At 39.1% G+C, this 67726-nt stretch overlaps 2 protein-coding genes across 2 annotated transcripts; one reads left to right on the top strand and one right to left on the bottom strand.

The window, feature by feature from the left end:
• The first annotated feature begins 30611 nt into the window (after positions 1 to 30611).
• Positions 30612 to 39874, top strand: CLEC4D (C-type lectin domain family 4 member D). The gene is made up of 6 exons (XM_032270352.1): positions 30612 to 31137; positions 32589 to 32687; positions 35285 to 35395; positions 36122 to 36273; positions 37338 to 37453; positions 38242 to 39874. The coding sequence occupies exons 1-6, from the start codon at positions 31110 to 31112 to the stop codon at positions 38387 to 38389; spliced, it is 654 nt and encodes a 217-aa protein (XP_032126243.1). The 5' UTR covers positions 30612 to 31109; the 3' UTR covers positions 38390 to 39874.
• A 19026-nt stretch (positions 39875 to 58900) lies between these two features.
• Positions 58901 to 65034, bottom strand: CLEC4E (C-type lectin domain family 4 member E). Its single transcript, XM_032270357.1, has 6 exons — positions 64816 to 65034; positions 63899 to 63991; positions 63279 to 63368; positions 61830 to 61981; positions 60481 to 60596; positions 58901 to 59231 (listed from the first exon to the last, which is right to left on the bottom strand). Exons 1-6 carry the CDS (start codon positions 64850 to 64852, stop codon positions 59081 to 59083), a joined length of 639 nt encoding a protein of 212 aa, XP_032126248.1. The 5' UTR covers positions 64853 to 65034; the 3' UTR covers positions 58901 to 59080.
• Positions 65035 to 67726: the final 2692 nt, after the last annotated feature.

The following is a 67726-nucleotide window of genomic DNA, read 5'->3' as shown; positions in this document are numbered from 1 at the left end:
GAATAGGAGTGGTGAGAGAGGGCATCCTTGTCTAGTGCCAGATTTCAAGGGGAATGCTTCCAGTTTTTGCCCATTCAGTATGATATTGGCTGTTGGTTTGTCGTAAATAGCTTTTATTATTTTGAGATACATTCTGTCAATACCTAGCTTATTGAGGGTTTTTAGCATAAAGGGCTGTTGAATTTTGTCAAAGGCCTTCTCTGCATCAGTTGAGATAATCATGTGATTTTTGTCTTTGGTTCTGTTTATATGGTGAATTACGTTTATAGGCCTGCGTATATTGAACCAGCCTTGCATTCCCGGGATGAAGCCTACTTAATCATGGTGGATAAGCTTTTTGATGTGCTGTTGCAATCGGCTTGTCAGTATTTTATTGAAGATTTTTGCATCTATGTTAATCATGGATATTGGCCTGAAGTTTTCTTTTCTTGTTGAGTCTCTGCTGGGTTTTCGAATCAGGATGATGTTGGTGTCATAAAATGATTTGGGAAGAATTCCCTCTTTTTGTATTGTTTGGAATAGTCTCAGAAGGAATGCTACCAGCTCCTCTTTGTATGTCTGGTAGAATTCGGCTGTGAACACGTCTGGATCTGAGCTTTTTTTGGGTGGTAAGCTCTTAATTGTTGCCTCAACTTCAGACCTTGTTATGCGTCTGTTCAGAGTTTCGGCTTCTTCCTGGTTTAGGCTTGGGAGGAGGCAAGTGTCCAGGAATTTATCCATTTCTTCCAGGTTTACTAGTTTATGTGCATACAGTTGTTTGTAATAATCTCTGATGATGGTTTGAATTTCTGTGGAATCTGTGGTGATATCCCCTTTATCCTTTTTTATTGCATCAATTTGGTTATTCTCTCTTTTCTTTTTTATTAATCTGGCTAGTGGTCTGTTTATTTTGCTGATCTTTTCAAAAAAACCAGCTCCTGGATTTATTGATTTTTTGAAGGGTTTTTTGTGTCTCTATCTCCTTCAGTTCTGCTCTGATCTTAGCTATTTCTTGTCTTCTGCTAGACTTTGAGTTTTTTTTATCTTGCTCCTCTAGCTCTTTCAGTTTTGATGACACGGTGTCAATTTTTAATCTCTCCTTGCTTCTCATGTGGGCACTTATTGCTATATATTTTCCTCTAGAGACTGCTTTAAATGTGTCCCAGAGATTCTGGTATGTTGTGTCTTCATTCTCGTTGGTTTCGAAGAACATCTTTATTTCTGCCTTCGTTTCATTGTTTATCCAGTCAACATTCAAGAGCAAGTTGTTCAGTTTCCATGAAGCTGTGCGGTTCTGGGTTAGTTTTTGAATTCTGAGTTGTAACTTGATTGCACTGTAGTCTGAGAGACTGTTTGTTATGATTTCTGTTCTTTTGCATTTGCTGAGGAGTGATTTACTCCCAATTATGTGGTCAGTTTTAGAGTAGATGTGATGTGGTGCTGAGAAGAATGTATGTTCTGTGGATTTGGGGTGGAGAGTTCTGTAAATGTCTATTAGGTCTGCTTGGTCCAGGTCTGAGTTCAAGTCCTGGATATCCTTGTTAATTTTCTGTCTGGTTGATCTGTCTAATATTGAAAATGGGGTGTTAAAGTCTCCCACTATAATTGTGTGGGAGTCTAAGTCTCTTTGTAAGTCATTGAGAACTTGCCTTATGTATCTGGGTGCTCCTGTATTGGGTGCATATATATTTAGGATCGTTAGCTCTTCTTGTTGCATTGATCCTTTTACCATTATGTAATGTCCTTCTTTGTCTCTTTTGATCTTTGTTGCTTTAAAGTCTAATTTAGCAGAGATGAGAATTGCAACTCCTGCTTTTTTTTGCTCTCCATTTGCTTGGTAAATCTTCCTCCATCCCTTTATTTTGAGCCTTTGTGTATCCTTGCATGTGAGATGGGTTTCCTGGATACAGCACACCAATGGGTTTTGTCTTTTTATCCAATTTGCCAGTCTGTGTCTTTTGATTGGGGCATTTAGTCCATTTACATTTAGGGTTAATATTGTTATGTGTGAATTTGATACTGCCGTTTTGATGCTAGCTGGCTGTTTTGCCCATTAGTTGATGCAGATTCTTCATTGTGTTGATGCTCTTTACCATTTGGCATGTTTTTGGAGTGGCTGGTACTAGTTGTTCCTTTATATGTGTAGAGCCTCTTTCAGGAGCTCTTGTAAAGCTGGCCTATTTGCTTAAAATTGTCTTGGCTATGTGGGTTTTTGTTGTTGTTGTTGTTCCAAATGAAGTTTAAAGTGTTTTTTTTTTTCCCCAATTATGTGAAGAAAGTCAATGATAGCTTGATGGGGGTAACATCGAATCTATAAATTACTTTGGACAGTATGGCCTTTTTCATGACATTGATTTCTCTATACATGAGCATGGAATATTTTTCCATTTGTTTGTGTCTTAGTTTTTTGAGCAGTGGTTTGTAGTTCTCCTTGAACAGGCCTTTCACATCCATTGTAAGTTGTAATCCTGGTATTTTGTTCTCTTGTAGCAATTCTGAATGGGAGTTCACGTATGATTTGGCTCTCTGTCTGTTATTAGTGTATAAAAATGCTTGTGATTTTTGCACATTGATTTTTTTTTTATCCAGAGTCTTTGCTGAAATTGCTTATTAGCTTAAGGAGATTTTGGGCTGAGATGATGGGATTTTAAAAATATACAATCATGTCATCTGCAAACAGAGACAATGGCTTTCTCTTTTCCTAATTGGATGCCCTTTATTTCTTTCTCTTGCTTGATTGCCCTGGCCAGAACTTCCAATACTATGTTGAATAGGAGTGCTGAGAGAAGGCATCCTTGTCTTGTGCCAGTTTTCAAAGGGAATGCTTACAGTTTTTGCCCATTTAGTATGGTATCAGCTGTAGGCTTGTCATAAATAGCTCTTATCATTTTGAGATATGTTCCATCAATACCTAGTTTGTTGAGAGTTTTTAGCATGAAGTGCTGTTGAATTTTGTTGAAGGCCTTTTCTGTATCTATTGAGATAATCATGTGGTCTTTGTCTGTGGTTCTGTTTATGTGATGGATGACGTTTATTTATTTGTGCAAATGTTGAACCAGCCTTACATTCCAGTGATGAAGCCAACTTGATCATGATAGATAACCTTTTTGATGTGCTGCTGGATTCTGTCTACCAGTATTTTATTGAGGATTTTTGCATTGATGTTCACCATGGATAGTGCCGCAAATTTTCTTTTTCAGTTGTGTCTCTGCCAGGTTTTTGTATCAGGATGATGCTGGCCTCATAAAATGAGCTATGGAGGAGTCCATCTTTTTCTCTTACTTAGAATAGTTTCAGAAGGAATGGTACCAGCTCCTCTTTGTACCTCAGGTAGAATTCAGTTGTGAATCCATCTGGTCCTGGACTTTCTATTGTTGGTAGGCTATTAATTGCTGTCTTAATTTCAGAACTTGTTATTGTTCTATTTAGAGATTTGCCTTTTTCCTGGTTTAGCCTTGGGAGGGTGTATGTGTCCAGGAATTTATCCAATTCTGCTAGATTTTTGTAAGGTCTTTTAGGCCGACTGACCATGCCGTGGATGGCATGGTAAACTCTATGACCTGCATGTACACTCCAGTTGAGTACCTGGAACTAGAAAGTCTGAAGTAACTGGAAAACCACAAAAGGAGAAGAAATGATGAATGCCTGTGGCACCTAATTAACTTTGAGACATCCTTTTATTGTTCCTTATTCCCCCCCTCAACTAATAAGGCAATTGGACTTTGTAACCAACTGTGCTCAACTTCATGACTCCAGACCCTATGACCCCCTCCCACCTTGCAAAAATCATCCTGAACTGTAACTTCTGTAACTTTCCACTGACTACTCCAAACCTATAAAACCAGCTCGTATCCTTTCACCCTCCACTGACTCTCTTTTTGGACTCAGCCTGCCCACACCCAGGTGAATAAACACACATGTTGCTTACACAAATCCTGTTTGGGGAGTCTCTTCATTCAGAGCATGCATTTTTTTTTCAATTTATTAATTTTATTGCATTTTAGGTTTTGGGGTACATGTGAAGAACATGCAAGATTGTTGCATAAGTACACACATGGTAGTGTGATTTGCTGCCTTCCTCCCCATCACCTACATCTGGCATCTCTCCCCAACTCCCCACCCCCCACTGTCCCTCCCCTATTTCCCCCCAACTGACCCCAGTGTGTAGTGCTCCCCTCCCTGTGCCCATATGTTCTCATTGTTCAACACCCGCCTATGAGTGAGAATGTGCAGTGTTTGATATTCTGCTCTTCCGTCAGTTTGCTGAGAATGATGGTTTCCAGGTTCATCCATGTCCCTACAAAGGACACAAACTCATCGTTTTTGATGGCTGCATAATATTCCATGGTGTATATGTGCCACATTTTCCCTGTCCAGTCTATCATCGATGGGCATTTGGGTTGGTTCCAGGTCTTTGCTATTGTAAACAGTGCTGCAATGAACATTTGTGTGCACGTGTCCTTATAGTAGAACGATTTATAATCCTTTGGATATATACTCAGTAATGGGATTGCTGGGTCAACTGGAATTTCTATTTCTAGGTCCTTGAGGAATTGCCACACTGTCTTCCACAATGGTTGGACTAATTTACACTCCCACCAACAGTGTAAAAGTGTTCCTATTTCTCCACAACCTCTCCAGCATCTGTTGTCAGAGCATGCATTTTAACAATTTTCTAGTTTATTTGCATAGAGGTGTTTATAGTATTCTCTGATGGTAGATTGTATTTCTGTGGGATCAGTGGTGATATCCCCTTAATTATTTTTTTATTGCACTTGTTTTATTCTTCTCTCCTTCTCCTCCTCCTCCTCCTTCTACTTCCTTCTTCTTCCTCTTCTTCTTCTTTTGAGATGGAATCTTGCTCTGTTGCCCAAGCTGGAGTGCAGTGGCACAATCTCAGCTCACTGCAACCTCCACCTCCTGGGTTCAAGCAATCCTCCTCCCTCAGCCTCCTGGGTTAGCTGGGATTACAGGTGCATGCCACCATACCCACCTAATTTTTGTATTTTTAGTAGAGATGGGGTTTCAGCATGGTGGTCAGGCTGGTCTTGAACTCCTGACCTCGTGATCCACCCGCCTCAGCCTCCCAAAGTGCTGGGATTACAGGCATGAGCCACCACACCTAACTCTTTCTTTTCTTCCTTATTAGTCTGGCTGTCTATCTATTTTGTTGATCTTTTCCAATAACCAGCTCCTGTATTCCTTGATTTTTTTGAAGGGTTTTTGTATCTCTATCTCTTTCAGTTCTGCTCTGATTTTAGTTATTTCTTGTCTTCTGCTAGCTTTTGAATTTGTTTGCTCTTGCTTCTCTGTATCTTTTAATTGTGGTGTTAGGGAGTCAATTTTAGATCTTTTCTGCTGTCTCTTGTGGGAATTTAGTGATATAAATTTCCTTCTATGCACAGATTTAAATGTGTCCCAGAAATTCTGGTACCTTGTGTATTTTTTTCTCATTGGTTTCAAAGAATGTCTTTATTTCTGCCTTCATTTCATTATTTACTCTGTAGTCATTCAGGAGTAGGTTGTTCAGTTTTCATGTTGTTGTGTGATTTTGAGTGAGTTTCTTAAACCTGAGTCATAATTTGATTGCACTGTGGTCTGAGAGACTGTTATAATTTACATTTTTTGCATTTGCTGAGGAGTGTTTTACTTCCTCAATTTTAGAATTAAGTGTCAGTTATAAGTGGTCAATTTTAGAATAAGTGCAATGTGTCACTGAGAAGAATGTATATTCTGTTGATTTGGGGTTGAGAGTTCTGTAGATTTCCATTAGGTCTGCTTGGTTTAGAGCTGAGTTCAAGTCCTGGTTATCCTTGTTAATTTTCTGTCTTTTTGATCTGTCTAATTTGACAGTTGGCTGTTAAAGTCTTCCACTATTATTGTGTGAGAGTCTAAGTCTCTTTATAGGTCTCTAAGAGCTTGCTTTATGAATCTGAGTGCTCCTGTATTGGGTGTGTATATATTTAGGATAATTAGCTCTTCTTGTTGCATTGATGCCTTTATCATTATGTAATGCCCTTTGTCTTTTAAACTCTTTGTTAGTTTAAAGTCTCTTTTATCAGAGACTAGGATTTCAACCCCTGCTTTTTTTTTTTTTTTTTTTTTTTTACCTTTCATTTGCTTGGTAATGTTCCTCTATTTCTTTATTGTGAGCCTATGTGTGTCTTTGGGTGTGAGATGGGTCTCCTGAATACAGCACAACAATGGATCTTGAGTCTTTATCCAATGTGTCCATCTGTGTCTTTTAATTGGGGCATTTAGTCCATTTACATTTAAAGTTAATATTGTATGTGTGAATTTAATCCTGTCATTATAATGCTAATGGGTTATTTTGCACATTAGTGGATGCAGTTTCTTCATAGTGTGGTTGGTCTTTACATTTTGCTATGTTTTTTTGCAGTGGCTGGTATGGGTTTTTCATTCGCCTATTCAGTGCTTATTTTAGGAACTTTTGTAAGGCAGGCCTGGTGGTGACAAAATCCCTCAGCATTTGCTTGACTGGAAAGGATTTTATTTTTCCTTCACTTATGAAGCTTAGTTTGGCTGATATGAAAATCTGGGTTGAAAATTCTTTTCTTTTAGAATGTTAAATACTAGCCCTCATTCTCTTCTGGCTTGCAGGGTTTCTGCAGAGAGATCTGCTGTTAGTCTGATGGGTTTCTCTTTGTGGGTAACCTAACATTTCTCTCTGGCTGCCCTTAACATTTTTTCTTTCATTTCAATAAATGTGATGATTATTTGTCTTGGGGTTGATTTTCTCAAGGAGTGTCTTTGTGGTGTTCTCTATATTTCCTGGATTTCAATGTTTGCCTGTCTTGCTAGGCTGGGGAAGTTCTTCTGGATGATATCCTGAAGTGTTTTATAGCTTGGTTTCATTCTCCCTATCACTTTCAGGTACACCAATGAAATATAGGTTTGGTCTTTTCACATAGTCCCATATTTCTTGGAGGCTTTATTCCTTCCTTTGCATTCTTTTTTCTCTACTATTCTCATCACATTTTATTTCATTAAGTTGATCTTCAATCTCTGATATCCTTTCTTCTGCTTGGTCATGGCTATAATACTTGTGTATACTTCATGAAGTTCTCGTGCTGTTTTTCAGCTCTATTCAGTCATTTATGTTCTCTAAACTGGTTATTCTAGTTAGCAATTTCTGTAACCTTTTATCAAGGTTCTTAGCTTCCTTGTATGGGTTAGAACATGCTCCTTTAACTTGGAGGAGTTTGTTATTACTTGCTTTCTGAAGCCTACTTCTGTTAATGCATCAAACTCAACCTCTGTCCAGTTTTGTTCCCTTGCTGGCAAGGAGTTGTGATCCTTCGGAGGAGAAGACACATTCTTGATTTTGAAATTTTCAGCATTTTTTGCACTGGTTTTTCCTCATCTTTTTGGATGTATTTACCTTTATCTTTGTTGTTGGTGACTTTTGAATGCTTCTTTTTGTGTGTGTGTGGGTATCCTTTTTGTTGATATTGATGTTATTGCTTTCTGTTTGTTAGTTTTCTTTCTGTCAGTCAGGACCCTCTACTGCAGGTCTGCTGGAGTCTGCTGGAGTCTGCTGGAGGTCCACTCCAGACCCTGTTTGCCTGGGTATCACTAGCAGAGGCTGCAGAACAGCAAAGATTGCTTCCTGTAGTTTCCTCTGGAAGCTTCATCCCAAGGCACACCTGCCAGATGCCAGCTGGAGCTCTCTTGTGTGAGGTGTCTGTCAACTGCTGCTAGGAGGCATCTTCCAGTCAGGAGGCATGAGGGTCAGGGACTCACATAAGGATGCAGTCTTTTCCTTAGCAGAGTTTGAGTGCTGTGCTGGGAGAGCTGCTGCTCTCTTTAGAGCCAGCAGGCAGAAATGTTGAAGTCTGCTGAAGCTACACTCACAGCCACTCTTTCACCCTGGTGCTCTGTTTAGGGAGATGTGAATTTTATCTATGAGCCCCTGACTAAGGCTGCTGCCTTTCTTTCAGAGATGCCCTGCCTAGAGAACTAGGGAGGCAGTTCGGCTACAGCAGCTTTGCTGCTGCTGTGGTGGGCTCCATCCAGTTCAAACTTTTCAGAGGCTTTGTTTACACTGTGATGGGAAAACCTCCTACTCAAGTCTCAGTAATGGCAGACGCCCCACCCCCCACCAAGTCAAGGCATCCCAGGTTGACTCCAGACTGCTGTGCTGGCAGCTAGAATTTCAAGCCAGTGGATCTTAGCTTGCTGGGTCCCATGTGGGTGAGATCACCTGACAAGACCACTTGGCTCTCTAGCTTTAGCCCCTTATCCAAGGGAGTGAACGGTTCTGTCTTGCCGGCATTCCAAGTGCCACTGGGGTATGGAAAAAACAAACAAACAAACTCCTGCAGCTAGCTCATTGTCCAAATGGCCACCCAATCTTTTTTGCTTGAAATTCAGGGTCCTAGTGGTGTAGGCACCTGGGGTAAACTCCTGGTCTGTGAGTTGCGAAGGCCATGGGGAAAGTGTAGTGTCTGGGCCTAACAGCACTGTCCCACATGGCACAGTCTCTCACCGCTTCCCTTGGCTAGGGGAGGGAGTCCCCCAACTCCTTATGCTTCCTGCATGAGGCGACGCCCCACGCTGCTTCTGCTTACCTTCCATAAGCTGCACTCACTGTCTAGCCAGTCCCAGGGAGATTAGCTGGGTACCTCAGTTGCAAACGAAGAAACCATCCACTTTTTGCTTTGCTCTTGCTGGGCACTGCAGACCGCAGCTCTTCCTATTGGCCATCTTGCCAGCCCTCCATTATGTTTCTTCTTAAGACATAAACTGTATTAACACAGCTTCCAATGAATACTTATCATTAAGAAAAGTATATAGAAATAGCAATAGATATTTGTGATATTGAATACTTGTTCATATTTTGAAGGCATATAAACAAATTATCTTTATGCCATTTAAATGCGTGTCTTTTGCATAATCGAACATGGTAATCAAAAAGAGAAACTTCACATAAAACATTACGAGAATTATTTGAACATATTTGGAGAGTCAACATTCATTAAGCTTTGAATGTTCTTTTGCTTTCATTTTTGTCAAGATCAAGAATAAGATTTGGACTTCAAAGAAACCCACGCAAGTGGTTCCTGTCTGCCTCACTTTGCAGTTGTATAGGAAGTGATTCTAGAAGAATAACTTCAAAGTGGAAGTGAGAACTGTTTTTCTTTTTAGTTACAGGAAGGATATTAAAATTAAAACCAAGAATGGAAGATTAGAAATTGATGTTAGTTCTAAGAGTGATTAAAAAAAATAAGCAAATGAACAAAGTGGAAGAATTGTAAAGTTAGATAATCTTAGTACTGAAATAGAGATTGAAACATGATAATAGGTTAGAAAATGATGAAATTAGTAAAATAAATCACACTTAAGAGCAACTGAGAGGAGAAGAAAAACTTGTAAATCTAGGAATTGAAACACTGGAGAAAATAGTAAAAACTGGGGAAAGTTAGGGTATCAAAGCAAGGAGGCACTTGAAGAAAAATCTGATAGTAAGCTGAGACTGCTTTGGACTGCTTAAGTTTGTATTCGGCCATTTGCTCACAGGATGTTTCTAGGATTTTTCTAGCTTAAAATTTCCTCAATATTATTAATCTTATGTTTTTAATCATCACTTTCTATACTCCAGACTCCTAAGAAACTGGTCTCCCAAGCCTTTTGACTGAGAAAAGTATAAACCTCTGCTTTTTGTCTTGCATATTTGATAGAAGGAGCTTGTAGACCAGGAGAACCCTCAGAGAATATCTCTATGGTTTCCATCCAACTTCTCAGTGGCTATTTCATTGCAGTTCATTTTGTAAATTCTCACTTGAAATGGAACTATCTTTTCATCCCTTATGATATCAGCTTTTTAATCAAATGTCCGTCCAAATATTCTTTCTCTTTTTCTTAATATGCCAATCTCTAATTTTCTGCCTTAAAAATAACAAACAGAATTCAAATACGTATTATAGACTTGACATTTTTCTTCTTTGACCTTAAAATCACTAAAAGATGCTTTTTTTGATAACTGGCTCTCATTTTAGTTTATTTGCCTGAGTGTAGCTCTATTTTCTGAGTTTTGGTTCTGAACTCATCCATGCATATATAACAATGGTACTCACCAAACTAATTGCTACTACCAATTCTAGGGTTGCCAGTGCTTAAATGGATCAAAAAGTCATATTTAAATTAATTAGCATCTTCCGTAACTACAATATCTAGACTAGTGTCTTTAATCTTAATGTGAGAGTTTTTTATACCATTGGGTAAAAATGTGTTCAAAGAATAATTTATAAAGGAATATGGCAGTAAAATATATCTTTTGTTTCCTGCACCACCAAATTAATATCTAAGCTTTGCTATAATGACAGGTTTTAAAGATCTCTCATTTCTCTGCTTTACTATTTTTCTGATTTAAAAAGTAGATCTTCTTTCTGATGTGATGATAAAAAAACAGGTAACAAGAATCTGTGGGAGAGTAACCTAAAGTGCCATCTTACGTAAATTGGAAATGTATTGATTTAGATAAATAAAAATTTTCTTGGATATTAAAAAAAGAATATCTCAGACTTCAGGGTATTAGAAGGAAACAGCAACATCACCCAAGTTAGCTTCATTTTCATTTTTCAAGGCCAAGTACTAGAGAGAATTGAGTTTAAGAATAAATACTTCATTAATCAAGGGGAAGTAGATTAGGAAACTCATATTTAGACTAAGAGAAGTGAACAGTAATTTAATTGGGTTGAGTCTTCACAAATCACAAGAAAATGAATTAACGGAATAAAGAGATGAAATAGAAAACAAAGGTATCAGTGCATGTTCTCACCAAAAACAAAAAGATAGTTTTTATTGTGAGATGTTTAAGATATATCAAAACATTAAAACTTTTCTTTGTTTAGTTAAAAATTACTTCTTATTTAAAAAAAAATAGTTAAGAGCAGTCAGAAAACTCCAGAAACTCTAAAAAGGCACATAAGTTTCCTTCAGAAATAATAAGATACAGAGACACAGGCAGCCAGTGAGTCAACAAATTTATATTGGGTAATTAGTATTTTCCGGGTAATTAGTATTTTCCTGGTACTTGGGGAACAATGAGGCACCTAACAGAGTTCTTGCTCCAAACTGTAGCTTTTACATTTTAATATGATGGACATTGAAAAGATATGTAAACTGATAAACTAATAAAATAAACAAATATAAGCAAGCTCTGGGATAGCAAAGTTTTCTTCCTTGGATTGAGTATGTAGAAGAGCAAGTACATTCAGGAGGATTGGAGAGAATTGACATTAAATGAGTCAGAATCGCGATGCCAGTGTTAATCTTAAAACACATGAGAGAAGACATACATGAGGCCAACAAACATATGAAAAAATGCTCATCATCACCAGTCATTAGAGAAATGCAAATCAAAACCACATTGAGATACCATCTCATGCCAGTTAGAATGGTGATCATTGCCGGGCGCGGTGGCTCAAGCCTGTAATCCCAGCACTTTGGGAGGCAGAGGCGGGTGGATCACGAGGTCAAAAGATCGAGACCATCCTGGTCAACATGGTGAAACCCCGTCTCTACTAAAAATACAAAAAATTAGCTGGGCATGGTGGTGCGTGCCTGTAATCCCAACTACTCAGGAGGCTGAGGCAGGAGAATTGCCTGAACCCAGGAGGCGGAGGTTGTGGTGAGCCGAGATCGCGCCATTGCACTCCAGCCTGGGTAACATGAGTGAAACTCCGTCTCAAAAAAAAAAAAAAAAAAGAATGGTGATCATTAAAAAATCTGAAAACAACAGATGCTGGAGAGGATGTGGAGAAATAGGAACACTTTTACACTGTTGGTGGGAGTGTAAATCAGTTCAACCATTGTGGAAGACAGTGTGGTGATTGGACATGGAAATAGAAATTCCATTTGAACACAGCATTCCCATTACTGGGTATATATCCAAAGGATTATAAATCGTTCTACTAGAAGGACACATGCACACGAATGTTCATTGCAGCACTGTTTACAATAGCAAAGACCTGGAACTGACCCAAATGCCATTGATGATAGACTGGACAGGGAAAATGTGGCACACGTACACCGTGGAATATTATGCAGCCATCAAAAACAATGAGTTTGTGTCCTTCGTAGGGACATGGATGAACCTGGAAACCATCATTCTCAGCAAATGGACACAAGAACAGAAAATCAAACACCACATGTTCTCACTCATAGGTGGATGTTGAACAATGAGAATACACGGACACAGGGAGGGGAACATCACACACTGGGGTCTGTTGGGGGGAAATAGGGGAGGGACAGTGGGGGGTGGAGAGTTGGGGAGAGATAGCATGGGAAGAAATGCCAGATACAGGTGAAGGGGAGGAAGGCAGCAAATCATGCTGCCATGTGTGTACCTATGCAACAATCTTGCATATTCTTCACATGTACCCCAAAACCTAAAATGCAATAAAAAATAATTAGTAATATTCCTCTTTACTCTGAATTCTAAGTAAATTATGAAATAGACAAAAGAATCAGAAAGCAATGTAAATACTCTATTTCTGGTAAAGTTGTACTGAAACATGTGAATTGGACTAAAAGCCAAAAAATGCTTCCTATTACGCCCAATCCCAAGTCTAAAATAGAAACCCTTTTGGGGAGGATTGTATAGCCTGTCTGAGGGAAAAAAGAAGTCCTTCCTCTCACTTCCTTGAGAAAAGCAACACTTGAATACTGACCTTTGATTAATTAATTCTCTCCAGTGGATATAATGAGAACAGTTGACGCTATATTAAGTGTTTTGGATATTGTGAGAAATGAAGAAATACAGAAACATGTTGGACTTGTTAGTGGAAGTTTTTTTCTGGATGAATTGAAGGAGTATATGGAGAAGATAAAATGGTTCCTATTATGCTCATTGCCTTTTTTTTTTTTTTAAATCAATTCAGGTAAAATTTGTATACAACAAAATATAAATATTTTAACAAAATGTTAAGTAAACATTTCAATGAGTTTGACAAGATTATATACCTGTATAAACTGTGAAATGTTGACCTAAAAGGAAGAGGCTGAGACACAAAATGTAATTAGAATTTACTTGAGCCAAAGTGAGGACAGAAGCCTGGAAGACCAGACCCAGGTGCCCTTGGCTGTGAGCTTCCTGTGGCGTTTGTTATAATCAGGATTTTAAAGGTAAAAGAGGGAGTCAGGGAGTGGGTTGGCACAAAGCTTTGTCAAGAATTCTCATTGGTTCACAGAAATAACATTGATTAGTGACTAACAATAAATTATTAAGCATAGAGAATGGATTATAGTGCCCAGTGTGATATCATTAATTTAATCTGTAATCACTCCTGGCAATAGCAAGCGGTTGCAAGACATGAATACACAGCTCAAAAAGAGGGAGTAGGATGTGATTGCTCTCATTTTAATGTCTCTCTGGGCCTGATAGTTTAAAAGGACTCTTATTTCTCTGACATTTTTTTTTCTTTTTAAAAATGCAACCAAGTTAAACATTTTTGTTGCCACCAAATTTCTCTAAACTTTTTCTTAGTCAATCCTACTTCCACCCAACCCAAAATAACCACTGATCTGTTCTAAATGTGGATCATATTTTCCCTTTCTAGAGTTTCATATTAAAAATTTTATATAGTATATTCTGTTTTGTGCCTGGCTTCTTTCGTTTGGCATACCATTTTTGAGATTTATCTATATTGTTGCTGCTGCTGGTAGCTTATTCCCTTCTACTAGTGAGTAGTATTTCATTGTGTAAATGCAACCTACATATAAATGTCTATACATTTTTCTGTTGATGGACATTTGTTTTTTTCCTGAAGTTTGGCTTTTATGAAAACATGTTACAAATATTTATGTGGAAGTCTTTTTGAAAATATGTTTTTATCCCTTCTCTTGAATAAGTTTCTAGAAATAAAATTAGTGCATTAAATGGTAATTGTTATAAATCTGCTGAACATCTGATGAGATGTCTTAGGTTTTTCTTTACAATTTTTCCTCTGTATATGATGTATCTGCATTCTCTGTTTTTAAGATTTTTCACTATTGATTTTTCATTTTTTAAAAAAATTTCCATAGGTTATCGGGGTACAGGTGGTGTTTGGTTTCATGAGTAAGTTCTTTCATTTGTGAGATTTTGCTGCACCCATCACCTGAACAGTGTACACTGCACCCTATTTGCAGCCTTTTATCCCTTGTCCCCCTCCCACTCTTCCCCCCAAGTACCCAAAGTCCATTGTATTATTCTTATGCCTTTGTGTCCTTCTAGCTTAGCTCAGACATATCAGTGAGAACATACAATGTTTGGCTTTCCATTCCTGAGTTACTTCACTTAGAATAATAGTCTCCAGTCTCATCCAGGTCCCTGCAAATGCCATTATTTCATTCCTTTTTATGGCTGAGTAGTAGTCCATGGTATAAATATATATACACATTTTCTTTCTTTTTCTTTTTTGTAATTTCCTAATGACACATGATGTGGAGTTTCTTTTCATATGTTTGTCATCTGTATACTTCTTTGATGAGGTGTCTGTTTAGGTCTGAAACGCATTTTTTAATCAAATCATTTTCTTTCTGTTGAATTTTAAGAGTTCTTTGTATATTTTAGATAACAGTCCTTTATCAGATATGTGTTTTGCAAATATTTTCTCCCAGTGTATGGCTTATCTTTTTATTCTCTTGACAGTGTCTTTTACAGAGCAAACAATTTTTTTTAGAAAGAAAGAGAGAAAGAAAGAAAAAAAAGAATGAAAGAGAGAAAGAAAGAGGAAGAGAAAGAGGGAGAGAGAACGGGAGTCTTGCTTTATTGCCCGGGCTAGAATGCAGTCTAAAAATGGGTATTAAAAACCTCTTTTATGCCAATAATTGTGCTTAACAATGGAGACAGGAAGGAATAAGGGAGGAAAATAACAAACAAGCAGCCAACCAATATTTCATTTAAACCTGTGAAATGCTATGCAGTTACTGAGGAGTGATTTACTTCCAATTATGTAGTCACTTTTAGAGTAGGTGTGATGTGGTGCTGAGAAGAATGTGTGTTTTGTGGATTTGGGGTGGAGAGTTATGGAAATGTTTATTAAGTTTACTTGTTCCAGGTCTGAGTTCAAGTCCTGAATAGCCTTGTTAATTTTCTATCTCGTTGATCTGTCAAATATTGACAATGTGATGTTAAAGTCTCCCACTATTATTGTGTGGGAGTCTAAGTCTCTTTATAAGTCATTAAGAACTTGCCTTATGTATCTGGGTGCTCCTGTATTGGGTGTGTATATATTTAGGATTGTTAGCTCTTCTTGTTGCATTGATCCTTTCACAATTATGTAATGTCCTTCTTTGCCTCTTTTGATCTTTGTTGCTTTAAAGTGTATTTTATCAGAGGCGAGAATTGCAACTCATGCTTTTTATTTTATTTATTTATTTATTTTTTGCTCTCCATTTGGTTGGTAAATCTTCCTCCATCCATTTGTTTTGAGTCTTTGTGTATCCTTGCATGTGAGATGGGTCTGGATGCAGCATACCGATGGGTTTTGGCATTTTATCCAATTTGCCTGTATGTGTCTTTTGATTGGGGCATTTAGTCGATTTAAATTTAGGATGAATATTAATATATGTGAGTTTAATACTGCCATTTAATGCTAGCTGGCTGTTTTGCCCATTAGGTGATGTAGATTCTTCATTATGTTGATGCTCTTTACCTTTTGGTATATTTTTGGAATGGCTGATACTGGTTGTTCCTTTCTATGTGTAGTGCTTCTTTCAGAAGCTCTTGTAAAGCAGGCCTGGTGGTGATGAAATCTCTGAGTACTTGCTTGTTTGCAAAAGATTTTATTTTTCCTTCACTTATGAAGCTTAGTTTGGTTGGATATGAAATTCTGGGTTGAAAGTTCTTTTCTTTAGGGATGTTGAATATTGGCTCCCACTCTCTTCTGGCTTGTAGGGTTTCTGCTGAAAGATCTGCTGTGAGTCTGATGGGCTTCCCTTTGTGGGTAACCTGACCTTTCTCTCTCAGCATTTTCTCCTTCATTTCAACCCTGGTGAATCTGACGATTTTGTGCCTTGGGGTTGCTCTTCTTGAGGAATATCTTTGTGGTGTTCTGTGTATTACCTGGAGTTGAATATTGTCCTGCCTTGCTAGGTTGGAAAAGTTTTCCTGAATAGTATCCTGAAGAATATTTTCCAGCTGGCATTCATTCTCTTCGTCACTTTCAGGTACACCTATCAAATGTAGATTAGGTCTTTTCACATAGTCCCATATTTCTTGGAGACTTTGCTCATTCCTTTTTACCCTTTTTTCTCTAATCTTGTCTTCTCATTTTATTTCATTGAGTTGATCTTCGACCTCTGATATCCTTTCTTCTGCTTAGTCAATTTGACTGTTAAAACTTGTGCATGGCCAGACACAGTGGCTCACGCCTATAATCCCAGCACTTTGGGAGGCCGAGGCGGATGGATCACGAGGTCATGAGATTGAGACCATCCTGGTCAACAAGGTGAAACCCCGTCTCTACTAAAAATACAAAAATTAGTTGGGCATGGTGTTGCATGCCTACAGTCTCAGCTACTTGGGAGGCTGAGGCAGGAGAATTGCTTGAACCCAGGAGTTGGAAGTTGCAGTGAGCTGAGATCGTGCCTTTGCACTCCAGTCTGGGTAACAACAGTGAAACTGCGTCTCAAAAAAAAAAAAAACTTGTGCATACTTCGCAAAGTTCTCGTATTGTGTTTTTCAGCTTCATTAATTCACTTATATTCCTCTCTAAATTGTCTATTCTCGTTAGCATTTCATCAAACCTTTTTTCAAGGTTCTTAGTTTCTTTGCATTGGGTTAGAACAGGTTCTTTTATCTCACAGAAGTTTCTTATTATCCACCTTCTGAAGCCTGATTCTGACAATTCATCACAGTCATTCTCCATCAAGCCTTGTTCCATTGTTGATGAGGACCTGCTATCCTCTGAAGGAGGAGAGGCATTCTGATTTCGGATGTTTTCAGGCTTTTTGAACTGGTTTCTTTCCATCTTTGTGGATTTGTCCACCTGCCGTCTTTGTAATTGCTGACTTTCAGATTGGGTCTCTGAGTGGATGTCCAGCTTATTGGTGATTTTATTTCTGTTTCTTTGTCTTCCTTTGGTGGACGCCCCTCCCCTACAGAGCTGGACCTTCCTGGGTTCAGCTGTGCTTCCTGTGAAACTCTCAACCATCAGCATTTCCAATTGCTGTTTTTTTTGTGGGGGTGGGACAAGCCAAGCCCAATCATCTGGCTCCCCGCCTCGGAGCCCCATTTTTATCTTTTCCTAATTAAACGGTCGATTCTCTCCCAGGTGCCCAGTCATCTGCTGAAAAGGCACCAGGATCTATGCAATTTCCCGTGTGGCGACTGCACTGGCTGAAACAGCAGAGCTGAGATTCGTGGCACATTTCTGCCCAGGAATCTCCTGTTCTGGCTCCCCACTTCAGTCCCTTTTTCAATCAGCTGAATGGGCGACTCTGCATTCCCAGAGCTCCAAATGCCAACTAAAAGAGCACCCAGTCCCGCATACTCCGCACTGAGAACTGCTGCGCCAAGACACCGGCAAAACAGCTGCGCCAGCCAAAAGAGTTGTGCTGGTGACCTGTGGGGCTCCTCCACTGGGAATCTCCTGGTCCCTGGGCAACAAAAATTCGTCTGAAGGTCTGGCTCCACTCACTTCCTGCACCTTCACTGGGAGCTGCAATCCTGAGCTGCTGCTAAATGGCCATCCTGGATCTCTCTGTATATATACACATTTTCTTTATCCACTTGTTGACTGATAGGCATCTGGGCTGGTTCCACAATTTTGCAATTGTGAATTGTGCTGCTATTAACATGCATGTGCAAGTATCTTTTTTGTATAATGACTTCTTTTTCTCTGGTAGATACCCAGTAGTGGGATTGCTGGATCAAATGGTAGTTCTACTTTTAGTTCTTTAGGGAATCTCCACCCTAGTTTCCTTAGTGACCGTAATAGCTTACATTCCCACCAGCAGTGTAGAAGTGTTCTCTGATCACTGCATTCACATCAGCATCTACTGTTTTTTGACTTTTTCATTATGACCATTCTTGAAGGAGTAAGGTATCACATTGTGGTTTTGATTTGCATTTCCCTGATCATTACCAATGTTGAGCATATTTTTTCATATGTTTGCTGGCCATTTGTACATCTTATTTTGAGAATTGTCCATTTATGTCTTTAGCCCACTTTTTGATGTGATGGTTGTTCTTTACTTACTGATTTATTTGAGTTTCTTGTAGATTCTGGATATTCTAATGTATCTTCACTTGTATAGATTGTGAAGATTTTCTCCCACTCTGTAGGCTGTCTGTCTACTCTGCCGATTGTTCCTTTTGTCATGCAAAATGTCTTTAATTAAATTAAGTCCCAACTTCCGTTTTTTTAAAAGAATCAATTTATTGACAGTTTTACTTGTTAATATATTTATGCAACACTGATATTTTGAATGGTAGTAAAACATGGTACCTGTGAAAAATATTTGGACTGAAATAATTTCGCATTAAATATCAAAAAGTAAAAATTTAGATTATTCTACATATAGCAGAATTTGTTCTCAACATGCCATTCATAGATAACATTTATTGATTTTGACTCAATATATTTGCTTAGAGATTCTTTGCAATTTACTTGTCGCATTTTAGGTTTTGGGGTACATGTGAAGGACATGCAAGATTGTTGCACAGGTACACATGTAGCAGTGTGATTTGCCACCCTCCTCCCCATCACCTACATCTGGGAATTTCCCCCCATGCTATCTCTCCCCAACTCCCCACTCCCTGCTGTCCCTCCCCTATTTCCCCCCTACAGACCCCAGTGTGTGATGCTCCCCTCCCTGTGTCCATGTGTTCTAATTGTTCAACACCCACCTATGAGTGAGAACATGGGGTGTTTGATTTTCTGTTCTTGTGTCCGTTTGCTGAGAATGGTGGTTTCCAGGTTCATCCATGTCCCTACAAAGGACACAAACTCATCGTTTTTGATGGCTGCGTAATATTCCATGGTGTACATGTGTCACATTTTCCCTGTCCAGTCTATCATCGATGGACATTTGGGTTGGTTCTGGGTCTTTGCTATTGTAAACTGTGCTGCAATGAACATTTGTGTGTGTGTGTCCTTATAGTAGAACGATTTATAATCCTTTGGATATATACCCAGTAATGGGATTGCTGGGTCAAATGGAATTTCTATTTCTAGGTCCTTGAGGAATCACCATACTGTCTTCCACAATGGTTGAACTAATTTACACTCCCACCAACAGTGTAAAAGTGTTCCTATTTCTCCACATCCTCTCCAGCATCTGTTGTCTTCAGATTTTTTAATGATCGCCATCCTAACTGGTGTGAGATGGTATCTCAATGTAGTTTTGATTTACATTTCTCTAATGACCAGTGAAGATGAGCATTTTTTCATGTTTGTTGGCCTCACGTATGTCTTCTTTTGTAAAGTGTCTGTTCATATCCTTTGCCCACTTTTGAATGGGCTTGTTTGTTTTTCTCTTATAAATCTGTTTTAGTTCTTTGTAAATTCTGGATACTAGCCCTTTGTCAGATGGGTAGACTGAAAATTTTTTTCCCATTCTGTTGGTTGCCGATTCACTCTAATGACTGTTTCTTTTCCTGTACAGAAGTGGCGGAGTTTGATTAGGTCCCATTTGTCTATTTTGGCTTTTGTGGCCAATGCTTTTGGTGTTTTGCTCATGAAGTCCTTGCCTACAGCTATATCCTGAATGGTTTCGCCTCAATTTTCTTCTAGGTTTTCTATGGTGTTAGGTCTTATGTTTAAGTCTTTAATCCACCTGGAGTTAATTTTAGTGTAAGATGTCAGGGAGGGGGTCCAGTTTCTGCTTTCTGCACATGGCTAGTCAGTTTTCCCAACACCATTTATTAAACAGGGACTCCTTTCCCCATTTCTTGTTTTTGTCAGGTTTGTCAAAGATCAGAGGGATTAGATGTGTTGTGTTGCCTCCGAGGCCGCTGTTCTGTTCCATTGGTCTATATCTCTGTTTTGGTACCAGCACCATGCTGTTTTGACTACTGTAGCCTTGTCGTATAGTTTGAAGTCTGTTAGTGTGATGCCTCCCACTTTGTTCTTATTGCTTAGAATTGACTTGGCTATGGGGCCTCTCTTTTGGTTCCCTATGAAGTTTAAGGTGTTCCTTTTCCAGTTCTGCAAAGAAGATCATTGGTAGCTTGATGGGGATAGCACTGAATATGTAAATTACTTTGGGCAGTTTGGCCATTTTCACGATATTGATTCTTCCTAACCATGAACATGGAATGTTTCTCTATCTGTTTGTGTCCTCTCTAATTTCATTGAGCAGTGATTTGTAGTTCTCCTTGAAGAGGTCCTTTATGTTCCTTGTTAGTTGTATTCCTAGGTATTTTATTCTCTTTGTAGCAATTGCGAATGGGAGTTCATTCTTGATTTGGCCCTCTTTAAGTCTGTTATTGGTGTATAGGAACGCTTGTGATTTTTGCACATTGATTTTGTATTCTGAGACATTGCTGAAGTTGCTTATCAGTTTCAGGAGATTTTGGACTGAGATGATGGGGTCTTCTAGATATACAATCCTGTCGTCTGCAAATAGAGACAATTTGACTTCCTCCTTTCCTATTTGAATACCCTTTATTTCTTTTTCTTTCCTGATTGCTCTGGCTAGAACTTCCAATACTATATTGAATAGGAGTGGTGAGAGAGGGCATCCTTGTCTAGTGCCAGATTTCAGAGGGAATGCTTCCAGTTTTTGCCCATTAGTATGATACTGGCTGTTGGTTTGTTGTAAATAGCTTTTATTATTTTGAGATACGTTCCATCAATATCTAGTTTATTGAGGGTTTTTAGCATAAAGGGCTGTTGAATTTTGTCAAAGGCCTTCTCTGCATCAATTGAGATAATCATGTGGTTTTTGTCTTTGGTTCTGTTTATGTGGTGAATTACATTTATAGACTTGTGTATGTTGAACCCGCCTTGCATCCCTAAGATGAAGCCTACTTGATCATGGTAGATAAGCTTTTTGATGTGCTGTTGCAATCAGCTTGCCAGTATTTTATTGAAGATTTTGCATCTATGTTCATTATGGATATTGGCCTGAAGTTTTCTTTTCTTGTTGAGTCTCTGCCAGGTTTTGCTATCAGGATGATTTTGGTCTCATAAAATGATTTCAGAAGGAGTCCCTCTTTTTGGATTGTTTGGAATAGTTTCAGAAGAAATGGTACCAGCTCCTCTTTGTATGTCTGGTAGAATTCGGGTGTGAACACATCTGGACCTGGGCTTTTTTTTGGGTAGTAGGCTCTTAATTGCTGCCTCAACTTCAGACCTTGTTATTGGTCTATTCAGGGTTTCAACTTCTTCCTGGTTTAGGCTTGGGAGGAGGCAAGTGTCCAGGAATTTATCCATTTCTTCCAGGTTTACTAGTTTATGTGCATAGAGTTGTTTGTAATAATCTCTGATGATGGTTTGTATTTCTGTGGAATCTGTGGTGATATCCCCTTTCTCATTTTTTATTGCATATACTTGATTATTCTCTCTTTTCTTTTTTATTAAAGTGGCTAGTGGTCTATTTTGTTGATCTTTTTGAAAAACCAGCTCCTGGATTTATTGATTTTTTGAAGTGTTTTTTTGTCTCTATCTCCTTCAGTTCTGCTCTGATCTTAGTTATTTCTTGTCTTCTGCTAGGTTTTCAGTTTTTTTAATCTTGCTCCTCTAGCTCTTTCAATTTTGATGATAGGGTGTCGTATTTAGATCTCTCCTTTCTTCTCATGTGGGCATTTATTGCTATATATTTCCCCCTGGAGACTGCTTTAAGTGTGTCCCAGAGATTCTGGTATGTTTTGTCTTCATTCTCGTTGGTTTCAAAGAACATCTTTATTTCTGCCTTCATTTCATTGTTTCTCCAGTCAATGTGCAAGAGCTAGTTGTTCAGTTTCCATGAAGCTGTGCGGTTCTGAGTTAGTTTCTGCATTCTGAGTTCTAACTCAATTACAGTGTGGTCTGAGAGACTGTTTGTTATGATTTCCGTTCTTTTGCATTTGATGAGGAGTGATTTACTCCCAATTATGTGGTCAATTTTAGAGTACGTGTGATGTGGTGTTGAGAAGAATGTATATTCTGTGGATTTGGGGTGGAGAGTTCTGTAAATGTCTATTAGGTTTGCTTGGTCCAGGTCTGAGCTCAAGTCCTGGATATCCTTGTTAATTTTCTGTCTGGTTGATCTGCCTAATATTGAAAATGGGGTATTAAAGTCTCCCACTAATATTGTGTGGGAGTCTAAGTCTCTTTGTAAGTCATTAAGAACTTGCCTTATGTATCCAGGTGCTCCTGTATTGGGTGTGTATATATTTAGGATCATTAGCTCTTCTTGTTGCATTGATCCTTTTACCATTATATAGTGTCCTTCTTTGTCTCTTTTGATCTTTGTTGATTTAAAGTGTATTTTATCAGAGATGAGAATTGCAACTCCTGCTTTATTTTGCTCTCCATTTGCTTGGTAAATCTTCCTCTATCCCTTTATTTTTAGCTTTTGTGTATCCTTGCATGTGAGATGGGTTTCCTGGATACAGCACACCAATGGGTTTTGGCTTTTTATCCAATTTTCCAGTCCGTGTCTTTTGATTGGGGCATTTAGTCCATTTACATTTAGGGTTAATATTGTTATGCGTGAATTTGATCCTGCCATTTTGATGCTAGCTGGCTGTTTTGCCCGTTAGTTGATGCAGGTTCTTCATTGTGTTGATGCTCTTTACCATTTGGTACGTTTTTGTAGTGGCTGGTACTGGTTGTTCCTTTCCATGTGTAGAGCCTCTTTCAGGAGCTCTTGTAAAGCAGGCCTGGTAGTGATGAAATCTCTGAGTACTTGCTTGTTGGCAACGGATTTTATTTTTCCTTCGCTTATGAAGCTTAGTTTGGCTGGATATGAAATTCTGGGTTGGAAGTTCTTTTCTTTAAGAATGTTGAATATTGGCCCCCACTCTCTTCTGGCTTGTAGGGTTTCTGCTGAGAGATCTGCAGTGAGTCTGATGGGCTTCTCTTTGTGGGTACCCCCACCTTTCTCTCTGGCTGCCCTTAGCATTTTCTCCTTCATTTTAACCCTGGCAAATCTGATGATTATGTGCCTTGGGGTTGCTCTTCTTGAGGAATAACTATGTGGTGTTCTGTGTATTACGTGGAGTTGAATATTGGCCTGCCTTGCTAGGTTGGGGAAGTTTTCCTGGATAATATCCTGAAAAGTATTTTCTATCTTGGATTCATTCTCTTTGTCACATTCAGGTACGCCTATCAAACGTAGATTAGGTCTTTTCTCATAGTTCCACATTTCTTGGAGACTTTGTTCATTCCTTTTTACCCTTTTTTCTCTAATCTTGCCTTCTCATTTTATTTCATTGAGTTGATCTTTGATCTCTGATATCCTTTCTTCTGCTTGGTCAATTCAGCTCTTGAAACTTGTGCATGCTTCACGAAGTTCTCGTGTTGTGTTTTTCAGCTCCATCAATTCACTTATATTCCTGTCTAAGTTGTCTATTCTCGTTAGCATTTCGTCAAATCTTTTTTCAAGGTTCTTAGTTTCTTTGCATTGGGTTAGAACATGTTCTTTTAGCTCACAGAAGTTTCTTATTACCCACCTTCTGAAGTCTGATTCTGTCATTTCATCACACTCATTCTCCATCCAGCCTTGTTCCTTTGATCGTAAGGAGTTGTGATCCCTTGTAGGAGGAGATGTGTTCTGGTTTTGGGAGTTTTCATCCTTTTTGCACTGGTTTCTTCCTATCTTTGTGGATTTATCCACCTGTCATCTTTGAAGTTGTTGATTTTCAGATTGGGTTTCTGAGTGAACTTCCAGTTTGTGGATGATGAAGTTATTTCTGTTTCTTAGTTTTCCTTCTAACAGTCTGGCCCCTATGCTGTAGGACTGCTGAGGTCCACTCCAGTCCTTGCTTGCCTGGGGATCACCTGCAGCAGCTGCAGAATGGTAAGGGTTGCTACCAGTTTCCTCTTCTGCTATCTTTGTCCCAGTAGGATACCTGCCAAACGTCAGTCTATTCTCTCCTTTATGAGGTGACTCTTTGGCTATACGGGGGTCAGCTGCTTGAGGAGACAGTCTGTCCTTTATAGGAGCTCAAGTGCTGAGCTGTGAGCTCCATTGTTCATTCAGAGTTGCTGGGCAGGTCCATTTAGGTCTGCTGCAGTAGAACTCATAAACTCCTTTTTTTTCCCTAGGTGCTCTGTCCCAGGGAGTTAGGTCTTTATTTATGAGTTTCCATTGTGCTGCTGACTTCTTTTTTTTTTTCAGGGCTGCCCTGACCATCAAGGAGGCAGCCTCGTCACTGTCTGCCTGCAGAGGTTTTGCTGAGCTGCTGTGGACTCCGCCCAGCTGCCGTGTGATCTTCCCTGCAGTCCTGTTTATATGGGTGTAGTTAGAACTGCCTTGGCAATGGTGGCCCATTGCTGTAATGGCAGACTCTCTCTGTAATGACAGGTTGCCTTGGCAACGGCAGGCTGCCTCAGCAATGGTGGACTACATCCGTAGTGGTGGAGTGCCTTGATAATGGCAGATGCCCCTACCCCACAGAGCTGGACCATCCAGGGTTCACCTGTGCTTGCTGTGAAACTCTCAACCCAGAGCTCTTTCAATTGCTGTTTTTTGTGTGTGTTGGGGGGGTGGGACCAGCCGAGCCTGATCACCTGGCTCCCTGACTCAGAGTCTTTTTTCTTTTTTTAGTTGAAGAGTTGACTCTCTCCCAGGTGTTCCAGTCGCCTGTTGAAAAGGCACTGGGATCTGTGTGATTTCCCGTGTGGCAACTCACTGCGCCGACTGAAACAGTGGCATTGAGATTCGTCCAGCTAAAAGGGCACCTGGACCAGTGTATTTTGTATGAAGAACCGCCGCGCCAGGTCACCAGCAAAGCAGCCACGCCAGCCAAAACAGCTGCACTGGCGACCCATGGGGCTCCTCTGCCTGGGAATCTCCTGGTCTGTGGGCAATAAAAATCCATCTGGAAATGCAGCACCCACTCACCCTTTGCGCTTTCACTGGGAGCTGCAATCCTGAGCTGTTCCTAGTCGGCCATCTTCTTCTTGGAGACTTTGTTCATTCCTTTTTACCCTTTTTTCTCTCATCTTTCCTTCTTGTTTTATTTCGTTGAGTTGATCTTCGACCTCTAATATCCTTTCTTCTGCTTGGTCAATTCAGCTCTTGAAACTTGTGCATGCTTCACGAGTTCTTGTGTTGTGTTTTTCAGCTCCATCAATTCGCTTATATTCCTCTCTAAGTTGTCTATTCTCGTTAGCATTTCATCAAATCTTTTTTCAAGGTTCTTAGTTTCTTTGCATTGGGTTAGAACATGTTCTTTTATCTCACAGATGTTTCTTATTACCCACCTTCTGAAACCTGATTCTGTCAATTCATCACACTCGTTCTCCATCCAACCTTGTTCCCTTGCTGGTTAGGAGTTGTGATCTCTTGTAGGAGGAGATGTGTTCTGGTTTCGGGTGTTTTCATCCTTTTTGCGCTGGTTTCTTCCCATCTTTATGGATTTATCCACCTGTCATCTTTGAAGTTGTTGACTTTCAGATGGGGTCTCTGAGTGGACATCCAGTTTGTTGATGATGAAGTTATTTCTGTTTCTTAGTTTTCCTTCTAACAGTCTGGCCCCTCTGCTGTAGGACTGCTGAGGTCCACTCCAGGCCCTGCTTGCCTGGGGATCACCTGCAGTGGCTGCAGAACAGTAATGGTTGCTGCCAATTTCTTCTTCTGTTATCTTTGTCCCAGAAGGATACCCACCAAATAGTCTGAGCTCTCCTTTATGAGGTGACTCTTTGGATATACAGGGGTCAGGAAGCTGCCTGAGGAGACAGTCTGTCCTTTATAGGAGCTCCAGTGATGACCTGTGATCTCTGTTGTTCATTTAGAGCTGCTAGGCAGGTACGTTTAAGTCTGCTGCAGCCAAACTCACAAACCCCCCTTTTTTTTTTACCCAGATGCTCTCTCCCGGGTAGTTAGGTCTTTATTTATGAGCTTCCATTGTGCTGCTGCCTTTTTATCAGGGCTGCCCTGCCCAGTGAGGAGGCAGCCTAGTCACTGTTTGCCTGCAGAGGCTTTGCTGAGCTGCTGTGGGTTCCCCCCAGCTGCTGTGTAAACTTCCCTGCAGTCCTGTTTATATGGGTGTAGTTAGAACTGCCTCGGCAAAGCCGGCCCACCTCTGTAATGGTGGGCTGTCTCTGTCGTGGTGGGTTGCCTTGGCAACAGCGGGCTACCTCTGCAATGGCAGACTACCTCTGTAATGGTGGAGTGCCTCAGTAATGGTGAACACCCCTCTCCCACAGAGCTGGACCTTCCTGGGTTCAGCTGTGCTTACTGTGAAACTCTCAACCCAGAGTGTTTCCAATTGCTGTTTTTTGGTGGGGGTGGGACCAGCTGAGCCTGATCACCTGGCTCCCTGCCTCAGAGCCTTTTTTTTTAGTTAAACAGTAGACTCTCTCCCAGGTGTTCCAGTTGCCTGTTGAAAATGTGCTGGGATCTGTGTGATTTCCCATGCAGTGACCCACTGCACCAGCTGAAACAGCAGTGCTGAGATTCGTGGTGTTTTTTCACCTGGAAATCTCCTGGCCTGGCTCCCTGTTTCAGTCCCATTTTTAATCAGATGAATGGGTGACTCTGCCTTCTCGGAGCTCCAATCACCAGCTAAAAGGTGCCCAGAACCATTTATTTTGTATGGAGAACCACTGCCGGGGCGCCAGCAAAGCAGCCCGCCGGCCAAACCAGCCGTGCTGGTGACCTGTGGGGCTCCTCCACCTGGGAATCTCCTGGTCTGTGGGCAATAAAAATCCATCTGGAAATGCGATGTCCACCCACCCTCCACTCCCACTTTCACTGGGAACTGCAATCCTGAGCTGCTCCTAATCAGCCATCTTGGATCCTCCTCTCCCCTCTTATTTTCTTGAGCAGTGGTTTGTAGTTCTCCTTGAAGAGGTCCTTCACATCCCTTGTTAGTTGTATTCCTAGGTATTTTATTCTCTGGTAGCAATTGTGAATAGGCGTTCTCCCATGATTTGGCTCTCTATTTGTCTGTTATTGGTGTATTGGAATGCTTGTGATTTTTGCAGATTGATTTTGTATCCTGAGTCTTTGCCGAAGTTGCTTATCAACTTAAGGAGATTTTGGGCTGAGATGATGAGGTCTACTAAATATGCAATGATGTCATCTGCAAACAGGGACGATTTGATGTCCTCTCTTCCTATTTCGTTCTCTTGCCTGTGGCCCTAGCCAGCACTTCCAATATTATGTTGAATAAGAGTGGTGAGAGAGGGCATCCTTGTCTTTTGCCAGTTTTCTTTTTCTTTTTTTTCTTTTTTTTTTTTTTTTGAGACGGAGTTTCGCTCTTGCTATCCAGGCTGGAGTGCAATGGCGCGATCTCGGCTCACCACAACCTCCGCCTCCTGGGTTCAGGCAATTCTCCTGCCTCAGCCTCCTGAGTAGCTGGGACTACAGGCATGCGCCACCATGCCCAGCTAATTTTTTGTATTTTTAGTAGAGACGGGGTTTCACCATGTTGACCAGGATGGTCTTGATCTCTTGACCTCGTGATCCACCCGCCTCGGCCTCCCAAAGTGCTGGGATTACAGGTTTGAGCCACCGCGCCCGGCCTTGCCAGTTTTCTAAGGGAATGCTTTCAGTTTTTGCCCATTCAGTAAGATATTGGCTGTGAGTTTGTCATAAATAGCTCTTATTATTTTGAGATATGATCCATTGGTACCTAGTTTATTGAGAGCTTTTAGCGTAAAGCGCTGTTGAACTTTGTCTAAGGCCTTCTCTGAATCTATTGAGATAATCATGTGGTTTTTGTTTTTGGTTTTCTTCATGTGATGGATTATGTTTATAGATTTGTGTATGTTGAACCAGCCTCACATCCCTGGGATGAAGCCTACTTGACCATGGTGGGTGTGATCAAACTTTCTGATGTGCTGTTGGATTTGTTTTGCCAGTATTTTATTTAAGATTCTTGCATCACTGTTCATCACAGATATTGGCCTGAAATTTTCTTTTTTAGTTGTGTCTCTGCCAGGTTTTGGTATCACGATGATGTGGTTCTCATAAAATGAGTTAGGGAGGCTTCCCTCTTTCTGTAGTGTTTGGAATAGTTTCAGAAGGAATGGTACCAGCTCCTCTTTGTACATCTGGTAGAATTCGGCTGTGAACCTGTCTGGTCATGGACTTTTTTTGGTTGATAGGCTGTTAATTGCTGCCTCAATTTCAAACCTTGTTATTGGTCTATTCAGGAATTCAACTTCTTCCTGGTTTAGTCTTGGGAGAGTATAAGTGTCCAGAAATTTATTCATTTCTTCTAGATTTAGTGGTTTATATGCATAGCATTTGTAGTAATCTCTGATGGTTTGTTTTCTGTGGGATCGGTGGTGATATCCCCTTTATCATTTTTTATTCCATCTATTTGAATCTTCTCTCTTTTCTTTTTTATTAGTCTGGCTAACAGTCTATTTATTTTGTTGATCTTTTTAAAAAACCAGCTCCTGGATTTATTAATTTTTTGAAGGGTTTTTTTGTATCTCCATCTCCTTCAGTTCTGCTTTGATCTTAGTTATTTCTTGTCTTCTGCTAGCTTTTGAATTTGTTTGATCTTGCTCCTCTAGTTCTTTTAATCATGACATTAGAGTGCCAATTTTATATCTTTCCTTGCTTCTCTGGGGGGCATTTAGTGCTATAAATAGCTCTCTACACACTGCTTTAAATGTGTCCCAGAGATTCTGGTAAGTTGTGTCTTTTTTTTGATTGGTTTTGAAGAACATCTTTATTTCTGCCTCATTTCATTATTTATCTAGTAGTCATTCAAGAGCAGGTTGTTTAGTTCCCATGTAGTTGTGCAGTTTTGAGTGAGTTTCTTAATTCTGAGTCCTAATTTGATTGCACTGTGAGAGACTGGTTGTTATGATTTCCATTCTTTTGCATTTGCTGAGGACTGTTTTACTTCCAATTATGTGGTCAGTTTTAGAATAAATGTGATGTGGTGCTGAGAAGAATGTATATTCTGTGGATTTGGGGTGGAGAGTTCTGTAGATGTCTATTAGGTCTGCTTGGTCCAGATCTGAGTTCAAGTCCTGGATATCCTTGTTAGTTTCCTGTCTCATTGATCTGTCTAGTATTGACAGTGGGATGTTAAAATCTTCCAATATTATTGTGTGGGAGTCTAAGTCTCTTTGTAGGTCATTAAGAACTTGCTTTATGAATCTGGGTGCTCCTGTATTGGGTGCATATATGTTTAGGATAGTTAACTCTTCTAGTTGCATTGATCCTTTTACCATTATGTAATACCCTTCTTTGTCTCTTTTGATCTTGGTTGGTTTAAAGTCCATTTTGTCAGAGGCTAGGATTGCAACCCCTGCTTTTTTTTTTTTTAATCTCCATTTGCTTGGTAAATGTTTCTCCATCACTTTATTTTGAGCCTATGTGTGTCTTTGCAAGTGAGGTGGGTTTCCTGAACACAGCACACCAATGGGTCTTGACTTTTTTTTTTTTTAATCCAATTTGCCATCCTGTGTCTTTTGTCTTTGGTCTTTGAAGCTAGTGACTTTTGGATGGAGTTTCTGAGTAGACATCTTTTCTGTTGATGTTGAAGCTATTTCTTTCTGTTTGTTAATTTTCTTTCTAACAGTTAGACCCCTCTGCTGCAGGTCTGCTGGAATTTGCTGGAGGTCCACGCCTGCTTTCCTGGGAATCACCTGCGGGGGCTGCAGGACAGCAAATGTTGCTGCCCGTTTCTTCTTCTGGTAGCTGTGTCCCAAAAAGGGAACCTACCAGTTGTCAGCCAGAGCTATTCTGTATGACGTGTCTCCCAGTTAGGATACACGGGGTGGGGAGGGGGTCAGGGAGCCGCTTGAGGAGGCAGCCTGTCCCTTAACGGAGCTCAAGCACAGTGCTGGGGGATCCTTGCTCCTTTCAGGGCTGCCATGCAGGGATGTTTAAGTCTGCTGAAGCAGAATTCATAACCGCCCCTTTTCCCAGATTCTCTGTCCCAGGAAAGTGGGGGCTTTTAAAGTCCCTGATGGACTGCTGTCTTTTTTTTTTCTGGGATGCCCTGCCCAGCAAGAAGGGAATCTACTTGATGGTCTGCCTGCAGAGGCCACCCCCCAGCTGCTGTGTAAACTTCCCAGCAGCTTTGTTTACGCAGGCAATGTTGAAACCGCTTACTGGGCTCTGCCCAGCTGCCGTGTAAACTTCCCAGTGGCTTTGTTTACACAGGCAATGTTGAAACCCCTTAGGGAGCCTCAGTAATGGTGGTCGCCCCTCCTCCCACCAAGCTCTAACTTCTCAGGTTGAGCTCAGACTGTTGTGCTTGTTGTAAGAATTTTAAGTCAGTGGATTTTAGTTTACCGGTCTCAGTCCCCTTTTTCAGGGGAATGGGTGGTTCTGTCTCAAGTGGCATTCCAGGTGCCACTTGACTAAAACTGCCACCCAGTTTTGTGCTGGAAACCCAGGCGCTGGCGTTGTAGGCGCCAGATGGAGTCTCCTGGTCTGTGGGTTGTGTAAACCATGGGAAAATTTAGTATATGAACCAGTGTCCAGAAAAGTCCGGGCTGTTCCCACTGCCTAACCAGTCCCAATGAGATGAACCTGGTAGCTCTATTGGAAATGTGGAGATCACTCATCTTCTGGTGCGCTCTTGCTGGGAGCTGCAGACTGGAGCTGTTCCTATTCAGCTGTTTTAGCTTTTTATTGGGGCACGACAATTGTTTCTTTTAAGGCATTGCTAAATTTTTTGTCTAAATGAAAGAAAAGAAACAAATTGAAAATTCCACATTACACACTGATCTGGTGATCTCAACATGCTCATGGGTTTCTTCTAATGATTGTACTGTTTTGGGGCATTGCTTTCTCAATTTCCTTTTTGTCTTTTTTACCTCATCTCTCGGAATAAATCAAAGGAAACCCCAGTCTTTCAAAAAGACTTCTTCTTTTGAGTTAACTTTCTTATATTGAGAACCTTCTAATCTCACTAGAATATGTAACATTGGTGTTCACTCTCAAGTATTTCTGAATATATTCCTCTATTCACAGGAGTATACTCTGGGGAAAAAATAGAGCAAGTCCTTGCCCTCCTGACCATTGAACAACAAGAGACTAATTATACAATGGGGCTAGAAAAACCCCAGAGTAAACGTGAGTACTTTCTTTCCTTTCAATTTCAAAGATGGAATTACAACTAAATTTAAAAGATATGAATTGATGGTAGTTTTAAAGACTGATGATGATGATGGGGAGGAGGAGGTGGAAGGAAATAAAAGTGATGTTGGTGAAGAGGAAGGACATGCAGTGAAATAACAGAAACTTCTTTGTGCAATGTAGATTGGACCAAGAGTGGAGATAAAATATATAAAAGAGAAATGGGAGGGAAAGAAAGAGGGTAACATGAGAAGATTCTTTTAAAGGCAAAAGGGAAAAGGAAGATGTAGGAAACACACATATGCTTATCGTGTATGAGAGGCTCTGATTGTCCCATTTTATGTCTGTCTTAAGTGACACAGGTGGCTTTGTATTGTGATAACACTAAATAATATTTTTGATAAATATACAGAACAAATGCAGAAATGTATAAATTAAAATTAAATTTTAACTTTATCTCATCACCCTCCCATGGCAGACTTCATTAGGATCACACTTTACAAAGGTCCTAAAACTACCTTTTTAGGTAACAATATTTCTTGGAGATTTCTTGCATCAATATATACTGATTACATGCTTATTTAATTACTATATAGAATGTCATTGTGTGAAGTGACCATAATTTAGAATTTCCACTACTGATGAGACAAATGCAAATATTAGATTCCAGTATGTTTTTTCTATTTTGAAAAGTACTGCCATGAATATCTTTTAACATAAATAAGTTCGATTATTTCTATAGGATAGATACCTATAATTGAAATTATTGTGGCAAATGTAATGCCTTTCAAAATGGATAAATGCTGCTAACTTGATCCTTCTAAAAGGCATTCCTAATTTTAGAGTCCAGGCAGCAGCATTTATTTTCTCACCAAGCATGCTGATTTCCCCTCAGCCTTGCCAACGCTGCATGTATTTAATTTACTTAAAAAATCTGATATGTGAAAAGTTATACCACAATCTTTTAGTTTACAGTTCCCTGATTGGGCATATTTTTGTTTGATTAGTATCTATTTATAACTTCAGCAAATTAAAATTTCAGCAAATTTCCTGCTCAAAGTTTTGCTTAGTTTTCTAGTTGATTCTGAAATTCTTTATAGTCTGGATATTAATACTATGACAAGACTTTTCTTTCACGTGTTCCTTATCTTTAATATTGTTTGTGTTATATAGAAGTTTTAATTTTTATGTACCCAAATGATCAATTTTAATGGCTTTTGGATTTTGTATCTTACTTATAAAATTCTTTTTATTCCAAAATTACCAAAAACCTTATGTTTTTCTTTCCTATTTATTCAATAAGCTCTAAAATCGATTTATTTGGAGAAAATATTTACGCTTTTTCCAGATCTAAAATATGTTGTTTGCTTTCATTTTTAGATTGCTCCTTGGTAGAATTAGCTTCCCTAGCTTGTCTTTGAGAGGAGGTTAATCTCTATTTTTTTTAGTCCTAATGGAAGGAGGCATGCATTTCCAGCTGATTCCTTGGGTTGTTGCTATAGTTTTCATCTTACTTCTCGGTTCCTGTTTCATTGCCAGTTGTTTGGGTAAGTTATTAGCCAAAGTAGAACATTTCTTGAATATTTTTTCCAAACATCTTTTCTGAAGTTGCTCTAAGCCTTTTGCTATCTTGATTTTTCTTAACATAGCTGTCTTCAGAGTCTTGTGTTCAATATTCAGAGCTACATTGTTTACCTTCTGTCTTTTGATGGTGCTACCTTGTGATAGAGAATGACAGATGGAATTTAAATCATTTTCTGTACATGTAAAAGGTGGTTACTATAGTGAATTTCTGCCCATTTTGGACTGGGATTACAAAGGGACATATCATATGAGTAAAGAGTAAGCAGCAGAAAAATAACTTTCAGATAGACTGGCTTTGAAAAGAGCAGTGTTGGAAGAGTTGTTCTCTCTCTCTTTTTCTCTTTCTTTCTTTTTTTTTTTTGAGACGGAGTTTCACTCATGTTACCCAGGCTGGAGTGCAATGGCGCGATCTCGGCTCACCGCAACCTCCGCCTCCTGGGTTCAGGCAATTCTCCTGCCTCAGCCTCCTGAGTAGCTGGGATTACAGGCATGCACCATCATGCCCAGCTAATTTTTTGTATTTTTAGTAGAGACGGGGTTTCACCATGTTGGCCAGGATGGTCTCGATCTCTTGACCTCGTGATCCACCCGCCTCGGCCTCCCAAAGTGCTGGGATTACAGGAGTGAGCCACCGCGCCCGGCCTCTTTTTCTCTTTCTTTACCTCTCTCTCTTTCTTTTTTTCCTTTCTTTTGACCTCTTTATTGATATAAAATTGACATATAAAAACCTGCACATATTTAATGTATACATCTCAATTTGGGAGATAAGTATACAGCCTTGAAACCATCACCATCATTAAAACCATTGGAAGACATTCTTTCTGATATCGCAAATAATTATAATTAAAGTAATATGGTATAGGTGCAAGGCAAGTAGGCTAGAGGAAAATAAAGGAGAGCTTGGTTACAGATCCTGCATGTATATAAGACTCTTCATATAGAACAAAAGACAGTATCTCGGAGTTATGGGAAAAGAACAGTTTTATTTAATTAATGTTGCAGAGCCCATTGATTATTTATATTTAAAAGATGAAGTTGGTCTCCTGCATCATACTATATACAAAAACAAATCTAGAGTGGATTATTGTGCAAAATGTGAAAAGTAAATCAATAAAGATTTAAGAAGATAAATGGAGAATTTCCTCATGACCTTAAGGCAGAGAACAATTTCTTAAACAAGTCACAAAATGCACTAGAAAATAAACATTGGCAAATTATACTACATTAAAATGAGTTACTGTACAACAAAACATATTACTAACAGTGAAAATAAGCCATAGGAGAAGATACTTGTAATGTATATTATTAGTAAATAATTCACATGCAGATTATATAAAATTTTTTTCAAACCAATAGGAAAAATATTTACAATAAAAACAGTGGGCAAAGTCTTAAATAGGTACTAAAAAAAGAGAAAATGAAATGTCTAATAAACACACAAAAGTGCCAGGCTCATTAATTATCAGGGAAATGCAAATGCAACTCACAATAAGATACCTTTGCACACATAACAGGATGGCAACAATTAAAAAGTCCGGCACTACCAAATATTGATGATGCTGTGGAGCAAATGGACCTCTAATGAATTGCTTCTGGTGGAGTTTAAGTATTACAACCAATTTGGAAAAGTTGGCCACTATCATAGTTTACAATATTCATACCCTATTGCCTGCAGCTCCACTCCTACATATATGACCTACAGAAATGCATGCTTCTGTGCTCCACGATGCATGGCCAAAAATGCTCAGAAGAGCATAATTCACAGTAGCCAAACACTGGAAACCATGCAAACATCTAATAGGAGTAGAATAGATAAATATATTTCATTTCATGAAGACACTAGTTCACTTACGGCAATGAAAATAGATGAATTATAGCCGGCAGGTAACAAAATAGATAAATTTCAGAAACATTGCTAAACAAAAGGCAGAATCAGAATATATACTGTATGATTGCCATTCAAAAACAGGCAGATGTGATCTATAGGGGACATGTTAGTAAGTGATGAAATTGTGAAGCAGAGCACAGTGGTTACCTTTAAAGGAGAGGGAGTGAGTTGTATTTGAGATGCAAAGGCTACCTGGGGTTTTGGCAGTATTCTGTTTCTTGAGCTGAGCTTAGTTTTCTTGAGGTTAGTTGTTACCTGGAGTGTTCACCTTACAATAATTTGCTAAACTGTTTTCCACTTTTTTACATTTGTTTATATTTCAAGGTGAAAGTATTTTAGAAATGCATAAGGCTCATACAACCCAGTGCTCACCAAAAGCCTCTACTCAACACACATTTTGATAGAAAAACATGCTTACAAGCATGTGCACATAAAAGTTTGCAAAACTCCTATAAAGCACAAAATAGACAATATAATAATAAAAATATTAATTTTCAACAATTACTTTCAACCAATTCACCCAGAGCTGAAGCAAACAAGCTGCATAGAAAGAAAAGAGAATATGAGGGCCTTAACTATTAGGATATGAGAAAGGTTAGGGAGGTCAGCCCCTATTTCCCTAATTAGTGCTTATATAGAAAATGGAAACTAACTTGCTTTTATCCTTGACAGTGACTCATCACAACTTTTCACGCTGTAAGAGAGGCACAGGAGTGAACAAGTTAGAGCACCATGCAAAGCTCACTTGCATCAAAGAGAAATCAGAACTGAAAAGTGCTGAAGGTAGACAGCATAAGAAAATTTCTCTTTTAATTTCCATTTTCATTGAAATTCATAATTTGACTTAAGGAATGTCAATAGTGAACCAGGAAGGATTAAAATAGCATAAGACGAGAATCTGGCATAGGAGTACCTAACAATACATTAAGATAGAATTATTTCTCATTACTGTAATCAGTTAATAACTGGAGAATATGGCTTAACAGATCGATGGGTTCTTTTTGACATCCAAAATGTAACAAATTGAATTTTTCCTTGATTCAGATATATCATAAAGACAGGTTCCTCCTAGAATATATAGCTTTGCGGACATGTCTTTATTTCTTTTATTATTGTAGAATTTGTCATCTCATTTGGGAGAATGGAAGAGTGCTTGAGTTTTAGTAGGTTCTTTACCCCCCTTTAGGTAAAATATCCTGCAAAAGCTTTGTCATGGAAACACTTTCAATATGAAAGTCAACGGATGTAGGAACATTGAATAATATTTATGCTTTATAAGATAATGTTTTATAATTTTCTTATAGTCATTACGTGGTTTCCAATACTTACGTTTAGAAGATATTTAGGAATGCAATTTTTAGGATCTTTTGGCAGGACAGAATAATTTTGGTAATCTTGATATTATTCTCAGAAACATAAATTGAGTATTAGGTAGTGGAATAGTTAACGCAACCTGTTACAGATGAAATGCTCTTTCGTTACCAATTTCCATTTTAATTTTCACCTGAGGGAGCACCTGGAACTGTTGTCCTGTTGACTGGAGAGCCTTCCAGTCCAACTGCTATTTTCCTCTTACTGACAACAAGACGTGGGCTGAGAGTGAAAGGAACTGTTCAGGGATGAGGGCCCATCTGATGACCATCAGCACGGAAGCTGAGCAGGTGTGTTGGGAGGATCACATCAGTTTCTCTGCTGGTTTGAATCTCTTTGTGAAAAAAGAGGAATTTCTCTGTCTTGCAATGCCTCTGTCTGTTTTCATCTGCTCCATTTGCCTAGAAAGCCCTTTCTTCCTCTTCAATTTTTTGTCTTATGGCCAACTTCTTTTGGCCTTTCTATATTAGATTCATATGTTATCTGCTCCGGAAAGCTACCCTAACTACCTTCTGCATTCTACCCCTCCCTTTTCTAAGTAGGCGGTACTTCTGTGGGACTTTGTGCACAATGAGATCATGGCATTTACTCCACTCCACTACAACTGTGTTTACTGCTCCATCTCTTTCGGTGACTCCTCCTACGTGGAGAGCTGGGACCATGCTCTACGCACCTTTGCATTTCCAACGTCCTGTGCAGTGTGAAGCACACTGGATAGGTCTTGATAAGTGTTTGGTTAGTAGGTGAATAAATGAATGGCTAATCAGGACTGAACTAGCTTCTTAGGATAAAGTATAGGAAAAATAGTTCAAATATATGGATCTAACAATAAGTAAAGAAATATTAGGGTAAATTCTTTAAAGGCTGAAATTGATTTCCTCATATAATATGTTTCCACTTATGTACCATGACTCAGATCCTAAGTTTTTCTTGATGAATAGTGTCCTCAAGGAGTTTGTCTCCATAGCTTTACAATCCATAGGTTCAGTGATTCTGAATAAAGTGGAATTTAATGAAATATGCACACCATTAAAGAAGGTGATATTACAAACAAAACCTCCTTACAATTCTAATCCTATTAAGCATTGTGCTGAAAGGGTTGTAAGTACGACCTCACTTAATCTTCATAGTAACTCTGTGAAGTATTTGGAGGTGTCCCTTCTGAAGATGAAAGCACTGGGGATTTGGTGAGACTGAAGCACTTAAATTACAAGCAGGATTTGAAAACAGATCTACCTGATGCCAGAGCTTTTGTGCTTAACCAGTAAACTAGTTGACATCTTTCCTCTTTTTCCAACATAATAGCCATCACCAGACTCATGCAAATATATTAAAATTTCTGTTTTTTATGCAGAACTTTACTATTCAATTTTTGGATAGACGGTTTTCCTATTTCCTTGGACTTAGAAATGAGAACGCTGAAGGACAGTGGCGCTGGGTGGACCAGATGCCATTTAACCCACGCATAGTGTGAGTATATCGAGTGGGTCTAAGGGGATTTATGAGCAAAGGTTAGAAGATGGTAGCAAGAAACATCCATTTTGAAGTGGAATACATTGATATAAAAATGTTAGGAGAAAGCACTGTAGATTGAGTAATCTCCATATGCTATGTCCCAGTTCCAGAATGGTTCTGTGATTTCCATGAAATTATCAGTATTCTTATTTATACAATGTCAATAATGAAAGAATGAATAGCGTGGAAGTGATATAAAAATTGTTTTAGGCTTGACATTTAAATAAACAATATAAGCAATAAAGATTGTCTTTGAATTAGAATTAAAATCTTCTCAGTTTTATTTTCTTGAAGCCAATATTGCTTAGTAAAAATATAATGCAAAACCACATGTGCAATTTAAAATTTTTGGTAGCCACATTGAGAAAGTAAAAAGAAGCAAGTGAAATGTATTTTATTAATGTATTAATGATGTATGTAACCCAGTATATCCAAATCTTACCATTTCAACATGTGATCGATATAAAATTATTACTGAGATGTTTGACATTCTTCATTGGTACTAACTCTTCAAAATACAGTGTGCACTTAAGACTTAAAGCACATTTCAATTCAGAGAAGCAACATTTCAAGTGCTCAGTAGCTACAAGTGTCTAGTGACTATAGTATTAGTGCAGGTCTAAACTGTTCACTAGGGACATTTCTCTGAATTGTCTCCTAATATATCTATATCTAATCTACATCTATAGTCTACATCATCTATATATACCTATATATCTCTATCTATGTTGTTTTTCTTTCAGATTCTGGCATGAGAACGAACCCAACAACAATCAGGGAGAAAACTGTGTTGTTCTTGTTTATAACCAAGATAAATGGGCCTGGAATGATGTTCCTTGTAACTTTGAAGCAAGTAGGATTTGTAAAATACCTGGAATGACCCTCAACTAGAAACCCACAAAGTGCTGCTTGTGATGGAGAGAGAAAAGAACCAATTAGAACAGGGCAGAATGTACATGCATCATTGGAACACAGAAAACATGCTGGGTTATAGAGCATTTTTAGTCATGATGGTCTTTTTAATTTTGTTTGATTGATTCAAGATTGTGTGTGTGTGTGTGTGTGTAGATAACGTGGTTTTTGTATGGTGTTTGATAGAAGGAATAATCTTTCTTTGCTTTCTTAGGAGTATTTCAAGGTGTTTACTCTTCAACTGGTGTGCACTGAATGCATATTTAGAAGAATGGCTTGAATAATGCAATCTCCTTGTCATTTCCCCCCACTCAGATTCTTAGCTCTTAAAATTCAAAGGTGGGATATTCTAACTGGTAGTGGTGCATCATTTTTAACACAAATATTACAGGTACTTTAAAGATTTTTAAACCACATTTTTTAATGCTTCATTTTCAGACTTTTTAATACCAGTCATTACGTTTGCATTCTATAAGCAAAATTTTTCCAGAACAGCGTGGAATAGTTCTGAATTATGATATTGTACAGATAGATAAAAGTCCAAATGCCTTTTAAAAAGTTTACTTCTTACTCCACCCAACATGTCTTTGCAAAGCAGGAATTCTTTGTAAGACACCTTAAACAAAGTCCTTCAATTCTATAGCAGAGGAAATAAAATCCCTTGGAAGCCAAAGGGCTCACCTTCACATTGCTATTTCATGACAGACCCAGCTGTGTTTCATTAGAGATAAAATGTATTCCCTTTGGTATCACAGGAAGTTACTGGGAATGACTTGGCCTCATTACTTAGCTAACGACTGGATACAATTTCTTAATTATTTGAAGTAACAGTGTATTCAGGTTTGCATTTTTAATTTGAATAGAAAATCATGTTTTCAACCAATTTATTCAAATTTTTAATGTTTCTTTAGAGCTGTATAATTATAGTTTAAACTAGCAAGGAAGTCATTGTTCTGACAGCCAGAAATTATGCTTTTCTGATGCACGTAGTATTAATTGTGAAGGGCAGTCACATCCAACTTTAATAAAATATGGCGGTCTTTCTTAAAATTCTCAATTTGTTAATTTTTCCTGGATCTAAGCTGGAAAATTCCAAGGAATGGATTTTTAACCTAACTTTCCTACTACTACTTTTAAAAATAGTATTTATTTTGTAAATTAGTTGTTGATTTTTTGGGTTTGAAATGTTGGTGTTTGATTATGTGTGGTGGTGTGTGTGTGTGTGTGTAGCTGTGTTCAAAGCTGATACTTTTAGCTGAAATGGTGCTGAATAACTTTGATTGTGTTTGCCATATTCACTAAATTACCTAGCATGAAACCTACAAAACTTGTTGAAGTAACTTTATGTAAATGCTAATGGGCTTTGTATAGTTAATATTATCCATTTTTAGTTTGTAGAAAACTATGTATAGGTAGCGATTCAGTTGTCAATAAAATGTGATCTCCTTGTGATTTTATTCATCTGTGCCTGTATCTGTGACCTATTTCTCCCAATGCTGATCGCCTTTTATTACCTCTGTGGCTACCACTATAGACCAACCTACCACTTTGCTCACCTACATTATTGCAATGACTTTGGATTGGTCTCCCTGTTTCCACCCTGCTATGGTTTGAATGGCCCCTCCAAAACTCATATTGAAACATAATCCCAAATGTGGCAGTATTGAAAGGTGGGGCTTTTCTTTTTTTCTAAAGTAACAATTTTCTTTATTTCTTCTAAAACAAGAACAAAAATGGGAAACATGCAGAACGTGCAGGTTTGTTACATAGGTATATGTGTGCCATGGTGGTTTGCTGCCATCTTCTAAGTCCCCTCCCGTCGCCCCCAACCCCACCACAGGCCCTGGTGTGTGTGTTCCCCTCTCTGTGTCCATGTTTTCTCAATGTTCAACTCCCACTAATGAGTGAGAACATGTGGTATTTGGTTTTCTGGTCTTGTGTTAGTTTGCTGAGGAGAATGGCTTCCAGTTTCATCCATGGACCTGCAAAGCTCATGATCTCATGCCTTTTTATGGCTGCATAGTACTCCGTGGTGTATATGTACCACATTTTCTTTATCTAGTCTATCATCGATGGGCATTTGGGTGGGTTCCATATCTTTGCTATTGTGAACAGTGCTGCAGTAAACATTTGTGTGCATGTGTCTTTATGTTGATTTATATACCTTTGGGTAGATACCCAGTAATGGGATTGCTAGGTCAAGTGATATTTCTCATCCTAGATTCTTGAGGAATCGCCACACTGTCTTCCACCATGGTTGAACTAATTTACACTCCCACCAACAGTGTAAACGAGTTCCTGTTCTCCATAGCCTCTCCAGCATCTGTTGTTCCCTGACTGTTCTTTTTTTTTACTTTCTTTCTTTTTTATTGTACTTTGGGCTCTGGAGTACACGTGCGCATCATGCATCCTGCAGGATTGTTGCATAGGTACATGCCATGGTTGTTTGCTGTCTCCATACCCCCCCACCCCGCCATCGCCTACGTCAGGCATTTCTCCCAGTATTATCCCTCCCTATCCTCCCCGCCCCTCCCTGCTATCTCTCCCCTCCCCTCCACCCCCCACCTAGCCCAGCGGGTGTTGTTCCCCTCCCTGTGCCCAAGTGTTCTCATTGTTCATCACCCACCTATGAATGAAAACATGCAGTATTTGGTTTTCTGTTCTTGTGTCAGTTTGCTGAGAATGATGGTTTCTAGATTCATCCACGTCTCTACAAAGGACAAGAAGTTGTTTTTTATGGCTGCATAGTATTCCATGGTGTATATGTGCCACATTTTCTTTGTCCAGTCTATCATTGGTGGGCATTTGGGTTGGTTCCAGGTCTTTGATATCATAAACAGTTCCACAACAAACATATGTGTGCATGTGTCTTTATAATAGAACAATTTCTAGTCCTTTGGATATATACCCAGTAATGGGATTGCTGGATCAAATGGAATTTCTATTTCTAGATCCTTGAGGAATCACCACACTGCCTTCCACAATGGTTGAACTAATTTACCCTCCCATCAACAGTGCATCAGTGTTCCTTTTTCTTCACATCCTCTCCAGCATCTGTTGTCTCCAGATTTTTAAATGATCGCTATTCTAACTGGCATGAGATGGTATTTCATTGTGGTTTTGATTTGCGTTTCTCTGATGACCAGTGATGATGAACATTTTTTCATATGTTTGTTGGCCTCATAAATGTCTTCTTTTGTAAAGCATCTGTTCATATCCTCTGCCCACTTTTGAAAGGGTTTGTTTGTTTTTTTCTTGTAAATCTGCTTTAGTTCTTTGTAGATTCTGGATATTCAGCCTTTGTCAGATGGGTAGACTGCGAAGTGTTTTTTCCCATTTTGTTGGTTGCTGGTTCACTCTAATGATTGTTTCTTTTGATGTGCAGAAACTCTTAAGTTTAATTAGGTCCCATTTGTCTATTTTGGCTTTTGCTGTCATTGCTTTTGGTGTTTTAGTCATGAAGTCCTTGCCTATGCCTATGTCGCCTCTCTTGTTCTTTCAGTTGTGATGTTAGAGTGCCAGTTTGGGCTCTTTGCAGCTTTCTGATGTGGGCAGTTAGTGCTATAAATTTCCCTCTTAACACTGCTTTAGCTGTGTCCCAGAGATTCTGGTACATTTTCTCTTTGTTCTCAGTGGTTTCAAAGAACTTTCTGATTTCTGCCTTAATTTCACTATTTTCCCAGAAGCCATTCAGGAGCAGGTTGTTCAATTTCCATGAAATTGTGCAGTTTTGAGTGAGTTTCTTAATCCTGAGTTCTAATTTAATTGCACTGTGGTCTGAGAGACTGTTATGATTTCAGTTCTTTCGCATTTGCTGAGGAGTGTTTTACTTCCAATTATTTGGCCAATTTTAGGATAAGTGCCATGTGACACTGAGCAGAATGCATATTCTGTTGATTTGGGGTAGAGAGTTCTATAGACGTCTACTGGGTCCACTTGATCCTGAGCTGAGTTCAAGTACTGGATATCCTTTTTAATTTTCTGTCATATTGATCTGTTTAATACCGACAGTGGGCTGTTAAAGTCTCCCACTATTATCGTGTGGGAGTCTAAGTCTCTTTGTAGGTCTCTAAGAACTTGTTTTATGAATCTGGGGGCTCCTGTATTGAGTGCATATATGTATTTAGAATAGTTATCTCTTGTTTAATGGTTCCCTTTATGATTATGTAAAGCTTTTCTTTGTCTTTTTTGACCTTTGTTGGTTTAAGGTCCATTTTGTCAGAGACTAAGATTGCAAACCCAGTTTTTTTTGCTTTTCATTTTCTTGGAAAATTTTCCTCCATCTCTTTATTTTGAGCCTGTGTGTTTTTCCTTCATTTTGACCTTGGAGAATATGGTGATTATGTGTCTTGGGGTTGATTTTCTTGTGGAGTATCTTAATGGTGTTCTCTGTATTTCCTGAATTTGAATGTTGGCTTGTCTTGCTAGGTTGGGGAAGTTTTCCTGGATAATATTCAGATGTGTGTTTTCTGGCTTGTTCCCATTCTCCCCATCTCCTTCTGGTAATCCAATCAATTGTAGGTTTGGTCTTTTTATGAAGTCCCATATTTCTTGGAGGCTTTATTTCTTTTCATTCTTTTTTCTCTATTCTTGTCTGCATGTCTTATTTCAGAAAGGTGGTCTTCAAACCACCTTACTGAAATATCCTTTCTTCCACTTGGTCTATCTAGCTCTTGATACTTTATGCTTCACTAAGTTTTCACGCTTTTTCAGCTCCATCAGGTCGTTTATCTTCCTCTCTAAACTAGTTATTCTAATTAGCAATTCCTCTAATTGTTTATCAAGGTTCTTAGCTTCTTTCCATTGGATTAGAGCATGCTCTTTTAGCTTATTGTAGTTTTTTGTTACCCATCTTCTGAAGCCTTCTTCTGTCAATTCATCCATCTGATCCTCCGTCCAGTTCTGCACTGTTGATGGAGAGATGTTGCAATCATTTGGAGGAGAAGAGGCACTCTGGCCTTTTGGGTTTTCAGCATATTTTCATTGATTCTTTTTCATCTTTGTGAGTTTGTCTAGTTTCAGTCTTTGAGACTGCTGACACTTGAATGGGGTTTTTGTAGGACTCTTTTTGTTGTTGATGATGCTGTTGTTGTCACTTTCTGCTTGTTTGTTTTTCTTTCAATAGGTTCCTCTTCTGTAGGGCTGCTGCGATTTGCTGGGGATTCACTTCAGGCCCTATTCATCTGATTCACTTCCGTGCCTGGAGATGTCACTCAAGGAGGCTGGAGAGCAGCAAAGATGGGTGCCTGCTCCTTCTTCTGGGACCTCTGACCTCGAAGAGCACCAACCTGTGCCAGCAGGATTGCTTCTATATAGGGTGATTGACAATACCCGTTGGAGGGTCTCTCCCATTTGGGTGGCACAGGAAGCAGGACTTGATTAATGAAGCACCTTGTCCCTTGGTGAAGGTTGTGTTTTGCTGGGGGGAAACCCATTCATCTGGGCTGCCCAGATTCCCTGTCAGGGACTTATATATATATATGTATATATGTATGTATATATAGTACATACATATATATGTGTATATATATACACATATATATGTATGTACTATATATAATAAACATATACATAAGTACACATATAGTATAACCATTTATGGAAATGTAAATAAGAAATTCATAATCATAGTTACTCTAAGAGGCATTTCAGTAACTGGAGTTCAGGGTAGGAAATTTATTTATCTTATGCTTTTACTAATTTTTTTACCATTTGCCTTTTTAACACACATATATTACCGTTTCAAAGATAAAAAAGCCATCAGAAATTTTTAAGAATTTTAAGCTTCTAGGACTACCATAATATACTAAAATAATTAGAACCGATTTTTATGAAATTGCTGTCTTTCCCTTGAAGAGATTGTGATGAAGTGCCATGAGAGTTCAGAATAGACTGAAACAGGCTGTGGATATGTATTAGTTTATTTTCTATTGCTTATAACAGGATATCTGAGACTGGTAATTTATAAAGAAAAGGGGCCAGGTGCAGTGGCTCATGCCTGTAATCTCAGTACTTTGGGAGGTCGAGGTGGGCAGATCATGAGGTCGGGAGTTCAAGACCATCCTGACCAACATGATGAAACCCTGTCTCTACTAAAAATACAAAAAAATTACCCAGCATGGTGGCACGCACCTGTAATCCCAGCTATTCAGGAGGCTGAGGCAGGAGAATCGCTTGAACCAAGGGGGCAGAGGTTGCAGTGAGCCAAGATTGCATCACTGCACTCCAGCCTGGGCAACATAATGAGACTCCGTCTGAAAAAAAAAGAAAGAAAGAAATTTATTTCTCATAATTATGGAGGCTGAGAAGTTCAAGGTCACAAAACCGTATCTGGTGAGGGCCTTCTTGCTGGTAGGGACTCTCTGTAAAGAGTCTGGAGGTGGTACAGGATATCACACGGTGAGGGTGCTGCCCATACTAACTGCTAGCTCAGGTCTCTCTTCCTCTTTTTATAATGCCACCAGTTCTCTGCCTATGATAGCCCATTAATACATCAACCCATTAATCCACTATTTTATGACTAGGAGTTAATTTATTCATGAAGATAGAACCCTCATGATCCAAACACCTCTTAAAGGTCCCATCTTTCAGGCGGGGCCAAGATGGCCAATTAGAAGCAGTGGTGTTCAGAGGCTCCCATGGAAAAAAAAAAATTAAAAATGAGTGACTCCTTCACCAGCAACCAAAGTATCCTGCTGTCTCATCATAATTGACTGGAAGTCTGGTGTGACCCATGCAGAGAAGAAAGAGCAGTGTGGTGCGGTGGCCACGTGAGAGCCACTTGGGGAAGGGTAACTGGCCACTGGAGGCAGTGAGTGAACACACTACCCAGCCAGGGAAACTGTGTTTTTTCCACAGAACTATGTAACCCACGAATTGGAAGACCCCTCTCACAAACTCATGCCACGGGTGCCTATCATCCCAACCCTGGAACCGTGATTCTTACAGGCTCTCAGCTGGAATCTGCCTACGCTTACAGAACTTCAGGAAGAGGGCAATCGGCAATGGCTGTGGCTGCCTGCTAAGCAGTTTGAGCTCCTTGAGGAAACAGCGGCCAGCACTGGGACTCACAACTACCCAACACGCAAAGCTCCCTGGGTGGGGGAAGGGCAGCACCCATTTCTGTAGCTCCAGGCTGCACTTTTTCCCTGCTGGAGCCAGGGAGGCTGGACAGCTTGGTCGCAAGACGTCCCCACAGCCCAACACACCAGCTGTGGCAGCCTGTGCCCAGAGTGCCTCTTCAGGCCGAAACTTGACCCCTCCTTTCTCAGTGGACAGGGCTTCCCTGAAGGATCTCCAATAACTCCAGTCAGAGGCTCAGGGACAGAATTTGGATTTCCCTAGGTCTGAGCCCCTTGGGGGAGGGGTGGCTACAGTCTCTGCAGACAAGTAGACTTAGCCTCTCCTCCTGGTAGTTCTGAGGAATCTGGGCAGCCCAGATGAATGGGTTTCCCCCCAGCAAAACACAACCTTCACCAAGGGACAAGGTGCTTCATTAATCAGGTCCTGCTTCCTGTGCCACCCAAATGGGAGAGACCCTCCAATGGGTATTGTCAAACACCCTATATAGACGCAATCCTGCTGGCACAGGTTGGTGCTCTTCGAGGTCAGAGGTCCCAGAAGAAGGAGAGGCACCCATCTTTGCTGCTCTCCAGCCTCCTTGAGTGACATCTCCAGGCACGGAAGTGAATCCCCAGCAAACCGCAGCAGCCCTACAGGAGAGGAACTTATTGAAAGAAAAACAAACAAGCAGAAAGTGACAACAACAGCATCATCAACAACAAAAAGAGTCCTACAAAAACCCCATTCAAGTGTCAGCAGCCTCAAAGACTGAAACTAGACTAGGTTTCATAAGTGAAGGCGAAATAAAATCCTTTACGAACAAGCAATTGCTGAGATATTTCACCACCAGGCCTGCCTTACTAGAGCTCCTGAAGGAAGCACTAAATATGGCAAAGAACAACCAGTACCAGCCACTCCAAAAATGTACCAAATGGTAAAGACCATCAATACAATGAAGAAACTGCATTAACTAATGGGAAAAACAACCAGCTAGTATGAAAATGGCAGGATCAAATTCACATATAACAATATTAACCTTAGCCCGGGCGTGGTGGCTCAAGCCTGTAATCCCAGCACTTTGGGAGGCCGAGGCAGGTGGATCACAAGGTCAAGAGATCAAGACCATCCTGGTCAACATGGTGAAACCCCGTCTCTACTAAAAATACAAAAAATTAGCTGGGCATGGTGGCGCGTGCCTGTAGTCCCAGCTACTCAGGAGGCTGAGGCAGGAGAATTGCCTGAACCCAGGAGGCGGAGGTTGCGGTGAGCCGAGGTCGAGCCATTGCACTCCAGCCTGGGTAACAAGAGCGAAACTCCGTCTCAAAAAAAAAAAAAAAAAACAATATTAACCTTAAATGTAAATTGGCTAAATAGCCCCATCAGAAGATGCAGACTGGCAAATTGGATAAAAAGTTAAGACCCATCGGTGTCCTGTATTCAGGAGACCCATCTCACATGCAAAGACACACATAGACTCAAAATAAAGAGATGGAGGAAGATTTACCAAGAAAATGGTGAGAAAAAAAAAAGCAGTGTTTGCAAGCCTAGTCTCTGATAAAACAAACTTTAAACCAACAAAGATCAAAAGAGACAAAGAGGGACATTACATAATGGCAAAGGGATCAATGCAACAAGAAGAGCTAACGATCCTAAATATATACACACCCAATACAGGAGCACCCAGATACATAGAGCAAGTTTTTAATGACCTATAAAGAAACTTAGATTTCCACACAATAATATTGGGAGACTTTAACATTCCACTGTCAATATTAGATAGATCAATGAGATAGAAAATTAACAAGGATATCCAGGACTTGAACTCAGATGTGGACCAAGCAGACCTAACAGACATCCACAGAACTCTCCACCCCAAACCACAGAATATACATTCTTCTCAGCACCACATCACACTTACTCTAAATTGACCACATAATTGGAAGTAAGTCACTCCCCAGCAAATGAAGAAAAGAACAGAAATCGTAACAACCAGTCTCTCAGACCACGGTGCAATCAAATTAGAACTCAGGACTAAGAAACTCATGCAAAACCACACAACTACATGGAAACTGAACAACCTGCTCTTGAATCACTACTGGATAAATAAGGAAATGAAGGCAGAAATAAAGATATTCTTTGAAACCAATGAGAATGAAGACACAATGTACCAGAATCTCTGGGACACATTTAAAGCAGTGTCTAGAGGGAAATTTATAGCACTAAAAGTCCACATGAAAAGCGAGAAAAGTTTGAAAATTGACACCAAATCGTCACAATTAAAAGAACTAGGGGAGAAGGAGCAAACAAATTAAAAAGCTAGCAGAAAAGAAGAAATAACTAAGATCAGAGCAAAACCGAAGAAGATAGAGACACAAAAAACCCTTCAAAAAATCAATAAATCCAGGAGCTGGTATTTCAAAAAGATCAACAAAATAGAGAGACCGCTAGCCAGACTAATAAAAAAGAAAAGAGAGAAGAATCAAATAGATGCAACAAAAAATTATAAAGGGGATATCACCACCAATTCCACAGAAATACAAACTACCATCAGAGATTAGTACAAACAACTCTATGCGCGTAAACCAATAAATCAAGAAGAAATGGATAAATTCCTGGACACTTACACCCTCCCAAGACTAAACCAGGAAGAAGTTGAATCCCTGAATAGACTAATAACAATGTCTGAAGTTGAGGCAGCAATTAATAGTCTACCAACCAAAAAAAAGTCCAGGTCCAGATGGATTCACAGCTGAATTCTACCAAATGTACAATGAGGAGCTGGTACCATTCCTTCTGAAACTATTCCAATAATACAAAAAGAGAGAATCCTCCCTAACTCATTTTATGAGACCAACACCATCCTGATACCAAAACCTTGCAGAGACACAACTAAAAGACAAAATTTCAGGCCAATATCCATGATGAACATTGATGCAAAATCTTCAATAAAATACTGGCAAACAAAATGCAACAGTACATCAAAAAGATTATCCATCACGACCAAGTAGTCTTCATCCTGGGGATGCAAGGCTGGTTCAACATGCACAAACCTATAAATGTAATCCATCACATAAGCAGAACCAAAGACAAAAACCACACAATAATTCAATAGATGCAGAGAAAGCCTTTGAAAAAATTTAACAGCACTTTATGCTAAAAACTCTCAATAAACTAGGTATCAATAGAAGTATCTCAAAATAACAAGAGTTATTTATGACAAACCCACAGCCAATATCATACTGAATGGGCAAACACTGGAAGTATTCCCTTTGAAAACTGGCACTAGACAAGGGTGACTTCTCTCACCATTTCTATTGAACATAGTATTGCAAGTTCCAGCCAGAGCAATAGGACAAGAAGGGGTTATAAAGAGTACTCAATTAGAAAAACTGGGCATCAAATTGTCTCTATTTGCAGACATGATTGTATATTTAGTAGATCCCATTGTCTCAGCCCCGAATCTCCTTAAGATGATAAGCAACTTCAGCAAAGTCTCAGGATACAAAATCAATCTGCAGGCCGGGCGCGGTGGCTCACGCTTGTAAACCCAGCACTTTGGGAGGCCGAGGCAGGTGGATCACGAAGTCAAGAGATCAAGACCATCCTGGTCAACATGGTGAAACCCCATTTCTACTAAAAATACAAAAATTAGCTGGACATGGTGGCGCACGCCTGTAGTCCCAGCTACTCGGGAGGCTGAGGCAGGAGAATTGCTTGAACCCAGGAGACGGAGGTTGCAGTGAGCCAAGATCGCGCCATTGCACTCCAGCCTGGGTAACATGAGTGAAACTCCATCTCAAAAAAAAAAAAAAAAAATCAATCTGCAAAAATCACAAGCATTCCTATACACCAATAACAGAAAAACAGAGAGCCAAATCTTGAGTGAACCCCCATTCACAATTGCTACAAAGAGAATAAAATATCTAGGAATATAACTGACAAAAGATGTAAAGGACCTCTTCAAGGAGAACTACAAACCACTTCTCAAGGAAATAAAAGAGGACAAAAACAGATGGAAACACATTCCATGCTCATGGTTAGGAAGAATCAAGATTGTGAAAATGGCCATACTGCCCGAAGTAATTTATAGATTCAATGCTATCCCCATCAAGCTACAAATGACCTTCTTCACAGAACTGGAAAAAACCACCTTAAACTTCATATGGAACCAAAAGAGAGCCCGCATAGCTAAGACAATCCTAAGCAAAAAGAACAAAGCTGGAGGCAACATGCTGCCTGACTTCAAACTATACTACAAGACTACAGTAATCAAAACAGCATGGTACTGGTACAAAAACAGAGACATAGACCAATGGAACAGAGCAGAAGCCTCAGAAGCAACACCACACATCTACAACCATCTGATTGTTGACAAAACTGACAAAAACAAGCAGTGGGGAAAGGATTCCTGTTTAATAAATGGTGTTGGGAAAATTGGCTAGCAATGCACAGAAAGCAGAAACTGAATCCTTCCTGACACCTTATACTAAAATTAAATCCAGATGGATTAAGGATTTAAACATAAAACCCAACACCATAAAAACCCTAGAAGAAAACCTAGGCAAAACCATTCAGGACATAGGCATAAGCAAGGACTTCATGGCTAAAACACCAAAAGCATTGTCAACAAAAGCCAAAATAGACAAATGGGATCTAAATAAACTTAAAAGCAAAAGAAACAATCATTAGAGTGAACTGGCAACCAACAGAATGGGAAAAAATTTTGCAATCTACCCATCTGACACAGGGCTAATATCCAGAATCTAAAAAGAACTAAAACAGATTTACAAGAAAAAAAACCAAACCCATCCAAAAGTGGGCAAAGGATATGAACAGACACCTTTCAAAAGAAGGCATATATGAGGCCAATATATATATGAAAAAATGCTCACCATCACTGGTCACTAGAGAAATGCAAATCAAAACCACATTGATACTGGAGAGGATGTGGAGAAATAGGAACACTTTTACACTGTTGGTGGGAGTGCAAATTAGTTCAACCATTGTGGAAGACAGTGTGGTGATTCCTCAAGGATCTAGAAATAGAAATTCCATTTGGCCCAGCAATCCCATTAATGGGTATATACCCAAAGGACTATAAATCGTTCTATTATAAAGACACATGCACACGTATGTTCATCACGGCACTGTTTACAATAGCAAAGACCAAGGACCTGGAACTAACCCAAATGCCCATCAATGATAGAATGGACAAACAAATGTGGCACATATACACCATGCAATGCTACGCAGCCATAAAAACCAATGAGTTCATGTCCTTTGAAGGGACATGGATAAATGTGAAACCGTCATTCTCAGCAAACTGACACAAGAACAGAAAATCAAACACTGCATGTTCTCACTCATAGATGGGTATTGAATAATTAGAACACATGAACGCAGGGAGAGGAGCATCACACATTGGGGTATGTTGGGGTGGCTAGGGGAAAGACAGTGGGGGTTAGGGTGGGAAGGGATAAAGTGGGGAGACATGCCAGGTATATGTGGTGGGGGGTGGGAGGCAGCAAACCACCTTGCCATGTATGTACCTATGCAACAATCCTGCATGATCTTCACGTGTACCCCAGAACCTAAAGTATAATAAAATAAAATAAAATAAAATAAAATACCCAGGAATAAAACTAATAAAGGACTTGGAGGACCTCTTCAAGGAGAACTACAAACCACTGCTCAAGGAAATAAGAGAGGACACAAACAGATGGAAAAACATTCCATGCTCATGGTAAGGAAGAATAAACACCATGAAAATGGCCATACTGCCTAAAGGAATTTATAGATTGAATGCTATCCCCATCAAGCTACCATTGACCTTCTTCACAGAACTGGAAAAAAACCACCTTAAACTTCGTATGGAACTGAAAAAGAGCCCGCATAGCTAAGACAATCCTAAGCAAAAAAACAAAGCTGAAGGTATCATGTACTTGACTTCAAACTATACTATAAGGCTACAGTAATCAAAACAGCATGGTACTGGTACCAAAACAGAGATATAAATCAGTGGAACAGAACAGAGACCTCAGAAAGAATACCACCCACCTGTACCCATCTGATCTTTGACAAACCTGACAAAAACAAGCAATGGGGAAAGGATTCCCTGTTTAATAAATGGTGTTGGGAAAACTGGCTAACCATGTGCAGAAAGCTGAAACTGGACCCATTCCTTACACCTTACATAAAAATTAACTCCAGATGGATTAAAGATTTAACCATAAGACCTAACACCATAAAAACCCTAGAAGAAAATCTAGGCAAAACCATTGAGGACATAGGCATAGGCAAGGACTTCATGACTAAAACACCAAAAGCAATGGCAACAAAAGCCAAAATAGACAAATGGGATCTAATTAAACTTAGGAGCTTCTGCACAGCAAAAGAAACAATCATTAGAGTGAACTGGCAACCAAAAGAATGGGAAAAAATTTTTGCAATCTACCCATCTGACAAAGGGCTAATATCCAGAATCTACAAAGAAGTAAAACAAATTTACAAGACAGAAACAAACCAACCCATCAAAAAGTGGGCAAAGGATATGAAGAGGCACTTTTCAAAAGAAGACATTTGTGTGGCCAATAAACATATGAAAAACGCTCATCACTGGTCATTAGAGAAATGCAAATGAAAACCACATTGAGATACCATCTCATGCCAGTTAGAATGGCAATCATTAAAAAATCTGGAGACAACAGATGCTGGAGAGGATGTGGAGAAATAGGAATGCTTTTACACTGTTGGTGGGAGTATAAATTAGTTCCACCATTGTGGAAGACAGTGTGGTGATTCCTCAAAGATCTAGAAATAAAAATATCATTTGACCCAGCAATCCTTTTACTGAGTATATACCCAAAGGATTATAAATACACCATGGAATACTATGCAGCCATAAAAAAGGATGAGTTCATGTCCTTTGCAGGGACATGGATGAACCTGGAAACCATCATTCTCAGCAAACTGACACAAGAACAGAAAACCAAACACTGCATGTTGTCACTCATAAGTGGGTGTTGAACAATGAGAACACATGGACATGAGGAGGGGAACATCACACACTGGGATCTGTTGAGGGGTGGGGGACTAGAGAAACGATAGCAGGAGGTGGGGAGGGATAGCATTAGGAGAAATACCTAATGTAGGTGACAGGGGATGGAGGCTGCAAACCACCATGGCATGTATATATCTATGTAACAATCCTGCAAGATCTGCACATGTACCCCAGAACTTAAAGTATGATTAAAAAAAAGAAAAAATTAGAAAATATTTTCTTTTTAAATAAAACTTAACAAAATAATGGGCGTGAAGCAAACCACCAGAGAATCTCGGTTCAGACTGGGAAAGGAAGGACATTTTCCAAGAAAGATTTTTTTTCCCTTCAAAATTATGGGATATGTATTTGAATGAATTGAGAGGTGATACACATTTCTGGGGAGTTAAAAGATGAATTGTGAGTACATAGAAAACTAGATAAATACATTTTTAAAAATGGGCTCAGTGTGGTTGCTCAAGCCTATAATCCCAGCACTTTGGGAGGCCAAGGTGGGAGGATTATTTGAGGCCAGGAGTTTGAGACCAGCCTGGGCGACATAGTGGGATCCTGTTTCTACAAAAAATAAATAATAAAAAAAACTCTGTATGGTAGTGTGCACCTGTAGACCTAACTACTTGGGAGGCTGAGATGGGAAGATTGCTTGAGCCCAAGAGGCCGACGCTCCAATGAAGCCATGATTGTGCCACTGTACCCCAGCCTGGGTGACAGAGTGAGATCCTTTCTCCAAAAAAATAAAAGATGACAGTATTAGCTCCATAAAAAGCAAAATGTATTTAAGAATGTGTAATAATAATACAGTGCATGGTCCAGATATGAAGAATATGTATATATTCACACCAACGCAAATGTTGAATAATGATTTTAAAATAAAAGGTCACATAGTGATGGGGGGGATGGGAAAGAGAGGAAGAAGACTGTTCTTGTTGTCGTTAGTGTGGGGTTCATAGAAATTATCTAAAACTGAAGAAAGGAATTATAGTACAAACTCTTTGATAGAAATGGAAACATGGAACTCAATAGAAAAGAAACATCGAAAGAGTTGAATACAATTGCTGCTTAGGCGTGGGAATCAGAAGTGGGTAGGAAACAGCTATTTTTAACTACAGTCCTCTAGAAGAATTTGGTTCTTTAAACAATATGCACATATGTACATAGGGTGCAAATCTATTAATGCAATTAATCTTATCAACATTTAAAAAGAGATGCTTAAGCATCATCTAGTAAAATCAATAAACCACTTAGTGTTAAAACATTTAACAAATAAGAAATGAAAGTAACTTTTTGCAGGGTGTCTACCCCAAACCTGTAGCAACTATTATATTTAATGGTAAGCCATTGGAAGCATTTTCTTTAACAAAACCGTAGCAGTTTTATGCAACAATATATTGGCATTCTTAGCCAGCTCAATATGACCAAATGAACTGGAAGGGAAATTTAAAAACCTACACCTATCGTTATTTCTAGACCAGAACTCTCCAAAGGAAATATAATGGAAGGCAAAATTGTGAGCTGCATATTTACATTTTCCAATAACTATATCGGAAGAAAGAGAGAGCCCAAACAGGTGAAACTAGTTCTAATAACTTACTTTACTTAAATAAATATATCGAGAATATTATCATTTTCACATGTAATCCATATAAAATTCTTAGTGACATATTTTATATTCTTTTTTCAAATTAAGTTATCAAAAAACTAGTGTGTATTTTACACTTCCAGAATATCTCAATTAGGATAGTGCTTACTAGGCTGCTGTGGCTGGTGGCTACTGTGATAGATAGCTCAGTGTTTTAGACAGTGTAATTATCTACACAGAAAATAAAAGGGAATGTACACACAAAATGTTTAAAAAATTAGGAAAGTGAAAGTCTGGATAAATTATCATTATACAAAAATCAACAGTAATATAATACTCTGCAAAATGTAGAAATAAATATTACACTTACAATGGCAATAAAACTCTAAGATACCCAAGAGCCAACTGTGCAAAATTTTAAAGTTGGTTGCAAGACACGTACACTGACCGGCTCAGGCTCTACTTCCCCGTCCTGTGCTGAGTGACCTGTGTGGACATCCATCTCACCCTGCCCAGTGCCCTGTGGTCCTCCTAGGCAATTCTTTTGCTTGGGCTCAGACATCTGTGCTCAACCACCCCCACGTGTGGGTGTCTTCCTCAGTCGACTGTGGTCCAGTCCAACCCCCACAGGATGCCCTGCAGAACCCACTGGGGCTCTTACTCCCTCCTCCTTCCCCCACAATCTCCCCTTTTCCCTGTCTGGGATCTACCTCCTTGAGGGGTAGTCATGCAGCCCTCTCTGTCTCCCGCATGTACAGCCACACGCATGTAAAGACTAGCTTGCCCTGCTCCTCCCAACTGACAATGATTTTAGCAGTCACTACAGGAAAGGGAAAGGCAGAAAAGAGGATTGAGAAACAGAAGAGCAAAAACATTTGACTTGATTGTTGATCATTTATAATTTTTTGTTTGTTTTGTTTTTTACTTCAGTGGGACCTTTTGGGAAATAACTTTTTGTGATAATCTATAAAGACTACAAAATTCTTGAACTCAGTATTTCTTTATTTTCACTTCAATTTTTTAAATGTTTGAGGTGATGGATGTGCTAATTGCCCTGATTTGATCATTACACAGCATACACGTGTATTGAAACATCACATTGTATCCCACAAATATGTACAATTGTTGTCGATTGAAACCAAAATAAAATTTAAAAAATTAAAGTATTATCTGTTGTATGATTCCTTTCTAAAAGTGTCAATGCATACATGCCTGTGTGTGTGTGTGTGTGTGTGTGTGTGTGTGTGTGTTTGCTCTTTGTTTTTCCATCTTTTCATCTAACTCTCTTGAAGTTGTAGGAGGAGAAAAAGTAGTATCTTTTTCTCAATTTCAAGGTTCATGGCTCAGGCCTCTATAACAAAAAACAGTTTAACAAGAGAAAACCATGCAGAGCTAGTTATTTATTTAATTTATTTATTGAGATGGAGTCCCGTCCTCTCACCCAGGCACAATCTCACTCACTGCAACCTCCACCTCCTGGATTCAAGTGATTCTCCTGCCTCAGCCTCCTGAGTAGCTGGGATTACAGGTATGTGCCACCATGCCCAGCTAATTTTTTGCATCTTTAGTAGAGACAGGGTTTCACCATGTTGGCCAGGCTGGTCTCGAACTCCTGACCTTGTGATCCATCCACCTCGGCCTTCCAAAGTGCTGGGATTACAGGTGTGAGCCACCGTGCTTGGTCTGATGTATTTAATATAAGTTTTACATGACATGGGAGCCTTCAGAAATGAATACTCAAAAACAGAGAAATCTATGTAAATTTTGTGCTAAGTCTCAAGAGTGGACAGTTATTTAAAAAAACATGGTTAGACAAAAAGCAATATGATCTAATGCTAATAACTTGAGGATACTTAGCAAGTTCTGTTTCTTCAGGTTCTTCTTGGCTTCCCTGTGTGACGTTCTTTACTTTTGGACATAGAGCAGGGCATCTGTCACAGGAACGTTCAGAGGAGAAAGGAGGGAGAAGGTCAGAGATGACCTTTCTAGATGCTATGGCCTGCTTCTGGTAAGAAGGGCAAGGGGAAGATGAGAGTGGACTTCCTGCTTTTGCTGTTTTCTCAACTCCCAAGGTGTCATAATTTGAGGTAGCATTTCCTGCACCCCATTAAAGTCACAGAAACTTTCTGGAGTGACGTTCATGATAATTATTACTGCAACTTGGAATTGGAACTTTAAAAATGTTCATCTTTCTATAATTGTGCTCTGTAGGAATTTTTGGTAATGAACATGTATCATTTTTACAAAAAAAGAGTAGAGTAATTTTTCTTTAAAAAATTAGGGACCCAAATAGTAGTATAGAAATCTTAAAAGTGGTTCATTTAGGTAATATGCTCTTAAAAATATGTATTATTTTTCAACCACTGTGGAAGACAGTATGGTGATTCCTCAAGGATCCAGAACCAGAAATTCCATTTGACCCAGCAATCTCTTTACCAGGTATATACTTAAAGGATTGTAAATCATCCTACTATAAAGACACATGCACACATCTGTTTGGCACTGCTCACAAGAGCAAAGACTTGGAACCAACCCAAAAGCCCATCAATGATAGACTGGATAACGAAAATGTGGCACATATACACCATGGAACACTACGCAGCCATGAGAAAGGATGAGTTCATGTCCTTTGCAGGGTCATGGATGAAGCTGGAAAGCATCATTCTCAGCAAAATAACACAAACAGAAAACCAAACACCGCATATTTTCACTGGTAAGTGGGAGTTAACAATGAGAACACATGGACACAGGGAGGGGAACATCACACACCAGGGCCTGTCGGGTGGTGGGAGGAAAGGGAAGGGTTAGCATTAGGAGAAATACCTAATGTAGATGACAGGTTGATGGGTGCAGCAAACCACCATGGCACATGTATACCTATGTAACAAACCTGCATGTTCTGCACATATACCCCAGAATTTAAAGTATGTTAAAAAAAAGAATATGTATCATTAATTAATCTTTTATTCTTTGAAAATTTTTGTGTTTTCTGGTGCATAAGGTGGTAAAGTGTTTGTGTAACTACACCTATAAAATATTATATTTTAAAACAATTTCAATTGGATGATCTACTTCTCAAAAAATAATTTTCCTGATAGATAATTTATGTTCCAATAATCTTTAACCACTATACCCTTAGCAAGTCTCTTTCTTGATAAACTGTAAAGACAAATTGAATTTTATAAATTTGACTATAAACTTAAATTCTAAATATACATGTAGAAATAATATAGAATAATAATTTCCATATGTCTTTAAATCTAGAAATAAAACTTAAATTATAGCCACCTTTAAGAAAACACCAAAGAACAACAAAAAAAAGTCTTTCAACATCTAATTGATGTTCATGATTTTAAAAAAGGGAATTAGAAAGTTGAAAGTATGTTTAAAGTTACTTTTAGGTTAAATGATGTTTGGCTTAAAGGTGTGTTGATTTCAAAACCAGATTGTTACAATGCCTAAAAAAATAGTTTTGTAAAGAGAGCTGATGTGTTATATTCACTTATCCAGCTGAATTTTCTCATTCAGTGATTACACGTGACTCCCAGTGATTGAATTTTGAGGGTCTCCTTCTGGCACTTTGTGCAAGAAACATGGTTATGAAAGCTGCCATGTCATTGATGCACTCTTGAATAACGTCATGAGTATTGGTAGAATTTTACACAATAAATGAATCGGCTATTACTGGATATATACTTAGAGGAATATAAATCATTCTACCATGAAGACACATGCACATGAATGTTCATTGCAGCACTATTCACAACAGTAAAGACAGGTATCAACGTAAATGCGAGTTAATAATAGATTGGATAGAGAAAATGTGATAGACATTAAATGCTATGCAGCCATAAAAAAGAAGGAGATTGTGTCTTTTGGAACTGGAGATGATCATCCTTATCAAACAGGAGCAGAAAACCAAATACTGCATGTCTTCACTTATAAGTGGGGGCTAAATGATGAGCACTCACAAACACAAAGAATGGAACAACAGACACAGGGGTCTACTTGAGGATGGAAGGTTGGAGGAGGGAGAGGAGCAGAAAAAAACATAAATATTGTTTACTGGGCTTAATTCCTGGGTGATGAAATAATCTGTACAACAAACCTCCATGACACGAGTTTACCTGTATAAAAAACCTTCACATGTATCCCTGAAACCTGAAATAAAAGTTAAAAAATAATGAATGGGCTCGAGACAGGAAAGCGTGGAGATGAATGATCTCTCAGAATAATTTGGCTATTGCACTCTGGTCCAAGCTGAGCAATAGATACAAATTCTGGTGAGATCCATTCAGTCAATTGAAAATAAGGCAGAGCAAAGGAAATCCCAGGGATGGGTGGACTTGGGTACAGCCAGTTTGGAGCAGGTGGTCAGCATGCCCTTCCCTAAAGACGTACAGCAGAGGCCTGTAGCCAGGAAGGCCACGAGAGTATTCTGAGCAGGAATAAGTTCCATGACTTGAAGAAGCTTCTTATTAGATAGGGGAGCACAGAGAGAATATATGCTTAGGCAGGAGACAAGAATGGTATGAAATAAGAAGAGAAGACAGACTTGTCAGCAGCTAGAAAGCCGACCCGATACAGAGCCTGGATTCAGGCGATTGTTCAAAGAGGCCTTCCAAAATCCTCTTCTTTACTGGACCCTGTCTTGGCTCTGCGTCCCTGTACTTTCATATAAATACTCAAAAATGAGGCAAATGTACCAAAAGGTAGTGAATTGCTTTGTAAATTCTGGGAAGAGGACTTGTGACTAATGTAGAGAAGAAACGCACTTCAGCCAGTAACATGAATTATAACATTAAAATTACTTATTTTCATTTATATCAGAGTAACAAATACTTATGAAGTCCTCTGAAGTTCAACACACAGGTCTCTCGTGTGGGGCGGCGGATGTGGAAATGTTCTTGTTCTTCCTTCTTTACACATTTAAGTTGTGCCTTTTGTTCTTAAAGAGATTTTCTTTTGTTCAAAAATTTATTTCTGATATTTCACAAATCCGAAAATAATTGAAGAAACAGGTTACATCATTCCAATTTTGCCTTGGGTTTGAAGAGTCCCTTATAGTCACACAGTCCTCCAGGGTAACTAGGTTGTTGGGCTCCCCTGCATCCCAGAAGCTGAAAAAGAATGACATAAGAGATTTTAAATCCCAGCAAAAAGAGGTAGAGTAACCTGCTATACTGGGCAAATTCCATTTGTGTTATTTAACCTCACAACAATTTTGCCAGGCATGTATTATGATACCCGGAAGCCTAAACCATTTGTCTAAGTTACAGTTTGTGAGTACTCAAGCTGAACTGGATCTTTCTGACTTTCTATTCTGTCCTGTTCCTTAGCTATAGAATGAGAAGTTATGGGGAAGATTGATATTCTGATAGATTTGTTTTCTTCACACTCATGTCTCCTGTCGGCTTGGCTCTCTTTATTTTGCACAGAGTGTGTATTAACTTAGGTGCATCCTGCAGTGGTGTTATGGTGCAGCAGTGAAGCAGCATTTCTAAAGTGTCAGAGCATCTGTGCTGTGCTCTTAGAACTGCTCATTCGCTAAGTCACTTAGCTCTTCTGAGTTTTAGTTTCCTCAAATGCCAAATAAAGATGAAAGATTAATAATACTGATGCATTCCAGGAAAGTGTGATTTAGGTGAAATGAAATAATAAATGAGAAAAAAAAACTTTGAAAACTTAAAAATGCTGTGCTCCGTCAGAAAGAATACCTAATGCATGCTGGGCTTAATATCTGGGTCATGGGATGATTGGTGCAGCAAACCACCATGACACACGTTCACCTATGTAACAAACCTGTACTTCCTGCGCCTTTCCCCTAGAACTTAAAATAAAAGTTGAAGAAAAGAAAAAAGATCAAAAACTTACTCCCTAACAAATCATGAGAATCAACATATATAGCAAAATATTTTATAATCAATTAATCAATCTAACAAAAAAGCATACGCACAATAAAAAATGCTATGCTCTAACGATGTAAGGCTAGTATTAAGGAGAAAAAAGACATTATCAAGGGATTCTCATTTTCACTGCATAAGAATCTGCTGTCTTTCTCAACTTACTATTTTTTCCCCCTCATTTCCTTCAGATTTGGGGAATAAGACTCTTAATTCCTTCCCTTGTCTCTTTTGTATTCTCAGTGAATGATTCTTCAGTTCTAACCCCCTTCTCATTTCATTTATTATTTCCCCTTTATTCTTGAGACGATCCCGGAAAGGCGAGAAGCGGGTGCTTGTACTTCTCCTTCGTCTTTTCTACATCAGCTCTTCTCTTTCCTGCATTTAATACTACCAAGGATGGACCTATCTATCGCAGATAACAGAAGGTGGTTTCAAGAGCTCCTCTCAACAGGAGGGTAATTACCTCAGAGACTTTGTGAAAGGTGTGTTATCCACCCACTGCCATTGACCCTCGACCACCTGGTCTGACAGTCCAATAAAAAACTCTTTCATTTTCGGTTTCTTGTAGAAAAGGAATTCCTATGGAAGATAGAAAACAAAAGGAGATCAGTTATTTCCGTTTTGAATAAATGTTGCTGGTAATTTTTATTAAAAGAGGTAAGAATCGGCGGGGCGCGGTGGCTCACGCCTGTAATCCCAGCACTTTGGGAGGCCGAGGTGGGTGGATCACGAGGTCAAGAGATCGAGACCATCCTGGTCAACATGGTGAAACCCCGTCTCTACTAAAAATACAAAACATTAGCTGGGCATGGTGGCACGTGCCTGTAGTCCCAGCTACTCAGGAGGCTGAGGCAGGAGAATTGCCTGAACCCAGGAGGCGGAGGTTGCGGTGAGCCGAGATCGCACCATTGCACTCCAGCCTGGGTAACAAGAGCGAAACTCCGTCTCAAAAAAAAAAAAAAAAAAGGCAAGAATCTGGATGAGATCCTAGCACTTTGGGAGGCTGAGGCGGGTGCATCATCTGAGGTTAGGAGTTCGAGACCAGCCTGACCACCACGGTGAAACCCTGTCTCTACTAAAAGTACAAAAAAATTAGCTGGGCTTGGTGGCAGGCGCCTGTAGTCCCAGCTACTTGGGAGGCTGTGACACAAGAATCGCTTGAACCTGGGAGGTGGAGATTGCAATGAGCCAAGATGGTGCCACTGCACTTCAGCCTCAGTGATTAAGTGAAACTCCAGCTCAAAAAAAAAAAAAAAAAAAAAAAAGGAATCTGGATAAGAAATGACAGATAAACGAAGCTGTAAGATTTTGAAGATTATCTACTGATTTTTTTTTTGTGGTAAAATATACATAACATAAAATTAAACTGACAAAAAATAACCTCCAACAGAAAAGGAGATCCTGAAAAATTATTTCAAAGTTTATCTACTGTCATTGGTGGCCAAATTTATTGAGTATATCTAGTGCAAAACATTATTAATCACAGCTTAAAGAAAACGAACAATATTTGGCTTCCCTTTTTCATATAATATGTTCATAAACATAACGAATAGTCTGAAATTAACTTCCAACCCTCTTTTTTCCCCTTGCCTAACTAAGGGAAATCCATTTGGAAATTCCCTTTTTCTTAGGTTCCTCTAGGGATGAAAATAAATTAAGGTAGGTAGTGAGTTTACCCGAATAGTAGGAACAGCATGTATTTTAGTACATGCATTAACAATAGTCATTGGGAGTCAAACACCGTGCATATGTGTACAAAGAGAGTTGGACCATTTGAGGAATGTCACATTGGCATCAAAGGACTCCAGCTACCTGCTCCTCCTCTGAGTTGATAACCACCAGGTGAGCCCCCATGGCTGAGCAGTTCTTTACACTTGATACCCAGGAACCGGTGTCAGTAGAAAAGAAGTAGCAGCTAGATTGAAAATGTTCCCAGTTCAATGGACAGCAATTCTTGACTGAACCTAGGATGAGAGATGTTTCAGTGAGTGTCCCAGCTGAACCAATTAAGAAAACCCAAAGCTTCATCTGGCCCCATGGAGTCCTCATTTAAGCCAGAAGCCTTGGAATCACTTGTTCATATCCCACATATTAGTATCTAAGATTTTAGATAATTCCAATGTCAATAAACATAAACAGATTTTTTTTTTGGTCTTTTGAACATAATCTTCATTCTCTGATGTCAGTGCCAGGAAATGCAACTATATATGCAAACCATCTCAGTTATGCTATTGCTTTGCTCTTGAACCTTATTATCTGTACTTAGACTACTAATGTCAGAGAAATTTGTGTATCTTATTTGGGTGATCCCCAAACAGTCATCTCTTATGTTGCCTAAACAATATATCCTCAAATCTCCAAACTGTGCTGTACAGATAAGTTAGATTTCTTAGAATTACGGAACTTTTGCCTTTGAGGTCTATTATAACTAATTTGTCTAACTTCTCTCAATTTTTTTTTTTGGGGGGGACAGAGTTTCGCTCTTGTTACCCAGGCTGGAGTGCAATGGCGCGATCTCGGCTCACCGCAACCTCCGCCTCCTGGGTTCAGGCAATTCTCCTGCCTCAGCCTCCTGAGTAGCTGGGATTACAGGCACGCACCACCATGCCCAGCTAATTTTTTGTATTTTTTTTAGTAGAGACGGGGTTTCACCGTGTTGACCAGGATGGTCTCGATCTCTTGACCTCATGATCCACCCGCCTCGGCCTTCCAAAGTGCTAGGATTACAGGCTTGAGCCACCACGCCCGGCCCAACTTCTCTCAATTTAATGGTGAGAAAATTATAGTTCAGAGAAGGAAGTTACTTTCTTAGTGTCATGTAGCATTTTGCTAAGACTTGGAACAAGATGACATATAAGAGTACAGAGAGTATATTTGTGAGATATTTATAAGTTCTCTACTCCATACATTTTTTTTCTCCTGCATCTTATTTTGGAAGTAGGTGAATGAAGAAAAAGTACATTCCTGGGAATAACTCCTTCCACTTCCAGATTTACTGTTTAGACATACACCTCAGATATATTCTAAAAGTTTACTATAATGTCCCCAAGACTTCCTGCCCCAATGCTAATTGCATCTCCAAAGTTCTAGGATTTTACATTCGGCTTTTGAAAAATAAGATGTAATTCAGCTATATTTCACCTGTCCCAAAGTCAATCTAGAAGCCAGAAAATGTTGCTACATAAATTTTGATGTTCACCTTTGGGACTATTATACCTGATCCATTATCCATTATCCAGTATACAATACATACTATTATACCTGATCCATTATTGTAGCAGGAGAGTTCTGTGAAGTTCTCAAGTAGCTGAAACTTTTTCTCATCACAGATTTGAAAGGTGTGATATGTCACTATAAAGGAAAGGGTGTAATGTCTGTTAGTTTTATTTTGGTTAAAAAAATCAATTCCCTCAGTTTTGTGTTTATAACAAAAGTGCCAGTAATTATCATGTTAATTTCTTACGCTTTTTCTTATGACTCAGAAAATAGATACATTTGCACCCCCTTATATGCCTCACTCTACCCTTCCTTCCAAAAAGGAATTGGTCATCTTTCTGGTCCTGACCAGTAGTTCAAGCTCTAAGGCTGGATCTCCTGGAGAAGCTTACACTAATGACAGGGGCTGAAAGAGGAGGACTCAAGACTGCCACGGAAGTGAAAAATGTCTATCATGAAAATTAAGTCACAGATGATTAAAATTCAGAAACAGTTCCCTGCTTGTTGAGGTTTCTGGTTTGACAAATAACCTAGAGATTAACAGGAAAAAAAGAGTGAAATAGAAAGACACTTTGAGGGAGAAGAGAATCTACAGGCAGCAAGGAACAGTTTACTCCTAATATGCACCAGGAAGAATTAAATTGAATTTGACCTTCAGAACCCACCAACACATCTGGTGATGAAGCAGGCACTGAGAAATAGGATGGAGCTCCCAGCAGCAGTCCATAAGAACATTTGGGAAGAGAAGTGTCCTCTATCTGTAAAAGGAAAGACGCAAACATGGTCAGCTTTCCCTAAGCAAGGTACAAAAGAGACAGAGGAGATTTTTACTCATCCTTAACTTATTTCCTTCTACTTCCATTGTCTGTGTTGAGTAATTCCCAAATTTCAGCATGCTTCAGAATCACTTGGAGGGCTTATTGAAACACAGATTGCTGACCCCCAACCCCAGAGTTAGCAATTCAGTAGAGCTTGTATGGAACCAACAAGTTCCCAGGGGCTACTGCTGCCGGTGTTCTAAGGCACACATTTAGAATCCCTGGAGTAATTCATGACCAGTTTTAAGACTCCAACTCATGAACTCAGATATACAATTGTTCCTTTCTAAGTCTCTCAGTTAAATGTTTTGAAATATTTTCTAAGGCCCCCCTTCTTTCTTTTTCCGTGTTCCTTTTCCCTTTTCTCACAATCTTTTTGCTGTCTCATTTTTCAAGCTTTTTGTAAATATTAACAGTAAAATGTTAGCAGTCATCTAGCAGTTCCTCTCTTCCTCCCAATACACGTTTTACAGACAAAGAAAATGAGTTCCAGAGGAGTGGAGTGACTCGCCAAAGTGATACAACGCACTGCAGCAAGGGTGGAAGCAGTGATCGCTCTCCCTTAGCTACAGTCCAGCAGGCTTTCTGGTGTAAGAAATAGTCTTCCAAGCTCTCTCTCTTCCTCCCTCTGTCTCTTTTTTTTTTAAAAAAAACCACAAAACAAAACTTCACTGAATAATTTTCTATTGTCCTGTCTTTCACTGTATTTATCACGTGTTCCAAAAAGAGATCTACGGAAGAAAATGAAGAGCTGCAGATTTTACCTGTGCTTTGTGATTCCGACGATTTGGATGAATTCATTCTCTCTCTTTGGTTTTTGTTCCTCTCCCTGTCTCCCTCCCTCTCTTTCTCTCTCTTCAGGGCTGTTTTGTTGGTAAGATTCGGGGAGAATGAATCCTGAAAGGTGAACGAACACTTGATCTTTTAGGAAGTTCAACTCTGATAGACATAGAGTATTAGCTTGCTCTGTGGCTATGCATTCAACCAGAATTTCTCTTCTTGCGTAAGGACAAGAAAGTTTATTGGACAACACGTCAGTTCTCTTCACTCCAGTAAACAGAATGAGGAAATTATGAAATGGTAAGTATCAACACAAGTAGGCTGACCATGGGGAAATAGGAGAGAGTTTTTTTTTTTTAATGTTGTTTTGCTTTGTTGGAGCAAAAGTCTCTAGTTTCTTCCAGGCGTAACTCATCCCCCAGTTTTTCCTTGACAGTATGGAGCTCAGCTCTCTGCACTCCCAATTTCACTTTGGATCTGTACCTTCCACATGTTTGGTAACTGAAAAGAAGACTAGATGACACAGCACAACGCTGGGCACATAGCGTATGTATTCAGGACATGGCAACCTGAATTCTTTTTCATCTTTTATGGTTTTTCTTTCTCCTTCATTTGCAGCTCTTAAACGTTCTAATGTTGTGGATTTATGTCCCTCTTATCTCGTGCTGACTACTAGGCTGCTACTACCAGGCTGACCGCTAGGGTCCACCTCAGCAGGACAGCCTCATGTGATAAGACCACTTTGAAACTCAGCTTACTTTTTCACAACATAAGGCAACTTCTGAAGCCTCAGAGACCCAGCAGGTAGTTTAATTCTCTTGTTCTGAATTATTTGGGGATTTTAGTTCTACATTGCAGCCTATACTAGGAGAAATGTATTTGATGGTCAGAAAAAGCAATTTCAATTAGGCATTCGAATTTCATGCTTCTCCAGGCCGGGAGCGGTGGCTCACGTCTGTAATTCCAGCACTTTGGGAGGCCGAGGCAGGCAGATCACTTGAGGCCAGGAGTTTGAGACCAGCCTGGCCAACATGGTAAAACCTCACCTCTACTAAAAATACAAAAATTAGCCAGGTGTGGTGGTTTGTAATCCCAGCTACTTGGGAGGCTGAGGCAGGAGAATCTCTTGAACCTGGGAGGCGGAAGTTACAGTGAGCTGAGATTGCACCACGGCACTCTAGCCTGGGCGACAAAGAGAAACTCCATCTAAAAAAAAAAAAAAAAAATTTAATGCCTTTCTGGAAGACTAGTTAGATATGTGCCTTCTCCTTCCTTAAAGATACTTAAAAATAAGATCACACTGGTCTTAGTTGATTTAAGTTCATGAGTCAGGAGGCATAAGTATAATGTACATGTCTTGGTAATCCCCACACACAGTGACTCACAGATTTTCCATGAGTGAGAAAATATTCTTGTTCTCAAAGGGGCTTTTTATTATTTCAATGTACTGGTCAATTTTCTCTACATTCTCTGTTTTATAGTAATGCAATTTTTAAAATATCTTAAAATTATATATGTGTATATTAAGAATATATCCATATTTAATATGTGTATTCTCAGCAAATAGCTTTTGATCAGTAAAAAAGAGAAAGTATCTAGTGGATGAGCTATATGAATTATAAAATGATGAACATAACTACCACAGTCCATCTTCATTAATTACAATCAACTGGCAACCATCGATGTTACTAAACAATTATATGTGAATTTTTATCAATATACAATTAAATAGAAATTAATAAATTAAATATTTTTCTAGCCAAAATGTATAGGTTTATATCCTTTATTGATTTCCCCAAATTATAAAAGCAATGTATTTTAAGATTAACAATATGAAAAGCATGTTACAAGTAAAAGCCCTCCCAACTATCCTTAACACTTTCTTCTAAAGTCAATCACGCTTAATGATTTCTTGCATCTACCTTGAGATATTTTCTAGGCTTATTTAACTCAAATGTGTATAATATATTGTTTATTCATTTTTATGTGAATAGAAGAATTCTATGCATACTTTTATGTTTTGAAAATTACCTTTATATTAATCCATGCATTTGGAAGTTGATATTAAATATATTGTTTAGATTTTTTAATAACTTATAAGCCAGATGCTTCTAAAGGACATTTAAATCATTTCTAGTTCTCCCTGCTCCTTATAAATGAGGCAATGACTATATTTATATATTTTTTAGCTGCAAAATTTTTGTCATATAAATTTATGCTAAGTATTAAAATCAGTATTTGGCATGAACAATAATAATAGAATAAATTCTAAGATATAAAAATAAATACAAGATGTTATCTGAAGGAAATTTTCTTTACAATTTAATATTAAAAGCCTTGTTAGGTAAGTGTGACACAATGACATTATAGTAGAGGAACAGAAATTACTCAGCAGTGCAGCTGGTAAATTGTTTCCATGACAACTATGCTGCAGTTTTTCCTACAAAATAAAAGCCTAAGTCTAATAGTGAAGAAATAGAGAGAAGCAACATATTTCCTGATGTGTACTTCACTTTTCTGTAGCCCTTTCTTATTCATACTCTTCAATTTTAAAATTCTCTTTGTGTCAAATGTAACATCACATATTTTGTTAAATAGGATTCTGAATTTCTCTGTCTTTCAAAAATTTGAGGTGAAAATGCTGATATTCTGCCATGAATTCATCTTTGTTAGATGTGAAAAATTCTCAAATAGAATTTATATTGAAAAATGTATGCCTAAATCAAAATTAAATAAGTAAATAATTAATTTCACTTAAAAAGATTATATCTAACAGACCTATTTTACAAAGACTAGAATTATAATATATATATATATTTTTAATTGTACTTTAGGTTCTGGGGTACCTGTGCAAATCATGCAGGATTGTTGCATGGGTACACACATGGCAATGTG

The sequence above is a fragment of the Sapajus apella genome, unplaced genomic scaffold (genome assembly GCF_009761245.1).
Source record: "Sapajus apella isolate SASKATOON/1434 unplaced genomic scaffold, GSC_monkey_1.0 scaffold209, whole genome shotgun sequence".
NCBI lineage: Eukaryota > Metazoa > Chordata > Mammalia > Primates > Cebidae > Sapajus > Sapajus apella.
This window is presented reverse-complemented; position numbering and strand designations above follow the sequence as displayed.

Coding starts and splice junctions, on each gene's coding strand:
- CLEC4D (XM_032270352.1), top strand. CDS start 31,110: ATGGGGCTAGAAAAACCCCAGAGTAAAC. Junction 36,274..37,337: donor TCAGCACGGAAGCTGAGCAG/GTGTGTTGGGAG, acceptor TTTTTTATGCAG/AACTTTACTATTCAATTTTT. Junction 37,454..38,241: donor CCATTTAACCCACGCATAGT/GTGAGTATATCG, acceptor TTTTTCTTTCAG/ATTCTGGCATGAGAACGAAC.
- CLEC4E (XM_032270357.1), bottom strand. CDS start 64,852: ATGAATTCATCCAAATCGTCGGAATCACAAAGCACAG. Junction 63,992..64,815: donor GTCGGAATCACAAAGCACAG/GTAAAATCTGCA, acceptor TTCCTTTTACAG/ATAGAGGACACTTCTCTTCC. Junction 59,232..60,480: donor CCTTTCACAAAGTCTCTGAG/GTAATTACCCTC, acceptor ATTCTTTTTCAG/CTTCTGGGATGCAGGGGAGC.